Consider the following 72,089-nt stretch of genomic DNA (forward strand, 5'->3'; position numbering starts at 1 on the left):
ACTACAACAAAAAGAATTAAGGAAACAATGCAGAGCCGAATGTACGGCGCACTAAATGCAGTACCAACGCCGCAGGTTTCAATTCACAGCTTGTCCATTCAAAGAATTCACCGCCTCATACTTCTCACTCAGTCAGACAGTACAACCGTTGATGACTGAGGAGATATGTAAATTCTCTTGCACATTGAGTGTTATTCTGTCCTGGACATTGTTCCAGTGTTGTCGTCAGCATATTTGTGCCAGGAACAAGTCCACAGTCGCTCTAAAAGGCAGAAGCCATTACTAATTTTGCAGTCCATTCTCCTTGGTATTTCACAGTGTGGTTGAGCTCATTTCCGAATTGATGCTGTGTTATAGTCTAAAAGAAAGTATTGGCAAATATGCTGAGGAGCTGTATCATGGCAGATGCGCGTTCTGTTGTCATGTGGTGATCTGAGCCAGAGGGACAAAACTCAATGTTATTATATATATATAAAAAAATAAAAAAGCCCAGTAGCCAATGAAACCATGCAAGTATCAGATATAATAAAGAGTAAAATGATGGATCTCCTTCCCTTTACCATTTCTCGGTCTTAGCGATTCTCAGCAATGGTGCAGTCCTGGAGCCAGTGTCATTCTCTAGTAGTCACGACATTGCGACTGTCAGAATATTGAGGAGCAAAACAAGAACAGACGGGAGAAATGAAACATGATAAATGCGGTCCATGACGCGTAAGCAACAAAGCTGAGTTTCAAACCGCATTTCCATGGACCAATACCAATCATAAATCGATCTTCCTGTGTAAAGCCTCGATGATGAGGTTCCATACAGCCTAGTACGCTCACTACTATAAGAACCAAAGTCGGTGTTTTGCTGTTCAGTGTAGTGCATTGTTTTAAGCTTTTCACAGCAAATGGCCAGAAAAATAAATCAGAGGGGAAAACCACAGTGAGCCAGTGAAACATCGCTGGCTGAAAATTGCAAAGTGGCCATGAGAGAACCAACACGTGTGATGAGCCGGCACGAATTTCGGAAACAATTTGCAGCTATGCACCACAACATAACTCCAGTGAGAACGACCATGCGATTGTGAAGACTGCTTTTGAAGAAAGAACAGTTGCTGCGGGGTAGAGGATGACAAATGAAATGCATTTAACGAAAGGAGACTAAAGAATAATCTCTGAGCTTTCTTATCAGATACAAAGACAACGACGCAATTTACATGTCTGGAAAGATTTTTTTTACCGTTTCCTGTACATTTTCAATAAGGAAAGCAAATTTTGCTCTGTACTTCTGTTCAATTTCCTTTGCTAGAAATGGGAAATCACTTCTCCTTGATTTACTCAATACCGTAATTGAGAAAGAAAAGCACGAGATCCATTTGAATGGCTGAAGTCAGGTGCAGTGAAGTCAGGAAGGGATGAAATGTTTTACAAATAAAGCTATCCGACAGCATCAGAGCACACTTTCAGCGGGACAGGATCAAGTTTAAACTGAGGTCAATTGAATGAGTCAAAATATACTTGGACCGTAAGCAGAGTCCAAGTCGCAATTAATATTTCTAGGATGAAGTTTTAATCGTTTTCCGCCATTTCTATGATCGAGGATGATATTTTCTCTCTCTATTTCTGTACAATTAACTTTGATTTAAAAAAATGCTTATCATTTATTTACTCAATACAGTAATTTGATAAAAGAATGCATGGGATCCACTTGCATGGCTGAAGTAAAGTGCAGTGAAATATGCAACTGGCAAAGTGTTTTGTCAATTAGAGTATCCGATGGTACAAGTTCGGATCTGGCACCAGTTTGAAAGCTGGTGAAGTGTGACGGCAAAAGATTCCTTTCGACATGTTAAGCAGAATGAGAGACTGTGCTCTGCTCAGGCAGAATGCATGAGAAATGTGGGAATTGAAATAATATTTTCGAAGACGTTTGAAACTCCACAACTAGCTGATGAAGAAGCAGCGCTCCGAAAGCTAGTGTTTCCAAATAGGCATGTTAGGTTAGCTTAGATTAGATTAGATTACTGACAATGTGGAAACAGGCCCTTCGGCCCAACAAGTCCAACAAAGACCCTCCGAAGAGCAACCCACCCGTACCCATTACCCTACATTTACCCCTTCACGGAACACTACGGGCAATTTTGCATGGCCAATTCACCCAACATGCACATTGTTTTTGATCGTGGGAGGAAACCGGAGCACTCAAAGAACACTTCCTTCTACATAAGATCAAAAAGGCCCATTCGAAGCTTTGCCCAAAAGTTACTAAATGCTGAGATTTCAAAAATTGTTCCTTGACACTCGAGCTATTGTACAATATATAACTGTCAACAGAATGATGACTTCCACCTTAATCCTTACTTTTATATTTAAAATATTTATCTCAAACAGTTATTCTTTCCCTGTATTAAAAAGATTACACTTAATTTTAAACCATGATTATGTAATTTTAAGTGATTGGGGCTACCATTTCTAAAGTCTCTTCGTAGCCTAAACAATGTTAGAACAGATTTCTGTGAGTAGATAAGGATCATTCAACATGATGCCAGAGCACAAAAGGGTTAATCTGAAAAAATGTCAAAGCATAATAGATAGAAAATGAAAAATGGCAAAAAATGTCCTTGGTGCCGACTAAACACCACTTACCCCAGACTTCTCCATTTCTTCTTCCCGTAATTGTGAGCCATGAATATTGAAGCGTGGATTTAGGAAGAAAGACAGAAAAAGATCACAAGCTCAGACAGAAAAGACAAGGTCTCAGACATGCAGTAACAGATGCCAAGGGACACAACAGTCATCATAACATAAACTGACAGAGTCATAAACAGAGTCTTAAATACAAATATTCTTCAATCCAGTACAGTCACTTTCATCACTAGAAAGTACTTCATAAAACTTTTCGTATGTTAATACTGAAAAATTGAAGGCGAGAATGAAATTATATTTTGTCAATGTTCTCTATAAAGAAAAATGCAGAAGTTATTCTAATCATGATATGGATAATTATACATTAATAGGAAAAGGTCATCTAATAATTAGAATGGAGCTGTTGAACTAAAGCTTGGCGTTGTGTGATTTCTAACTTCGAAAATAACGTTGGGTTTCTCAAGAGAGCAACGGTGATGAAACTCAAGTGACGACAGCTTGACAGAATAAGGTAGTTTGGAATAATTGAAGCAAGAATGGAAGTGTTCTATTAATAGTTCATGCATTTAATAGTATACTATGTCAGTATTTTATCACACACCACAACCGCTCCAGGGCAGTTAACAATGAGGCACATTGCAGGAGTCACACTTGGTCCATCCCAGACATCAACCTCCCCTGTCTTGACATCTCCATTTCTATCTCGGGTGCAATCTCCAGGCGGATGAGTGCTAGGAAACCCACAGACTCTCATCGCTCGACGAACGACACCCTTTCCCTGCCAACAACAGGCAAGTAGTCCACTGCATTCACGCAATGCTTCAGCCGATACTGCATCTTCTTGTATGAGGAGACATTCCACTATCAAGCATCATAGATGTCCACCCATTTTGATCAACGTGTTTCCCTGCCTTGTCATTCAGAGAGCCCTTGAGCGCACCTCCTCCATTCTCCACTGCACTGCTCTCAAAACCCCTTTACACAAATTTAGATAAGTTCACTCTTGCGCTCATACAACGGCTGACTAGTCTCTACATTCAACCAATAATCCTTAAACACTTCTGACAACTCTAATTGAACCACAACACCAAGAATACCTTGCTCTCCCCACACCCCACCCCTCATGAGTACATCAAGTCTCGATCCAGTCCCCAAATGTTTGGTGACATTGCCCCATAAACGCTCCCGAACCCAAAGGCACATTCCCATACGACTTAAGGCATGTAAAAACTATTGGCACACTACCACTCATTCACCTCCATCCCGGGTCCCAAACTGTCTTTCCAGGTCGAACTGATGTTCACCTTCTCCTCTCCAAACTAGTTTACTATATCCAGTGGTTCGGATGAGGTCTACTCGTCATCAGCGAGAGCAAGAGTAAACTGAGTCCACGTTTCACTAAGCATCTCAGCCTGGCCTGCAGGAGCCGGCCTGACTTCCTAGTCGTTGACTGTTGTAATTCGTTTTCCAGCACGTCCATCCTTCGCCTCCTTCTTTGCCACAGCGTATCTGACTGCAGGTTGTGGGAAACGGCACCTCATACTCTGCGTGCAGAGAATATGGACTGAATTCGCAGAATTGAGTTCTCTTATCTCAAATACCTTCATTTCCTGTCCCCCAGCACCATTTCAGCTCCTCCCCTGTCCCCCTCTTCCATTCCACTAACCAAGCATTTTTTCCAGAAACAAAAAAAATGCATTGTTCCCATCAACCAACAAGGCCGTACCCTCTATTTGATTTCACGTGTCCCGAACACACCACACTGTGATCCTCAACCACTTCCCTGCTTAATCTATGGATCCACTTACACCCATCTCCAGGACTGAAGGAAGGTCACACCCGAAACTTTGATATCTTCACCTCCGATGTTGCCGGACTTCCCTTATTTTCCAAGTCTCCTGCTTGTCTGCCTTGGATTTCACCATCTGCAGTTTTTTTGTCTCTTCTGATGTCACACGTAGGCCGACTGATTTCCTCCACTAAATGAAACAGGAGAAAACTTGTCATGATGCGAGTTTATTTAATCATTAAATTCAAATTTATCGACTATGAATGGATTAGAATCTGTATACATATAGTGATGCTGAGATTACGATATCTGTGCTTCTACCAGAATTCCGTACATTTGCTTATAGTTCAATGCAATTTTAGCTCAGTGGCCTTGTGGCTTAGTTGTTCGCACTGCTTCCTCACAGCGCGCGACAACCAAGTTCAGTTGCAGACTCAGACGACAGCTTGTGTGGAGTTTGCACGTTCTTCCCATGTGTGAGTAAGTTTTCCCAATATTCAGAACACGTGCACATCAGGTGAATTGACCAAGCGAAATTGTCCATAGTGTTCAGGGATGGGTAATTTAGGTACAATCGTCAGGCGAAATGCAGAGTAATCGGGTCGGGGTATGGTTCTGAAAGGGATACTCTTCGAAAGTTCAGTGTGGACTTGTGGGGCCAAGTGGCCTGTTTCCACACTTTCGGGATTCCATTTTTAAAAAAAAGAGAAAGAAGACTTCTACCCATGTGTGTGTGAGTTTCCTCTGGGAGCTCCGGTTTTTGTCTTTAATCCAAAGATATGCAGGAAGGTGAATTGGAGATGATAAATTGCACATCGTGTTCAAGGTTACTTAGGTTAGGTTCAAAAGTCAGGAGTAAATCTGTAGCAATAGAACAGGGAAATGGTTACTCTTCGGAGGGTCGTTGTGGTCATTTTGGCTAAATGGCCTGTTTCCACACTGTCAGCAATCTGTGAAGGATTCCACTGCAGCCGTGCTTCTTTAACAAACCTAACAATAAATGGTTCAAGAGCCATATCAATTATTAATCCCTCTGGCCTTTGAAGTTAGTGACAGGTAAGCGAAGGGTGCAAACCAAGTTTAATTATTCCACACGGCCGATTCTTTTGCAACTAAATTAAATTCCAGCCCATCAGACTTGTGCTTTTGCAATTTCTGTCAGAAAGGCCTTTTTATGTTCAGTTTCAAAATACTGGGTTATGAAGAATTGATCAAACATTGGACTCAAAAGCGGTTTAGAATTTTGGAATGGTAACAGGTTATGGAAGAAACTGTTATACTGAAACTAACATAGTTGCATCAAGTGTGGCCAATTTGCAATATCGCTCAATAAGACAGAATTCTGTCAAGAAACAAAAATCAGCTTCTCCCGTGAATTATTGTGCACGGTTTGTTAGTTTCACAGCTTCTCCCATCCATCTCAATACCTTTTCATCCCTATCTATCGCTCTAATTTATTCTCCATCCCTTGCTGTCACTCTCTCTCAGACACTCCCAATTGCAATTTTGCGTCTCCATCTCAACTCTGCAAAACACAGTCGCCTTTCAAACCCACAGTTGCTTCCTCCTGTGTCTTTCTTCACTCGGTCTGTGTGATCTCGTCATCCTTTGATCTAACCTAATCTGTTCCCGATCATGCTCGCTCTACCCACATCCATACCTGTATTGACTTCTTCCTTATCAATTTCTGTGCCTGCATGTGCTCGATGTTATTCGCTTTCTAAATTACAATAATCTCTGATCTTTGTCTCCCCTTATTTAAAATCTTACTACCATCTGTTTTAGGCTCGGTTATGCACAATATTATACAACATCAGAGTGATAGTCAATATTGTAAAATCCGAATAAACATAAACCTCAGAGTCGGGTGAGACGATTTCCAGCTTCCTCTGCGTATTATAGGGACTGGAAAACAGAGTTTTCCTCATGAAAAGATTTATATCAAACGATTTTTCTTGGCACAGTGACTCAATGGTTAACACAGCTGCTTAACTGTGTAAGACACGTCGGTTCAATTTCATCCTCAGGCGACCACACGAAGTTTGTACCTTCCCCCTGTGTCTGCATGGATTTCCTCTGAGAGCTCCGATTTTGTCCCACAGTTCAAAGATGTGCACAGAATGTGGGTTATACGTGGTAAATAGCCCATAATATCCAGAGATGTGCATTGTTGATGTGTGAGCCATGTGAAATGCGGGCTACAGGTTTTGGGTAGCTGGATTGGACATTCTTTGGAAGATTGATGTGGATTCAGTGGACCGAACGGCCTGCCTCCACAAGAAAGATATTTGTTTATACTTATTCTGATCGCCAGGCTCACAAGTAAAACCTGGTAAGAATTGATGACTGTCCACTCCCATCTCTTGGCCAGAAGCCTTTTTCTCAACAAATACACTCAAGGAAAAACACAATTCGTTAAACCTTTGACGATACAATCAAAAATACATCAGTTACTCATTTATCCCTTAGAGCCTACATTGCTAATAGATAATTTCACACACCTTTATCCTCATATCGACATGCATGAATATTTCTGAATATCCCTGCTTTTCTTTCACTTCATTGGTCATCAAGGAACTAGCTCTACCGTCATGACTTCATTTCATTAAATAAATCATTTATTAACCTTTGATGCCCAGAATTCTGAAGATGCACAACAACCCCTGAGAGAACAAAAAACACAATTTTTAAAAAATATACATGCCCCGTTTTGTTAAAGTTGGACTGAATGCTAGAAATTAATAAAGCAAACTCGTTGCAGATACAACGCAATCTAAAGCAGTGTAACACTGTGCACAGAGTAACTCACTTTGCTCAATTTTTAAGCACAACAAGGGGTTGTGAAATAAATCAATTTGAACTGCTATCAAGAACATACAGAGCTCACATTGATGTTCAACATCAGCAATTTACAAAGGAGATAACCAGGGATCTGAACAGCTGCTGGAATCGGCTAGTGACTTCGCTCTAACTCATCAATTACTGCATCTTCCATTTCTTAGATAAGAAGCTGTTTTAATTAGTCTGGAATTGATAGTTCAACAAGATCCTCTGAACTGACCCATTCAAGTGGGCCCTGGAATACAATTGAAATACATCCTCACTAACATGGCTGTGCATCTCATCATTGATATTCGTTGAACTCACTTGAGCAAAAATCTTACATCAGCTGCTATGATACCGTTTTCAAAAACATATTATAACTGCTCAAGAAATAAAATCACAAATTGATGTCAACACTTCCGACCAAGACGCTCATCGCGGAATTCAATAAGGAGTGATCCCTCAACAATGAAGGGTAGCTTCATGGTCTTCACTTAGCTCAATGACGTTACTGATGAAGCGTTACTGGACTCGATATGTTATGTCTGTTTTTTCTACGCAGATGCAGCCAGAATTGACGTAAAGATTTTGTTTATTTTTTATATTGTACAGACAGTGCACACCTTTTGTATTTCATTTAAAATGTTACTGTTGTATTTGCCAAATGTAGAGAAGTCACTCACAGAGTGAGACCGATTTGGAGGTGCCAGTGTTGGACTGGGGTGTACAAAGTTAAAAGTCACATAGCACCAGGTTATAAGTTTAATTGGAAGCCAACTAGCTTTCGGAGCGACGCTCCTTCATCAGGTGATTGTGAAGGGCTCGATCGTAACACAGAATTTATAGCAAAAATTTGCAGTGTGATGTAACTGAAATTATACGTTGAAAAATTGATTGTCTGTTAAGCCTTTCATCTGTTAGAATACAGTGATAGATAGTTTCAGAGTGAGACCGATTCCATTGTCTTCCTGTAGTTTCTCATTCTGATTTTCAACCTTTTGTCTGATGCACGTTTGATGACATTGACACTTCAGAATCTAGTCCAGTGACAGCTGTGGGAGTTGTTACGAACTGGACTAGCTCCGTTCACAACATTTCAAGAAGATACCCCCGACCCTAATATTTATTGGTTTAAAGGCATGCAAAAAGTGCAGTGTTCCAGATGTGATTGATTTCTTCAAGCTACTAGGCTTTAAGTAAAACACACATTCTTCTTTAAAAAAAAAAGTTAACACACCGCAAAGAATGTAAAATTGGCATCACTTACATTCCATTAAATGGTTGACTAAACGTATACTTTGTTCAACTATTAATCCTCAACTGTTAAAATGTAACAGCACCACCAATAACAATGACTGTAGATGCATCGTTAACTCGGGTTACTCTCTCGAGATGCTCCCAACCATGCTGGGACTTTTTTTACAGTATTTGTTGGGGTTTTTTCTCCCATTAACACAGATTCTTCATTTTAACCTGATATCTTCAGTCATGGAGAAAGGAAAAAGAAAAAAAAAAGAAAATCTCTGGAGCAGCAGACAGAGTACGCCAGTTTTTCTTTTCAGTAAAAGGGGCAGACCTGTGTCTATGAGCTTCAATCTCTTTCCAAATCACACCCCAACTTAAAGTGACGCGAAAACTAAAAACCTGAATGCAGGTGAGAATGAATCCACCCATATATGCTGCTTTTGTTTACTTCAACAAAAGGCAACAATTCAAGGATCTCAATGCTGTTTAGCCACTGTTTCTGAAGCAGACATTGCAACAACATTCTGGCAAAATAATTTTCGCAAGAGAACCAGTACACAGTTATGAGATTAGATTCCCGACTGCATGGAAACAGAACTTTCGGTCCAACACGTCCACACCGACCGTCCAAAGTGGAACCCACCCGGACTCATTCCCGTACCCGATAATTACACCTGACTAACGCATCTAAAACGATGGACAATTTAGCATGGCCAAATCACTTGACCACGACATCTATAGATTGTGGAAGGAACTGGAGCACTCAGAGGAAACTCCAGCAGACACGGAGGGAATGTGCAATCTGCACATAGACAGTCACCTGAGGAGGGAATCCAACTATCTACAAAGCACAATAAGAAAAGCTTACGAGGTGGAAAGCTTCCGCAATAATACTCAAGATGTCTCATAGCATCCCTGGCTAAATACATGTCTTCTTTGGCAACACTTAAACTTCCTCTTCCTCGAATGCCTGTGCACAAGTCGCAGCCGGAAATAGTTGAGAGAATAATCAATATTGTTCAGACAGCGCCTTCCAAACTCATACTCTCTATTGTCTACAAGAGCAAGGACAGTAGATATTTCAGAACATTATCGTCAGGATCCGCATTAAGCCTGCGTCAATCTCATTTGCCAAAAACAAAATTCTGTTCCTTAACCATCACTGAATGGGGGGATGCTATGGCTTTGACAGGTGCATTTTATGCTCTATTTTCTTTTTGAAATTAGTGGAAGTTGAGACAGAATTGGCGAGTGTTCTACCTGAAGCCATCAAAAACAAAACGTTTATGAGCCCTTGTATTTAATTTGATGCAAGAGAAGAAGCCAGATTGTGAGGTATCCCACAAAATCACAGTTTTAGTTTCAGCTTTCTGTAGCTGTTGTGGTTGTGAAAGCTACAAGTCTCACTCTCTCTCTCTCTCCAATTCTCTCTCTTTGTCTGCAACTCTGTCCCTCATCTCTCTCCCTCTCTCTTCGTCTTTCTGTTTGTTCCTGTTAAAAGTTGAGTTGCTCTTTCTGGTGGTACAACTGCAAGTGAGACAATCAATGCAACTGAATTAGAATTTTTGTACACGTGTGGTGCTTATGAGGCATTTATACATTTGAATTGCTAAGGGTAATTGTTTTGTAGGGTTTAAAACTAGATCAGACAGGTGAACTTCATAGAATATTATTTAATATGATTCAACCAGGGATTATTGGCTGACAGATACAATTAAAGTGTGGGAGGTTCTTTCCTCTCTCAGAGCTGTTTCTGAGGAAGCCGAACTTATGTCAAGTGTTACTACTTGTCCTAAACAGTGCCTGGGTAATGGGATGCCGGCCTCTATGGAGTAACTTCAATGCACAGAAAAGTAAAACAAAAGTGTGACTGAAACATTGGCTCGCAATAATAGTCATTGATTTGGAGTAAGCATTTCTGGCATCCAACCAATATTTGGACAACTGAACACATTAAATCCAAAAGTTTAAAAATTGGCCAAGCATGACTTAAAATAGATTCTTGTTTCTGACACAGTTTTGCCAGTTCCAAAGTCATCCTGAGTTTGGACGACGCTCTGTCATTTTAAATCTTACCTTTACAAAATCTGCTCTCAATGACTTTCGGAGATACATTGTCAAGACACTAGCACTTTTCAGGACGAATACAAGTTTGTCCATTCCACATGGGAAACAAAATGGCAATTTTTCCACAGAATGAGGGGCTGTGGGAGATTTGAACGAATTTGATGTTATCGTTGTCAATGTGAATTCACGAAGTAGTATCTCCCATGAATATTTTCACCTTGTCTTCTGGATCTCATTGCTGGTTAGAAACGTAATTCACACGCTGAATAAAATTTTGCAAACAGACGACAATGTAAATGGATAGGGATCATCGAAACATCTGTTAGCAATTCTGTTCGACAATTTGCTCAATTTGCTGTTCCTCATGCGAATGACTTAACGCTGAGTGAGAGTGGTTTAATCCCGCAGTGCCTTAGAAGGGCATGCACGTTGAACGCTGTTGCATTGATTATGTCCATAGGCAGATCCGAACCACCGCAGCCAACGCCAGCTGCACTGCTCCAGCAAGCAGCCTCACTCAGATACAGACTTGCAGGCAACGATTCCCGTTGTTTCAGCTCCAGCTAGACTGAAACCAAAGGTAATGGCCTCAATGTCTCCAGATCGTTGGACTGACACTGAATAAACAGCAATGAACTGCTAAACTCACATTATAATTTGGCATTGTTAATCACAGTCCGCATTATTGGGGTTTATAGGGGTTTATAAGTTGGAACTCTTCAGAGCTGCTTCCAGCATTTTATAGAGCAAAATGTCCAATTTCCTCTGAAATCCTGTCTGTTTGCTTTTTCACGGCCATTCTTACCAGGTTTGCTAACACTGTGCACACTGCCATTCCAGCTAAACAGTTCATGTATATGTCTGGCTGAATGACCAACACACCGCCCCTCCACCCCAATGATGATGTATGCGAAATGAAGATGGGTGCACGGTGTTTCCTTCAATGTGCCAACTCTCCAAACCCAAGTCATTGCCAGTCACTGATAGTACGAACAGCCAGTTCTTGGCATCAGTCACCTCCCTGTCTTCAGATCCGCAAGCGACTTCTTGGATGGGATCGTTGTTTGGTCTTTTTTTGGCAGACAGTACGCCCCTTGAGGGAAATGCACACCATATCCAAACGGGAACAAGCTTCTCTCTCTCTCTTTTCGAGAATTTATGATCTTACTTTCTAGGCAATGAGGAAATGTGGCGCAATGTTCAACCCGGACAAATGTAGATGAATCTGTCGGTGTCAGGGACGGTTGTCTTGGACAAAAAGCAGCGGTCCTATTGGGCGCCTCACCTGTTTTGCTATGCTCGCTATTCTGTCATTGGACAATGAATCCTTTGTTCAGGGCTATTGCCTGTTGTATAAAAACAGGAGTTCATGTGGTTTCGAAAGTCAGAAAACAGCGATGGCTCTCTTTGAGCTCCTCCTCCTTTTCTGCTTATCCCCAGGTAAGATGCGGACTTCTTTGTAAATTTTTTCCTCTTTTGTGCGTTGACAGAGAAAAGGAACGCTGAGTAGGTCTCTAGGAAACGCCGTAACAAACAGCGGTTGTCGCTTCCAACTGCTCTGATGCTGATGGGAATTCACCGCTCTTTTTCTGCTCAAAGTGTAATCTGAAATGTTCCCTGCTCAGTGACAGCGATGGGAAAGTTGCATTAATTTATCGGTTCTATAAGATGCTTAGATGTTTGTATTCATATAATGCGAAATTCTGAGAGAGCTCAGAAAGCTTCCTTGGTTGCGTGGTTAGAGAGAAATCGATTTGGATTTAATTGAAACTCATCTATTTAAACGGGGCTATCGACAAAATTGCCCTTATGCTGAGGAAGTGAGTGATCGGAGGCCGTGTCAGAATGGGACAGGGCGTGGGATCCACTCCACAACCGGGCCCTGCATTACCTATGAGGGGATATACTGTGGATTCTGAAAGTCGTCAACGCAGGGCGGCACAGTAGTTCGTACTGTTACAGGACAGCTTCAAGGAACGGTTTCAATTTCACCATCGGCGACTGATTGCATGGACTCTCCCCTGTGTCAGCTTCGGTTCCATTAGGTGCTCTGGTTTCCTCTGACAGTACAAGGATGTGCAGATTATGTGTGTTGTCCGAAAATGCAGGGTGACAGGGAAACTGTGGGATGCACAGCGGCAGGTGTGACTCACCAAATGGACTCCATTTACACTGTTGGGAATTAATAACAACCAAAACTGTTTTATAAAATCAGCTGGTCTCGTATTATCCGCAGAAACAGAAAGCTGAGTTAATAGTTCATAACTGACACAAATGTCATTGATCTGAATCCTTGTCAAAACTGTCGACAATGCAGTCAATAGTGACAAGCACACTTGTATTTCTTTCGACATAAGGGGTAATGAGAACTGTTGAAACTCTATTGCTGGAACAGCACAGCAGGTCAGGCAGCATCCAGGGAACAGGAGATTCGACGTTTCGGGCACAGGCCCTTCTTCAGGAATGAGCAGAGAGTGTTCAGCAGGAGAAGATAAAAGGTAGGGAGGAGGGACTTGGAGGAGGGGCGTTGGAAATATGATAGGTGGAAAGAGGTCAAGGTGAGGGTGATAGGTCGGAGTAGGATGGAGGCGGAGAGGTCAAGAAGAAGACTGCAGGTCAGGAAGGCGGTGCCGGGCTGGAGGGATCCGGCTGAGACAAGGTGGGGGGAGGGGGGATGAAGAAACTGGTGAAGTCCAAGTTCATCCCCTGCGGTTGGAGGGTTCCCAGTCGGAAGATAAGACGCTCCTCCTCCGGGTTGTTGTGGTTTGGCGATGAGAACTGTGCCTAACAGCTATCCTGATTCCACATCTGGGAGAGATAATATATCCCTTTATGGCGCGGTTTTACCAACAGCATTTCAGTAAAGCAAATTCTCATTATGACCTGACCAGTCTCTCTGGAAGCATTTTCCAGTCCAGAATCTGTTGAGTCCCGGGCAGCCACAGTTTCTGTGACCAGTTGTGTCCTTATGCAGGAGAGACAAGAAACACATCAGTTCAAATGGCACAAAGAATCCTGACCATTCTGGTCTGAGTGTCCCATACTGAAAAATCACCACAAGACATTGTCATTATTCAGATGGTAACTAAGGGGAATGATATTACAACTCTATGCAATCCAGGATTGTCCTATCCTTCTGGATCCTCCAACTCACTTCTCTACAGTCAACAAGAAAATCTGTAATTCTTCCACATCTTAGCATACCTTTAAAGTTAGCTCGGAAGAGAGGGAGAGAGAGATAAAGGCGAAAACTACTTCTGAAATCTTTATGAAGGACCTTGCTGCCCAGTGTTGCCCTTCTCAATCCAGTTCTCTTTCCATCAGCCTCAATTCGGTTAATCTGATTAACCAGTCAGGGCCAACGCTCATTGATGCATGTCTTGATGGAAATGCTTGGAAAATGACTCGATTGCTCTGTGCAAGAGGAAATGTGTTCTGAAGAGGGTTACAGTGGACTCGAAACATTGACCGTACATTCTCTGACTCCACAGCTGCTTCCAGAGTTGCTGAGTTTCTAGAGCAATTTCACTGTATCTTCTCCACGGGTCTAGAAATTGCACGCACTCCCGAAGATACACAGCGAGAGAACTACTTTTGTGCTCTTTCGTCTGAATCTCTTTTTAAAAGAATTGTCCGTCGCGCCAACTCCACACTCAACTAAAATATGAAAACTGGTTCATTCATTGTCTGCAGGGAAACATTCCCGATTTAATCAGAATCTCTCCCATGTCTCTGAATTTTAGTTTGGGCCACAATGTCATGTCACCTGTGTGAGAACATCTCCCTTAAGCTCCAGTCGCAATGGAAGGAAGGTGTAGACATGGAAACACTGCAGCAGGAAGTCTGCAACTCGCTGCCTCATGAGTCCAATTTGGTGGTGAGTTTCAGTAAGAATGAGATGGAAGGTACTGGGAAAAAACATAACTGGAGGAAAATGTGCTTATTTAAGGAAATATATCGTTTCCTTGAAGGCATTTCAGGGAAGGTACACCAGGACGATCCTTTTGTATGGAGGGATTGATAATGAGCAAACGCTAAACAGGTTGGGACGTGAGGTGTTGGCAAGACAATCCAGGGTGGACTGGGGAATGTTGTCGAACAGAGAGACCAAGGGGTGCAGGTATATATTTACTTGAAGTGACGTCACAGGTCGACAAGGTGATGAAAATGTCTTTTTCGTGCCACGTCCCTACATCGGTCAGAGCATTGAACGCAGGAGATAAGATGTCATGTTAGAGCTGAATGAGAGTTCGGTGAGACCACTTTTCGTAAACTGTGCATTATTCTGCTCACTCTGCTGCAGGAAGGATAATATTAATTTTGAAAAGGAGCAAGGAAAGATTTACAAGGCTGTTACCGAGACTGGAAGGTATGAGTTAGAACGCGAGGCAGGGAAGGCTGGGAAGTTTTTTTCCTGGAGTTTAAGAGGATGTGTGGGTACCATAAAGAAATGTAGTAAATCATACGGCGCAGAGATGAGGCAAATTGCCGTTGTCATCGCTATCAGTTGGATGGTCTAAAAACCAGCCAGCGTAATGTTAAGGTGAGTGGCAAAAGACTTAAATGAGAAGAGAGGGGTAACCTTTTCATACAAAGGGCGGTGCGTGTGTGCAGCGAACTAGTCATGGAAGTGGTGAAGACTGGTACAATTCGAATATTCAAATGCATCTGCATGTAATCAGCTGAACACTTTTCTCTCTTGTCCACATCTTGTTCTGACAGTGCATGGATTTTGTCAAAGAGCGCATGAGGTTGATCACTAAAGCCGTGAAGATTCCGGGCACTTACGATCTGTGTGGGGTGAGTATCACAGAGTGGTCATTCATCACGCTATTTGACTCTGATGGCTAGCAATTGCAGTCCTCCTATTTCATCGCTCTGTGCACTTCAGAGAAAGAGAGAGCGAGCGAGAGAGAGAGAGAGAGAGAGAAGGTGATCTCGCAATTCAATTAAGGGAATGCAGAGTCAGTGGGCCAAATTGCGCCGACTGCTCTCTGCTCCTTCACTTATCAGAACTTTCTCTTCTCAACCTCTGTATCAGTCACAGAGTGTGCACGGAAATTTCAGTCATTCCATTGCAGTTTCCTGCTGAGGCAGACCCTGAGAGTTTGGCGCTGTCCCTTATGGTAAAGAATACCCCCAGCCACAACTCCCCTACGCGCACACACAAACACACACGCGCACACACATGCCCTCTGTCACATACGCGCGCTCTCACGTCCTCTCCTGAAACCCACGCTCTCTCACGCGCACTCAGATACACACACTCGCAGACACACACAACTCACTCTTACACACTCATACACAACTCATTCGTGCACGCACTCTGAATCCAACCGACATGCAGTTTCATACTTACACTCTCAATCACACACACACTCACACGAACATGGAAACTCACGCATGCCATATACATACAGAGAAGCACCAGCACATACACACTCACTCGCACTAACACAGACACACACACACACACAAACACGCACACAAACAGGAAAGATGGGTGTGTCGATGTTATAGAATTGACTTGCACAAACCACAGTAGACGCTCCATAAATTTTCAGATTGAAATATCAGAGAATTTTTCTCGTAAAAGGATCCTAAGTGCAGACATGTGCTGCTCGGCAGCAAATGATATTGTTGAAAGGTGAGAGAGGTTCCAGGATTTGAATGGTCTTCTCCTGTTCCTGTGTTTTACTCGTGGATATGAAGAGTTAGTGTTACACCAAATGGAAGAGGAATCATTAAAGACCAATCGCTAGTCTTCCTTATTAAATTGGAGATGAAATCGAGCGAGGCTTCTAATTAAACTAGACAAGTCGATCGAAGGATAAATATGTTATTACCTAAGAACATTACATCAGGGAGGAAGCTGTACACAGAGGGAGCCATGTGTTTTAAAGGAGTTGAAGATGTTGTCCAGTGGAATGAGAAATTTTATTTTAGAATGAGACGTGAAGGCTCAGTTCCAGCGCTTGAGAGTTAAATGTTCGCAAGGAAATTCCGAATCAGAAAAGTAAGAAGAGCCAAGAGGGGACATGAGATGTCGTTGGCTGATTAGAGAAAGGAAAAGTGTACGGTTGTCTATAGGTATATCGGTTTAAAGAATGGCGAGAATAAGATTAGGGTCAATCAAGGATAGTATTAGGTAGTTGTGGGTGGAGTCAAAGGAGATTAGCGAAGAGCTAAATGAATATGTCTCCTCAGGAAACAGGTTGTCATGGAGGAATCTGCGATACAGGCTAATAGACAAAAAGGGATTGAGGTTCTCAAGGAGGAGCTGTCAGCAATTTTAGATACTGTGAAAACCAGGATGTCCGTCGGACCCAATCAGATTGATCCCAGGATTCCCTGGGAAGCCAGGAAGGAGAGTGCAGAGCCTTTGACTTTGATCTTTCTATCGTCATTGTCTGTAGAATTAGTGCCAGAAGATTGGAGGATTGCAAATGTTGTTCCCTTGTTCAAGAAGGGTAATAGAGACAACCATAGCAATTATAGAGCAGTGCGCCTTATTTCGGCTGTGGGTAAAGTCTTGGAAAGGATTGTAAGAGATATTATTTACAATCATCGAGAAATGAATAAATTGATAAGAGATAGGCAATACGATTTTGTCAAGTGTAGGTCGTGCCTCACCAAACTTATTGGGTTCTTTGAGCAAGTGACCGAAAAGGTGGATGATGGTAAGGCGACTGATGTGGTGGATATGGATTTCAGAAAGGCGTTTGGCAAATTCGCTACCGTGGCTATTGCATAAAATGCGGAGGAGAGGCTTTGAGGGTGATCGGGCGGTTTGAATCAGAATTGGCTAGCTGCAAGAAACACAGAATGTTGTTGATGGGAAATGTTCATCCTGGAGTTCAGCTACTAGTGTGCACGGCAATGATCTGATTTGCAGCAACAATAGATTTTCATTTTTTTCATGAATGACCCCAATGAGGGCACAGTATCATGAGTTAGTAAAGTTGTGGAAGACCCTGTGGTCGTTAGAATTGAGGATAGTGCTGAAGGATGAAGTAACACAAATGCAGGTAACTGTGCTTATGGTACGATGCTTGCTAGTGTAGATGAGTAGAGGGATCACAGTTTCCATGAACGTTTACCCATGGGCGTAGCCACCCAGGTTAAGAGGGTAGCTCAGAAGGCATATGGTGTGGTAGCTTTTATTATGAGGGGGACTGCGTTTCACAGACATGAGGTGATGCTGCAGGTGTACAGAACTCTGGTGAGGATGCAAATTGGCTGCTCTGTAGACGTATAGGTGGATGTATCGCTGAAAATGGTGACGTTCCTCCTGTGTTTCGTCCATAGAAAACCCATCCAGTGTGAAGGAAGTTTGCACAAATTCACTGCCAGTCGTTTTGTCGAATATGGAATATTTATGGGACGCAGCCTGACAGGAAACTTTAACCGTTTCCAATCAACAAAACATCTGTCTTTAAAATAAAATGATATGGGTAAACTGCAGGCAAAGTGAATTGCTTCCATTTCGTAAACAATGTTCACATGGACACGAGGGGCCGAAGTGTCTGTTTCGATGCTATATACCTCTGGGACCCTTTGAACAATTCTCTATTCATTGAGCTTGACCTTTCAGCAATAGGAGACAAGAATAGAGACCTCCTTCACCCTCTCCCACTTATTGTGCCTTCCTGCCAAGTTGCCCATCACCCGAGACCCCGGAAAAGCACAATTCCCTTCCATGCTTCTCGAACTCAAACCTGTGATGACTGATATTCACTGAGGTCATAACCAGACTGACTAATTGTCTGCACTTAATTCGGAAAACCTCCTCATTTTTTGTCACTGCATTCACCCCCATTATAGCTCAGGGATGAAACTGTGCATCATCTCAACCTTGTCACCGTGATTCCAGCGTGTTCACCTAAAGGGTAAGACGCTGATTAAATGTTCATGCAAATTGGAAACCAATGGTGAAATAGTGCCCGATGACGTCGATACCACATGTGCAGATGAGTGGGTGAATTGCTTCAAACTCCCAGCTGACTTGACCTTTCGATCTCTTTGCGTCATTTAGAGTGCTTATTTCTACGTCGTTATGGCACCTCCATAACGACGTAGAAATCACCTCCATAACGACGTAACCAATCAACTGCACCGCCCCCTGGTCAAATATTTCAACTCTCCTTCCCACTTACAGACACTGGGACACCTCTATTGCCACTCCCTCACGGCCCCACGCCTGTAGGAACAACGCCTCATCTTCAGCCTCGGGAACCTTCAACGCCAGGATATTGATGTGGACTGCACCATTTTCCTCATTTCCCATCCCCCATTTTACCCCAGTTCCGATCTTACAGCTCAGAACCGTCCATAAGTCATATCTCTCCTGTCAATCTTCATTCCCACCTATCTGCTACACCGTCCTCTCTGACCTATCACCATCAACCCCACTTCCCCACTTCCATCCATCTATTGCACTCTCAGCTGCATTACCCCTTCCCCCCACCCCGATTTTATCTCTCTACACCCGAGGCTCCCAGCCTCATTCCTGATGAAGGGCTCCTGCCCAAAACTTGTCCTGCTCCTCGAGTGCTGCATGACCTGCTGCGCTTTTCCAGCACCACGCACTCTTGACACGCTTCTACTCTCCATCCACTTTACCCAAAACTCCCTCAGGCTCACGAACGTCCTGCGCCCCCATCCCGAATGCCCACACGTCCAGGAAAGTGCACTGGAGACATTTACTGCTTACATGCTGAGTCCCAAGCGCCATAAATACTCCCAGATTTCTCCTCCGAAACTATTAGACTGGGAGGAGCAACCCATAGCTTTGAGGTCACCTGTGAGTTACCCACTGTGTTAGCCTTTTTATAAATCAAGTAAAGTCAAACCATGTCGAAAACCTTAGAGCCCCAACTTTTGTTGACCGAACAAACGATGACTCCTAAGATAAAGACCTCCCAAACTCTAATTGCTAATTGTTGTATAAATACTCAACAGCCTTGTTCCTACAACCTGAAACTTCCATTTTCCTCATGATACCGTGGAACCAAGATTTCCCTCAGGATGTCTGAACCTTACAGTTCCTTAATATTCCTTTAATGGAGTGAATACCCTAAGTCTGCTCCTATAAAACAGACTTAAACATGCTTTAAATGTTTCAGTGTTTTCAGTGTTCTCGACTATTACTCAAGCAGAGGGCCCATGTCACCTCCTGGGTTTAATTTATTTTCCGTCCTATCTGACAATTTTAATTGAACAGGGAACACACGGGCGCTTTTGCCAGTGCAGTTACAATGCAGACAACAATGAGTATTATTGCATGTAGTTCACAGTTTGCAAGAACGGTTACAAATGCAGTTGGCTGAATGGGGCATTAAAATAACTTCCTCAGTGAGCAGAAAACGTCACGACGGCAATGTTGTGAAAGAACATGCATTGTTCAACCGTTGATATAGCCTTAAATTCAGGTAAATCATTGTCACAGGCTGCACAGTTATAAACACATAACTGAAATTAAATGCTGAAGAAAATCTTCCAGGGAAATATATAATCTAGAATTCAATTCATACATTGTAAGTTGACCAAATCGCTGTGTATTATGTGCCTGTGCAAATATCTAAATGAAGATAGACCAATCTGTAAATAAAGAGCAATTGTCCTCACTTCCACACCGTTTACAATGGAACGTAGAGCGTTATTAGAGAACGTGGTAGCTCTTGTCATCGGATCAGAAATCATTAATGAGCTCAGATGGCCTGGCAAGATGTCAAAAGGATAAATTGACCCGTATTTTCTTCACGATGCAAGATCGAGACATGGTGAAGAACACAGCGTTGAAATTGAATGTGAACAAGCAATAGCAAGAAATAGTTGAATCATCATTGTGGGTCATGTTCTGGGAGGATAAAAAGTTTCAGGTTTGGCAATTGGTTCATATAATTGAAATCCCCCTCTGTCTAGAATCCAAGCCTCACTAAATGTATTGAAAATCAGGGCCATGGATAATGTTAAATGAACATAATCGGAATACTGCAATAAAATTATGAATATACCTTGTTCGCATAATCTGGTACGATCCAACATATTGACCAGGGGGTGGTGCAGTTGATTGGTGCGGGTATCGCGGCGAAGATCTCTGAAGCGCTCTGCCAGAAGGCGTCCAGTCTCCCCATTGCAGAGGAGACCGCATTGTGAGCACCGGATACAGTAAATGACATGTGTGGAAGCTCTGGTGAAACGTTGATGGGTATAGAAGGCTTCTTGGGGTCTTGGGCGGAGGTGAGGGGGTAGGAGAGAGCGCAGGTTTTACAATTCCTACGGTGGTCGTGGAAGGTGCCAGGAGGGGAGGGCGGCTTTTTTACAAAGCGTGAATCAAACATGGTGGTCGTGGAGGAAACGGTCTTTGCGGAGAACAGATAGTGGAGTGGAGGGAAATACATCACTGGTGATGGGCTCCATTTGTAGATGGCAGAAATGTCGGCGGATGTTGCAATTTATGCAGAAGTTGGAGAGGGGTCGCAGTAAAACAATGGTGTAGGATTGCACGGGCAGGAAGGGGAGTGCAATAGTGAGATGATGAGGCAGGAATACTGCCAGGTTCTGGCCAATCACTATCGAAAGAGATACTGCTTTAGATCCTGTTCCATTGCCAATAGGTTGTCGAGGGAAGGAGGAGCAGCAATGGTCAATCAAGATCGATGATCATGTTAGTGTCTGCTGGACGGGGGAAAGGGAAGAAGTGTCGAAAGACATGATCCAAATATACGGAAGCCCTGAGGTTATAAAGCCCCTACTGTTTGTTTCAGGGAGAAGGAGAACAGCCAATACTCAAGGGGTACATTCCCACCAACAAAGTGTGTCTAACATAAGGGTCATGGCTCTCAAAGCAGACGTTTTGGTCTCAGGCTGCAAGCACATCAGTTGCAACCCAAAAGCAGTGATGTCAGGATGACTCAGGATTATTACTTCTCATTTCCCATCCAAAGTATTCTACTAAATGTATTCAAGTGAACGTGCCTTCCCAACATTTCCAGACACAACATTCCAACACGTAAATACTGGCTGGATGAGAAAGTTATTCTCTCAACAACATCCGTTGACAATAATTGTAAAACTGAGCCATCTCACGCATTGGCCTTTTAAAGAAAGGTAGACAATGTTTTAATGGCTATTTTGTGCTAAGAATTCATAGTCTTCAAATCCTCTATCTAAACCCCTCTTGCCTTCCGCTCTCCCCTCCAAATTTAGTACTCCCATTTTAAAAACTCGCTTTCGAAGCGATCTGTGAACCACCCACTGCACTCTCTCCAACACATTTCCAACAACGTGCTGCCCAGAACTGTACACAGGACACCCAGAAGGACGGATTAGTGTGGACGGTAAGGGCGAGGCAATCATCTACTTTGATAACCAACCTGCACACAACGGTAGTGAGTGTGATGTGCGAGTGATTACTGACAAACTGTAAAGGCAGGCAAAAGAACATAAATAAAATTTTACAACAGGCAGAAAGACTGAACTATTGGTGCTGTTCCTCAATGAGAGTTCGAAGCAAATATATAATCACTTTTTTTTCTGCTTCAATGTCGTTGTGATATCTTGCCGTGGAAGTGCATTTTTAATTTTGCAGAATGTTGTTCGATCCAGCCATGCCACACATAAAAGCAAGCTTTCTGAAAGACGGAGGAATGGACAAAATGCAGACATGTCAGGAAAATGCAGAACTGATTTGAGAGACATAAGCCATCCATAAAACGTCATGGTGTTGACGACACTGTAAAGGTAAGACGGGGCTGGGAGGTGCCATGACGTCGTCGAAATAAGCACTCTAAATGACGCAAAGTGATCGAAAGGTCAAGTCAGCTGGGAGTTTGAAGCAATTCACCCACTCATCTGCACATGTGGTATCGACGTCATCGGGCACTATTTTCACCATTGGTTATCAATTTGCGTGAACATTTAATCAGCGTCTTACCCTTTAGGTGAACACGCTGGAATCACGGTGACAAGGTTGAGATGATGCAGTTTTATCCCTGAGCTATTATGGGGGTGAATGCAGCGACAAAAAATGAGGAGGGATCCGAATTAAGTGCAGACAATTAGTCAGTCTGGTTATGACCTCAGTGAATATCAGTCATCACAGGTTTGAGTTCGAGGAGCATGGAAGGGAATGGTGCTTTTCTGCGGTCTCGGGTGATGGGCAACTTGGCAGGAAGGCACAATAAGTGGGAGAGGGTGAAGGAGGTCTCTTTTCTTGGCACCTATTGCTGGAAGGACAAGCTCAATGCATAGAGATTGTTCAAAGGATTCCAGAGGTACACAACATCGAAGCAGACGCTTCGGCCCCTCGTGTCCATGCAAACATTTTTTTACGAAATTGAAGCAATTCACTTTGCCTGCAGCTTTCCCATATCATTTTATTTTAAAGACAGATGTTTTGTTGATTGGAAACGGTTAAAGTTTCCTGTCAGGCTGCGGCCCATAAATATTCCATATTCGACAAAACGACTGGCAGTGGATTTGTGCAAACTTCCTTCACACTGGATGGGTTTTCTATGGACGAAACTCAGGAGGAACGTCACCATTTTCACCGATACATCCACCTATACGTCTACAGACCAGCCAAGGACAGAATTGCAGTTCCTGTAAGCAAATCCACAAAGGTGACATTAATGGAAGCACAACTCTCTCGTCAACCACACAGAGCAAGCAACACGCTGTTTTCCTGGATGTGAGCAACAATCTATTCACACCTGCCAGCACCCGGCCCATATGGCCCCAAGCCCTTCCTATTCATGTACCATGGAAATGCCTCTAAAATGATGCAATTGCACCAGCCTCCACACTTCCTCTGGCAGCTCATTCCATACACATACCAATGCTCTTACCGTCCACCCGATCTTCCCCTCTGATTACCTTAAACGTCTCAACAAGTCGCCTCTCAACCTTTTTCTCTCTGACGAAAACAGCCTCAAAACCCTCAGCCTTTTCTTGTAAGACCTTCCCTCCATACCAGGCAGCATCCTGTAAATGTCCTCTGAACCCTCTCTGTAGCTTCCACATCCATCTTCTAACCAGAACTGTAAGCAAATCTGCAATTTGCAACCTCACCAGAGTTCTGTCCATCTGCAGCATCACCTCATGGCTGTGAAACGCAGTCCCTCTCATAATAAAAGCTACCACACCGTATGCCTTCTGAGCTACCCTCTTAACCTGGGTGGCTACGCCCATGGGCAAACGTTCATGGAAAATGTGATCCCTCCACTCATCTACACTACCAAGCATCGCACCATTAGCACAGTTACCTGCATTTGTGTTACTTCATCCTTCAGCACTATCCACAACTCTAACGACCACAGGGTCTTCCACAACTTTACTAACTCATGATACTATGCCCTCATTGAGGTCATTCATGAAAAAATGAAAATCAACTGTTGTTGCAAAGCAGATCATTGCCGTGCACACTAGTACCTGAACTCCAGGATGAACATTTCCCATCAACCACATTCTGTGTCTCTTGCAGCTAGCCAATTTCTGATTCAAACCGCCCGATCACCCTCAAAGCCTCGCCTCTGCATTTTATGCAATAGCCACGGTAGCGAACTTGCCAAACGCCTTTCTGAAATCCATATCCACCACATCAGTCACCTTACCATAATCCACCTTTTCGGTCACTTGCTCAAAGAACCCAAGACGTTTGGTGAGGCACGACCTACACTTCACAAAAAATGGTATTGCCTATCTCTTATCAATTTATTCATTTCTCGATGATTGTAAGTAATATCTCTTATAATCCTTTCCAAGACTTTACCCACAGCCGAATTAAGGCGCACTGCTCTATAATTGCTATGGTTGACTCTATTACCCTTCTTGAACAAGGGAACAACATATGCAATCCTCCAATATTCTAGCACTAATTCTGCAGACAATGACGACATAAAGATCAAAGTAAAAGGCTCTGCACTCTCCTTCCTGGCTTCCCAGGGAATCCTGGGATCAATCTCATTCGGTCCAGTGGAGATACTGGTTTTCACAGTATCTAAAATTGCGAACACCTCCTCCTTGAGAACCTCAATCCCTTTTTGTCTATTAGCCTGTATCGCAGTTTCCTCCATGACAACATGTTTCCCGAGGAGACATATTCATTTAGCTCTTCGCCAATCTCCTTTGACTCCACCCTTCCTACTACTTACTACTACTATCTTTGATTGACCCTAATCTTATTCTCACCATTCTTTAAACCGATATACCTATAGACAACCGTACACTTTTCCTTTTTCGAATCAGCCAAAGACATCTCATGTCCCCTCTTGGCTCTTACTTTTCTGATTCGGTATTTTCTTGCTAACATTTAACTCTCAAGCGCTGGATCTGAGCCTTCACGTCTCATTCTAAAATAAAATTTCTCATTCCTCTGGACAACATCTTCAACTCCTTTAAAAAGCATGGCTCCCTCTCTTTAAAGCTTCCTCCTTGATGTAATGTTCTTAGGTAATAACATGTTTATCCTTCGGTCTACTTGTCTAATTTAATTAGAAGCCTCGCTCAATTTCATCTCCAATTTAATAAGGAAGACTAGCGATTGGTCTTTAATGATTCCTCTTCCACTTGGTGTAACACTAACTCTTCATATTCACGAGTAAAACACAGGAACAGGAGAAGACGTATCAAATCCTGGAACCTCTCTCACCTTTCAACAGTATCATTTGCTGCCGAGCAGCACATGTCTGCACTTAGGCCTCCTTTAATGAGAAAAATTATCTGATATTTCATTCTGAAAATTTATGGAGCGTCTACTGTGGTTTGTGCAAATCAATTCTATAACATCTACACACCCTTCTTTCCTGTTTGTGTGCGTGTTTATGTGTGTGTGTGTCTGTGTTTGTGCGAGTGAGTGTGTATGTGCTGGTGCTTCTCTGTGTGTATATGGCATGCGTGAGTGTCCATGTTCGTGTAAGTGTGTGTGTGATTGAGAGTGTAAGTATGAAACTGCATGTCGGTTGGATTCAGAGTGCGTGCACGAATGAGTTGTGTATGAGTGTGTAAGAGTGAGTTGTGTGTGTCTGCGAGTGTGCATCTGAGTGCGCGTGAGAGAGCGTGGGTTTAAGGAGAGGACGTGAGAGCGCGCGTAAGTGACAGAGGGCATGTGTATGTGCGTGTGTGTTTGTGTGTGTGTGTAGGGGAGTTGTGGCTGGGGGTATTCTTTACCATAAGGGACAGAGCCAAACTCTCAGGCTCTGCCTCAGCAGGAAACTGCAATGGAATGATTGAACTTCTCGTGCACACTCTGTGACTGATACAGAGGTTGAGAAGAGATAGTTCCTAAAAGTGAAGGAGCAGAGAGCAGTCGGCGCAATTTGGCCCACTGACTCTCTGCATTCCTTTAATTGAATTGCGAGATCACCTTCTCTCTCTCTCGCTCGCGCTTTCTCTGACGTACACAGAGCGATGAAATAGGAGGACTGCAATTGCTCGCCATCAACGTCAAATAGCGTGATGAATGACCACTCTGTGACACTCACCCCACACAGATCGTAAGTGCCCGGAATCTTCACGGCTTTAGTGATCAACCTCATGTGCTCTTTGATAAAATCCATGCACTGTCAGAACAAAATGTGGACAAGAGAGAAAAGTGTTCAGCTGATTACATTCAGATGCATTTGAATTTTCGAATTGTACCAGTCTCCACCACTTCCACGACTAGTTCGCTGCACACACGCACCGCCCTTTGTATGAAAAGGTTACCCCTCTCTTCTCATTTAAGTCTTTTGCCACTCACCTTAACATTACGCTGGTTGGTTTTTAGACCATCCAACTGATAGAGATGACAACGCAATTTGCCTCATCTCTGCGCCGTATGACTTACTACATTTCTTTATGTTACCCACTCATCCTCTTAAACTCCAGGAAAAAAAACTTCCCAACCTTCCCAGCCTCGAGTTATAACTCATACCTTTCAGTCTCGGTAACAGCCTTGTAAATCTTTCCTTGCTCCTTTTCAAAATTAATATTATCCTTCCTGCAGCAGAGTGAGCAGAATAATGCACAGTTTACGAAAAGTGGTCTCACCAAACTCTCATTCAGCTCTAGCATGACATCTTATCTCCTGCGTTCAATGCTCTGACCAATGTAGGGACGTAGCACGAAAAATACATTTTCATCATCTTGACGACCTGTGACGTCACTTCAAGTAAATATATACCTGTACCCCTTGGTCTCTCTGTTCGACAACATTCCCCAGACACTAGCACAAACTGTGTAAGTCCACCCTGGATTGACTTGCCAACACCTCACGTCCCAACCTGTTTAGCGTTTGCTCATTATCAATCCCTCCATACAAAAGGATCATCCTGGTGTATCTTCCCTGAAATGCCTTCAAGGAAACGATATATTTCCTTAAATAAGCACATTATCCTCCACTTATGTTTTTTTCCCAGCACCTTTCATCTCATTCTTACTGAAACTCACCACCAAATTGGACTCATGAGGCAGCGAGTTGCAGACTTCCTGCTGCAGTGTTTCCATGTCTACACCTTCCTTCCATTGCGACTGGAGCTTTAGGGAGATGTTCTCACACAGGTGACATGACATTGTGGCCCAAACTAAAATTCAGAGACATGGGAGAGATTCTGATTAAATAGGGAATGTTTCCCTGCAGACAATGAATGAACCAGTTTTCATATTTTAGTTGAGTGTGGCGTTGGGGCGACGGACAATTTTTTTTAAAAAGAGATTCAGACGAAAGAGCACAAAAGTAGTTCTCTCGCTGTGTATCTTCGGGAGTGCGTGCAATTTCAAGACCCGTGGCGAAGACACAGTGAAATTGCTCTAGAAACTCAGCAACTCTGAAAGCAGCTGTGGAGTCAGAGAATATACGGTCAATGTTTCGGGTCCACTGTAACCCTCTTCAGAACACATTTCCTCCTGCACAGAGCAATCGAGTCATTTTACAAGCATTCTCAATAACTCTTCCATAAAGACATGCATCAATGAGCGTTGGCCCTGACTGGTTAATCAGATTAACCGAATTGAGGCTGATGGAAAGAGAACTGGATTGAGAAGGGCAACATTGGGCAGCAAGGTCTTTCATAAAGATTTCAGAAGTAGTTTTCGCCTTTATCTCTCTCTCTCCCTCTCTTCCGAGCTAACTTTAAAGGTATGCTCAGATGTGGAAGATTTACAGATTATCTTGTTAACTTTAGAGAAGTGAGTTAGAGGATCCAGAAGGATAGGACTATCCAGGATTGCATAGAGGTGTAATATCATTCCCCTTAGTTACCATCTGAATAATGACAATGTCTTGTGGTGATTTTTCAGTATGGGACACTCAGACCAGAATGGTCAGGATTCTTTGTGCCATTTGAACTGATGTGTTTCTTGTATCTCCTGCATAAGGACACAACTGGCCACAGGAACTGTGGCTGCCCGGGACCCAACAGATTCTGGACTGGAAAATCTTCCAGAGAGACTGGTCAGGCCTGAATGAGAATTTGCTCACTGAAATGCAGTTGGTAAAACCGCGCCATAAAGGGATATATTATCTCTCCCAGATGTGGAAACAGGATAGCTGTTAGGCACAGTTCCCATTATCCCTGATGTCGAAAGAAATACAAGAGTGCTTGTCACTATTGTCTGCATTGTCGACAGTTTTGACAAGGATTCAGATCAATGACATTTGTGTCAGTTATGAACTATTAACTCAGCTTTCTGTCTCTGCGGATGATACGAGACCAGCTGACTTTATAAAACTGTTTTGGTTGTTATTAATTCCCAAAAGTGTAAAGGGAGACAATTTGGTCAGTCACACCTGCCGCAGTGCATCCCGCAGTTTCCCTTTCACCCTGCATTTTCGGAAACACACATAATCTGCACATCCGTGGACTGTCAGAGGAAACCAGAGCACCTAATGGAACCGAAGCTGACACAGGGGAGAGTCCATGCAATCAGTCGCCGATGGTGAAATTCAAACCGGTCCGTGAAGCTGTCCTGTAACAGTACGAACTACTGTGCCGCCCTGCGTTGACGACTTTCAGAATCCACAGTATATCGCCTCATGGGTACTGCATGGTCCGGTTGCGGAGTGGATCCCACGCCCTGTCCCATTCTGACACGGCCTCCGATCACTCACTTCCTCAGCATAAGGGCAATTTTGTCGATAGCCCCGTTTAATAGATGAGTTCCAATTAATTCTAAATCGATTTCTCTCTAACCACGCAACCAAGGAAGTTTTCTGGGCTCTCTCAGAATTTCGCATTATATGAATACAAACATCTAAGCATCTTATAGAACCGATAAATTAATGCAACTTTCCCATCGCTGTCACTGAGCAGGGAACATTTCAGATTACACTTTGAGCAGCAAAAGAACGGTGAATTCCCATCAGCATCAGAGCAGTGGGAAGCGACAACCGCTGATTGTCACGGCGTTTCCTAGACACCTACTCAGCGTTCCTTTTCTCTGTCAACGTACAAAAGAGGAAAATTTTACAAAGAAGTCCGCATCTTACCTGGAGATAAGCAGAAAAGGAGGAGCAGCTCAAAGAGAACCATCGCTGTTTTCTGACTATCGAAGCCACATGAACTCCTGTTTTTATACAACAGGCAATAAACCTCAACAAAGGATTCACTGTCCAATGACAGAATAGCGAGCATAGCAAAACAGGTGAGGCGCCCAATAGGAGCGCTGCTTTTTGTACAAGACAACCGTCCCTGACACCGACAGATTCATCTACGTTTGTCTGGGTTGAACATTGCGCCACATTTCCTCATTGCCTAGAAAGTAAGATCATAAATTCTCGAAGAAAGAGAGAGAGAAGCAGAGTTCCCGTTTGGATATGGTGTGCATTTCCCTCAAGGGGCGTACCGTGTGCCAAAAAAGACCAAACAACGATCCCATCCAGGAAGTCGCTTGCGGATCTGAAGACAGGTAGGTGACAGATCCCAAGAACTGGCTGTTCGTACTATCAGTGACTGGCAATGACTTGAGTTTGGAGAGTTGGCACATCGAAGGAAACACCGTGCACCCATCTTCATTTCGCATACATAATCATTGGGGTGGAGGGCGGTGTGTTGGTCATTCAACCAGACATATACATGAACTGTTTAGCTGGAATGGCAGTGTGCGCAGTGTTAGCAAACCTGGTAAGAATGGCCGCGAAAAAGCAAACAGACAGGATTTCAGAGGAAATTGGACATTTTGCTCTATAAAATGCTGGAAGCAGCTCTGAAGTTCCAATTTATAATCCCCTGGTTTTAATGCGGACTGTGATTAACAATGCCAAATTATAATGTGAGTTTAGCTGTTCACTGCTGTTTATTCAGTGTCAGTCCAACGATCTGGAGACATCGAGGCCATTACCTTTGGTTTCAGTCTAGCTGGAGCTGAAACAACGGGAATCGTTGCCTGCAAGTCTGTTTCTGAGTGAGGCTGCTTGCTGGAGCAGTGCAGCTGGCGTTGGCTGCGGTGGTTCGGATCTGCCTATGGACATAAGCAATGCAACAGCGTTCAACGTGCATGGCCGAGTATGGCACTGCGGGATTAAACCTCTCTCACGCAGCGTTAAGTCATTCGCATGAGGAACAGCAAATTGAGCAAATTGTCGAAAAGAATTGCTAACAGATGTTTCGATGATCCCTATCCATTTACATTGTCGTCTGTTTGCAAAATTTTATTCAGCGAGTGAATTACGTTTCTAACCAGCAATGAGATCCAGAGGACATAGTGAAAATATTCATGGGAGATACTACTGCGTGAATCCACATTGACAACGATAACATCAAATTCGTTCAAATCTCCCCCACCCCCACAGCCCCTCATTCTGTTGGAAAAGTTGCCATTGTGTTTCCCATGTGGAATGGACAAACTTCTATTCGTCCTGAGAAGTGCTAGTGTCTTGACACTGTATCTCCGAAAGTCATTGATAGCAGATTTTGTAAACGTATGATTTAAAATGACAGAGCGTCGTCCAAACTCAGGATGACTTTGGAACTAGCAAAACTGTGTCAGAAACAAGAATGTATTTTAAGTCAGGCTTGGCCAATTTTTAAACTTTTGGATCTAATGTGTTCAGTTTTCCAAATATTGGCTGGATGCCTGAAATGCTTACTCCAAATCAATGACTATTATTGCGAGCCAATGTTTCAGTCACACTTCTGTTTTACTTTTCTGTGCATTGAAATTACTCCATAGAGGCCGGCATCCCATTACCCAGGCACTGTTTAGGACAAGTGCGTAACACTTGATATAAGTTCGGCTTCCTCAGAGACACCTCTTCGAGAGGAAAGAACCTCCCACACTTTAATTGTATCTGTCAGCCAATAACCCCTGGCTGAATCATATTAAATAATATTCTATGAAGTTCACCTGTCTGATCTAGTTTTAATCCCTACAAAACAATTACCATTAGCAATTCAAATGTATAAATGCCTCATAAGCACCACACGTGGACAAAAATTCTAATTCAGTTGCATTGATTGTCTCACTTGCAGTTGTACGACCAGAAAGAGCAACTCAACTTTTAACAGGAACAAACAGAAAGACGAAGAGAGAGGGAGAGAGATGAGGGACAGAGTTGCAGACAATCAGAGAGAGAATTGGAGAGAGCGAGAGAGAGAGTGAGGCCTATAGCTTTCACAACCATAACAGCTACAGAAAGCTGAAACTAAAACTGTGATTTTGTGGGATACCTCACATACTGGCTTCTTCTCTTGCATCAAATTAAATACAAGGGCTCATAAACGTTTTGTTTTTGATGGCTTCAGGTAGAACACTCGCCAATTCTGTCTCAACTTCCACTAATTTCAACAACAAAATAGAGCATAAAATGCACCTGTCAAAGCCATAGCACCTCCCCATCCAGTGATGGTTAAAAAACAGAATTTTGTTTTTGGCAAATGAGATTGACGCAGGCTTAATTCGGATCCTGACGATAATGTTCTGAAATATCTACTGTCCTTGCTCTTGTAGACAATAGAGAGTATGAGTTTGGAAGGCGCTGTCTGAACAATATTGATTATTCTCTCAACTATTTCCGGCTGCGACTTGTGCACAGGCATTCGAGGAAGAGGAAGTTTACGTGTTGCCAAAGAAGACATGTATTTAGCCAGGGATGCTATGAGACATCTTGAGTATTATTGCGGAAGCTTTCCACGTCGTAAGCTTTTCTTATTGTGCTTTGTAGATAGTTGGATTCCCTCCTCGGGTGACTGTCTATGTGGAGATTGCACATTCCCTCCGTGTCTGCTGGAGTTTCCTCTGAGTGCTCCAGTTCCTTCCACAATCCATAGATGTGGTGGTCAAGTGATTTAGCCATGCTAAATTGTCCATCGTGTTCGATGCGTTAGTCAGGTGTAATTATTGGGTACGGGAATGTGTCCGGTGGGTTCCACTTTGGACGGTCGGTGTGGACGTGTTGGACCGAAAGTCCTGTTTCCATGCTGTCGGGAATCTAATCTAATAACTGTGTACTGGTTCTCTTGAGAAAATTATTTTGCCAGAATGTTGTTGCAATGTCTGCTTCAGAAACAGTGGCTAAACAGCATTGAGATCCTTGAATTGTTGCCTTTTGTTGAAGTAAACAAAAGCAGCAAAAATGGGTGGAATCATTCTCACCGGGAAACAGGTTTTTAGTTTTCCCGTCACTTTAAGTTGGGGTGGGATTTGGAAAGAGATTGAAGCTCATAGACACAGATCTGCCCCTTTTACTGAAAAAAAAAACCTGGCTTACTCTGTCTGCTGCTACAGAGTTTTTCTTTTTTTTTCTTTTTCCTTTCTCCATGACTGAAGATAGCAGGTTAAAATGAAAAATCTGTGTTAATGGGAGGAAAAACCCCAACAAATACTGGAAAAAAAATCCCAGCAGGGTTGGCAGCATCTCGAGAGAGTAACCCGAGTTAACGATGCATCTGCAGTCATACTTCTTCGGAAATCATGGTTTTTGGTGGTGCTGCTACATTTTAACAGTTAAGGATTAATAGTTGAACAAAGTATACGTTTGGTCAACCATTTAATGGAATGTAAGTGATGCCAATTTTACATTCTTTGCGGTGTGTTAACTTTTTTTTTAAAGAAGAAAGTGTGTTTTACTTAAAGCCTCGTAGCTTGAAGAAATCAATCACATCTGGAACACTGCACTTTTTGCGTGCCTTTAAATCAATAAAGTTTAGGTTCGGGGGTATCTTCTTGAAAAGTTGTGAACGGAGCTTGTCCAGTTCGTAACAATTCCCACAGCTGTCACTGGACTAGATTCTGAAGTTTCAATGTCATCAAACGTGCATCAGACAAAAGATTGAAAATCAGAATGAGAAACTACAGGAAGACAATGGAATCGGTCTCACTCTGAAACTATCTATCAATGTATTCTAACAGATGAAAGGCTTAACAGACAATCAATTTTTCAACGTATAATTTCAGTTACATCACACTGCAAATTTTTGCTATAAATTCTGTGTTACGATCGAGCCCTTCACAATCACCTGATGAAGGAGCATCGTTCCGAAAGCTAGTTGGCTTCCAATTAAACTTGTTGGACTATAACCTGGTGCTATGTGACTTTTAACTTTGTACACCCCTTTACCCCCTCCTGAATCTCTGACCATGGCATACGAGGCTCGTACGCCGCCTGCTTCCCGACGGCTGCTGCCATCGGTGCACAGGTCCTAGTCTGCCTCGGCCAGGGGTTCTGTGTGCAACCCCTTACGTATCCTCCTCTCCTCAGCCACTCTGGCCACACAGTCGTGGGGCTTCAAGGATCTCCCATTCACTCCCACCATCATATTCCTCGTACTCCCCCTATCGGATGCAAACGTAATGTGCGGTGATAGAAGAGCATTCTCAATTCTAACCTGCCGCCCAGATGAAATGCTGAATGAGTTGGAGGCCAGAAAGTCTCCTATGCTGTGATCTGTGTGAATAGTTAAGGGATGACAGAGTACTAGATGGTCAGTGTTGTTTACCGCTTTCGTTACTGCTGCCACAAATCTGGCACAGCCTGGCTGTCCTGTCACAATGGGCTCTAAACGGCAGCTGTAATACCCCAGCACTCTCCTGCAGCCTCGGTCCTTTTGGTAGAGGACGGCGTTTACTATACCCCCAGTCTCTGCCACGTCCAGGTGGAAACCTTTCTTATAGTCTGGGTGCGCTAGCGTGGCCGCTGCTGCCAAATCTTGTTTCACCTCCTTGAATGATTTCTCTCTCTCCGCGTTCCATCGCAACTGACTCTTGAGCCTCTTTGCCCCAACCTCCGTGATCATTTCCCTGAGTGGGGATGTTATATTCACAAAGTCAGGGACGTAGGTGCGAGAATACCCACATAACCCCAGGAAGGCTATCATGTCTTGTACTGTTATAGGGGTGCCATAGGAGAGGATTGCTTCCCTGTGCGCTCTTGAAAGTGTGGTGCCCCCTTTTCCCACTATCCGTCCCATAAAGGAAACTGATTTTCGGGCTATCTGGCACTTTTCCCGTTTCACCTTAAAACCGGCTGCCACAAGGCTGTCCAGCAAGGTGCGGACCGCCTCCAAAATTTGGGTGTCAGTTTCACTGGCAATCAACAAATCATCGACATACTGTATGATTGTGGTACTGGTGGGAAGCGATATCTGCTTAGGTATAGGGGTCAAAGCCTCACTAAACAGGCCTGGGGAGTCTTTGTACCCCTGCGGGAGGTGATTGTATGTGTACCGCTCTCCCTCAAAGGTGAAGGCAAACCACTCCTGACACTCTGGGTGCAGTGGAAGGCAGAAGAATGCGTTAGCCAGGTCTATGACAGAGAAAAAACGGCTGGCAGGCGTGAGCGCCTGCAGTGCAACGTAGGGGTCAGGGACCTTCAGGTTTAAAGTCTCCGTGGCTTCATGTATCCTTCGGTGGTCATGGACCATGTGCCACCCCTTGCCCAGCCCCTTGGAGATGGAAAGGATTGGCGTATTCCAGTGTCCCCCCTTCACTTTCCTGAGGACCCCCACTTCTAGCAGTCCCCTGATTGTTGGGCGAATCCCTTCCCTCTGTTCTCAGGTGAGAGGATATTGTGTCACCCAGATGCAGCGTTTAACAGAAGGTTTCAGCTGCAGGTGGACTGCCCCGTCCAGTTGGCCAGTGTCCTGCGGGTGTACCGTCCAGAGGACGGGGTCTATATCACGCAGCATTTGTGCCGCTTTCCAGTGGTCAACATTGTCCAAAAGGAGGGACCTGTCCACCGCCATTTTTTCGTAAACCCCTTCTTCTAGCACATCGATGGGGCGTCTCTGGAAGCAGCCATCCAGTGACACCTCATCGAGGCCTTCTCCTATTCTTTGGTACTCGCATCTTAGTGCGGCAAGGACCATGGGTCCCAGGTTCCGGGCCTTTGATCCGGGTGCTATTGCGAGTGTGACATGCGGGGCAGCCTGTTCCCCTAACTGATACCACTCTGCCTGGTCCGGATGCAGGCTGACTGCAGCGGCAATCCCTTCCTTCCCGGCGATGAGATACGTGAGTTTAATCATATCCCTTGTATCCCCCAGGTGGGCGTTGAAGCGGTCGTCGTACTCAGGGTCATAATGGGCGACATAATTTAGCGTTACGTGGTAGGGGTCTTTTGGGGGGAGGTACGTCTGGGAGCCTGGAATAGATGGGAGCCAGTTTTCAAATTCCCCCATCAATCCCCTTCCCTCCACCACGTACAACAGCCGAATCCAGTAAATGTCTACAGATGTAACTCCGAGTCCCCTGAAGTGGGGGCAAGCAAGAATTGTCCCATCCCCCTTAAGTCCGGGGAGGGATCCCCAGGCCATAGGAGTCGCAACCCCTCAGTTGATCAGTGGATACAGACCCCTAACTTGGTAAGAGCATCCCTCGCCAGCAGGTTAACTGGACACTTCGGGGCCAGGAGTAGGGACAGAGAGATCTTTTGTTCCCCGATGGTTATTGTTGCTGGCACGGTGTAAGGCTGTTCCTCGACCCTCCCCGAGAATCCCACAGTCTCCAGTATCCTGCCCGAGAGGGTCAGGCCCCTTGGTAATTTAGTAATTGTGGAGGCAGATGCCCCTGTATCAATCAGAAATAGGAAATTCTCCCCACACACCTTTCCTCGAATCATAGGGGGTCTATTGGGGGGTGCCGCTTTGAGGGCCAGGGGACTGCAAGATTCTCGTGGGCACCGTCAGCACTCTTCCTCAGACCACCGGGAGTAGCTGTGCTCCTCATCGGGCCCCATCAGTGCACCCTGTACTACCCCTTGTGTTCCTCTGCCCCGGGCCTGAACCCAACCTCTCCGTTTATTCATATCCCGGGGTCTCTCATTACTGTCCCGTCCATCCCGTTCCCCGGGACGCAGTCCCGAGTGTTTAGTCATAAATCGATCTTCCCTTCCTGTGTTACACTCGAGGGCGAAATGTCCAATCCCATTGCAGGACCAACATCTCACCCTCTGGTCACAGTTCTGGAAGCAATGGTCAGTTCCCTTGCATGTCCAGCAGTGATCGCGCTGCCTTCCCCCACCCCCCGGAACCGCCTCTGCGCGTCTGAAGACAGCTGTTGTTGGCTGTCGTGGGCCGACACATGGCTGTCATATTCTGCCCTGTCAGGGCTGGGACGTGGCAGGGCCTTGCGTGCATTGGGCTGTGGGGAACTGTACATCTGGGTGGCTGGAGGCACGAGCTCCCGCGCGGCGCTCTTTGCCCCCACCTGCTCTAAAATCTTCCCAAACTGCTCTAAGATATGTGTAGTCGTCTTGGAGGCCTGCCCTTCGACTTTCATCTTTTCCGAGGTACGGTGCCTGTTCAGATAGTGATGTACCTGTTTCCTCCATATGTCCTCCTTCATTGAATCCACCCCCACCAGGTCTTTCAATTTGCTCTGCACTGGTGCAGGTAGTCCCTCGGTCACCCCCTCCGGAAATGTGCTATTGCCAAGGGAGAGCTATCTGGCCTTTCACCTGTCCCAGCCTGCCATAGGTCCCAGGCCCTCCCCAGGTATTCATGTACGTCGTCCCCGTCCTTTAGTCTGAGGGTCCCCAACGCGTCCAGTGAGAAAGTAGTGGGGAAGCTGTCCCACAGGGACCGCCAGATTAAATTTCGGTAGAGGTCAAACGAGACAGTTTCATCTGACCTGGAACACCTAGCCAGTCTTTCTGTCCTGATTAGCGCCTCCTCTGCTCGGATGCGTACCATTATGGTTCTAAAATCCGCCAGCGCTCGTTTCTCATGACAGGTCTCTCTCTAGAAAGTCGCTATCCAGGCAGACGCCCCGTTGGCAATCTGAGGAAGCCTCCTGACCAGGGCGTCTAGGTCTGTCCGTGACCAGGGGACATACTTCTCTACCTCCATACTAGTGGCGAGGAGAGGCGCTTGCACGGGTGGCATAGTGGCGAAAGTCCCCTGCATTGGGCCGCCGTGGGGCCGTGGGAGTGATGTGTAGGACCCCTTATCAAAATCCCCAATAATCTCCCCCTCGTCCTCCGAGGAGGTGGTATCTAGCTGGGAGTCATACTTGCTCCCTCTTAGGGAACCAGTTTTGACCCGCCACAGCTTGAGTCTATTGTCTAGGTTACGGACCTTTCTTTTAGCTTCCATAGCAGTATTATTCTCCCTTAACTTGGCCCTGATCTCCCCCAATATCTCCCCTGTTGGTGGCCGCGAGTCGGGGGTCTTCGGGACTGGGGTGGACTCGTCAGTGTATGCATCAACGGGTAAAGTAACAGTCGCGGCTAAAAAGTCTCGCTCCCGGGTGAGACCGTCCGAAACAGTTGGGCCATTAGGGGAACAAACCGGTCTGTATCGCCAGTGCGGAGTAAAGGTCACAACCATTTTTGTTTTCCATTCCCGGGAGCTATCAGTGCTCGGGGGTGCCCACCCAGCGGGGGGCTTGCCTCGCACAATTGTTTGGAGAGCCGAATAATGTGGTGACCTGTCGAGACCGTCCAGAATCTTGATCATTAATGTGGGATTTTTAAATGTTTCCCTCAATCTTGTCAGGATAATCCCCATTTGTTCTGGTGCTTGGGCAATCACCAGGTCCAACGTTTCCTTATGCAGGGCTACGCTATCCAGCAGTAACTGACTATGAATAGGCATGTCCCCACCGTCCCTGCAGTGCCACCAGGGCACTCCGGGACGTGCTGTCCTGAGGTGAGTCAACTTAGGTGGTCCGAAATTCAGGTCCCCCATGTCGGATCTCCCCTGAAGGGAACCGCTTCAAGAACAGTACGTCTTTCAAAACCTGACCTTCGCGTGGCAGATCTCTGCTCTTAACAACCGGTCTAAGGCAGACGTCTGTACGGTTAAACCCTCTTCAGGAGAAGAGCTCCGACCTTTGTCACCCCGGGTATGTTCGGTGGTCACAACAAATATACAAACCAAAAATCCGTCAGGTTTAAGTGCTCAGTAACATGGATCCAGGAAGTCGAATATGGTCAGCGCTCAGGTAGGTAACGTCAGGTAATCGTCAGGCAGAACTATCTGCAAAATCGGGCAAAACAGATATGCGCTCCGGCTCCGAAAGCTGCGCTAGGGATTCATGTAAAAAACAGATAGGCGCTCCGGCTCCGAAAGCTGCGCTAGGGACTCAGGCAAAAACAGATATGCGCTCCGGCTCCGAAAGCTGCGCTAGGGACTCAGGCAAAAATAGATATGCGTTCCGGCTCCGAAAGCTGCGCTAGGGACTCAGGCAAAAACAGATGTGCACTCCGGCTCCGAAAGCTGCGCTAGGCATTCAGTTAAAAACAGATATGCGCTCTGAAATAAACACTCTAGGTAAGTTAAAAGGTTAGTAAAAGCTTACCAGTCAGGACTCTGCGATGCTGCTGTCAAATTGATCAGGTTTGTTTTGGGTTGGTGAGGGTCGGAGAGCAGACAAGAAACTAACTGAGAGTAAATCTAACTACTGGAAGCCTTAGGTTTAACAGGCGCTTCCTCACCTTTAGAAAACTTCGGCCGAAGGTTGTCTGCTCCCTGATCCGCCAACGTTGCCACCTTGCCGTTGTCTCTTTTCCTTCCCGCGTCGGGGTCACCAAATGTTAAGACGGACCCGCAGGGTCCCGTCTTTGCGTGTTCTTTCGGAAGGAGAGACTCACACTGGCAACTATGGTTAGACGCAGACAGCAGTTTATTCACAGAATCTTAACTGGTACAACGAATCTATAAGCATGCATTCGTTGGAGAAGGCGTTCTCCCTTCCCGTTCAAACTTGACACAATTAGACTTCGCGCTGCCTGGAGTCCCCGGTTAGTTCGCCTTCCCCATTGGTCCATTCATCTGTGCGCGCTGGGGATCCGTCCTCCTATTGGACGCATCGAAGTGCCTGTCCAGCTCCTGCTGTGCTTGACAATGGCTCAGCCATCCCCGGGAGCGGTTCCGATCCCGTATTCAATAGTTCATTGTTTCAAGGAAATACTATGCGTCTGACAGGCTAGCCATTTTCAATAGTTTCAGTTTAACTAAATTGTCAATTACACTTATCAACTTTAGACTTAAATAGAGCCATTCACACTCACTAGTTACAGGTTCCGATAGAGCAATTCACACTTGTCTGACAGTTACAGATTCCGATCAGTTTGTTTATTAATCCCGAGTTTCGATGGGGCAACTGATGCTGGCTGGTATTTACAGGCTCCAAGATTTAATTAACATTATGCATATCCCTTACAAGCTCCAGCAGTCATGCAGTCGCCTGCAGCAGCTCGCCTTGCTGTTGTTAACCATTTCAGGGCTGGAAGTGTCACCCTCCCTAGCCCTACATTAAACACCCCAGTGAAATCTCCCCAACAATATTTAAGTCATTGTTTAAGTGTGCATATTATTCAGTACAACAAAAAGAATTAAGGAAACAATGCACAGCCGAATGTACGGCAAACTAAATGCAGTACCAACGCCGCAGGTTTCAAATCACAGCTTGTCCATTCAAAGAATTCACCGCCTCATACTTGTCACTCAGTCAGATAGTACAACCGTTGATGACTGAGGAGATATGTATATTCACTTGCACATTGAGGCTTATTCTGTCCTGGACATTGTTCCAGTGTTGTCATCAGCATATTTGTGCCAGGAACAAGTCTACAGTCGCTCTAAATAGGCAGAAGCTATTACTAATTTTGCAGTGCATTCGCCTGGATATTTCACAGTGTGATTGAGCTCATTTCCGAATTGATGCTGTGTTACAGTGTAAAAGAAAGTATTGGCAAATATTGAGGAGCAAATATTGAAGTTCACCTGTCTGATCTAGTTTTAATCCCTACAAAACAATTACCATTAGCAATTCAAACGTATAAATGCCTCATCAGCACCACACGTGGACAAAAATCCTAATTCAGTTGCATTGATTGTCTCACTTGCAGTTGTACCACCAGAAAGAGCAACTCAACTTTTAACTAGAACAAACAGAAAGACGGAGGGAGAGGGAGAGAGATGAGGGAGAGAGTTGCAGACAAAGAGAGAGAATTGGAGAGAGAGAGAGAGAGAGTGAGACTTGTCGCTTTCACAACCACAAAAGCTACAGAAAGCTGAAACTAAAACTGTGATTTTGTGGGATACCTCACAATCTGGCTTCTTCTCTTGCATCAAATTAAATACAAGGGCTCATAAACGTTTTGCTTTGAAGGCTTCAGGTAGAACACTCGCCAATTCTGTCTCAACGTCCACTAATTTCAAAAACAAAATAGAGCATAAAATGCACCTGTCAAAGCCATAGCATCTCCCCATTCAGCGATGGTTAAGGAACAGAATTTTGTTTTGGCAAATGAGATTGACGAAGGCTTAGTGCGGATCTGACGATGATGTTCTGAAATATCTACTGTCCTTGCTCTTGTAGACAATAGAGAGTGAGTTTCGAAGGCGCTGTCTGAACAATATTGATTATTCTCTCAACTATTTCCGGCTGCGATTTGTGCACAGGCTTTCGAGGAAGAGGAAGTTTAAGTGTTGCCAAAGAAGACATGTACTTAGCCAGGGATGTTATGAGACTTCTTGAGACTTATTGAGGAAGCTTTCTACCGAGTAAGCTTTGCTTATTGTGCTTTGCAGATAGTTGCATTCCCTCCTCGGGCGACTGTCTATGTGGAGATTGCACATTCCCTCCGTGTCTGCTGGAGTTTCCTCTGAGTGCTCCAGTTCCTTCCACAATCCAAAGATGTGGTGGTCAAGTGATTTGGCCATGCTAAATTGTCCATCGTGTTAGATGCGTTAGTCAGGTGTAATTATTGGTACGGGAATGAGTCCTGGCGGGTTTCACTTTGGACGATCGGTGTGGACTTGTTGGACGTAAAGTCCTGTTTCCATGCTGTCGGGAATCTAATCTAATAACTGTGTACTGGTTCTCTTGCGAAAATTATTTTGCCCGAATGTTGTTGCAATGTCTGCTTCAGAATCAGTGGCTAAACAGCATTGAGATCCTTGAATTGTTTCCTTTTGTTGAAGTAAACAAAAGCAGCATATATGGGTGGACTCATTGTCACCGGGAAACAGGTTTTTAGTTTACGCATCATTTTAAGTTGGGGTGGGATTTGGAAAGAGATTGAAGCTCATAGACACAGATCTGCCCCTTTTGCTGAAAAAAAACTGGCGTACTCTGTCTGCCGCTCCAGCGTTTTTCTTTTTATTATTTTTCCTTTCTTCATGACTGAAGATAGCAGGTTAAAACGAAGAATCTGTGTTTATGGGAGAAAAAATCCCAGCAAATACTGGAAAAAAAGCCAGCAGGGTTGGCAGCATCTCGAGACAGTAACCCGAGTTAACGTTGCGTCTCCAGTCACACTTCTACGGGAATCATGGTTTTTGGTGGTGCTGCTACATTTTAACAGTTGAGGATTAATAGTTGAACAAAGTATACGTTTGGTCAACCATTTAATAGAGTGGAAGTGATGCCAATTTTGCATTCTTTGCGGTGTGTTAACTTTTTTTTAAAGAAGAAAGTGTGTTTTGCTTAAAGCCTAGGAGCTTGAAGAAATTAATCACATCTGGAACACTGCACTTTTTGCATGCCTTTAAATCAATAAAGTTTAGGTTCGGGGGTTTCTTCTTGAAAAGTTGTGAACGGCGCTTGTCCAGTTCGGAACAATTCCCACAGCTGTCACTGGACTAGATTCTGAAGTTTCAATGTCATCAAACGTGCATCAGACAAAATCAGTATGAGAAACTACAGGAAGACAATGGAATCGGTCTCACTCTGAAACTATCTATCACTGTATTCTAACAGATGAAAGGCGTAACAGACAATCAATGTTTCAACGTATAATTTCAGTTACATCACACTGCAAATGTTTGGCATAAATTCTTTGTTACGATCGAGCCCTCCACAATCACCTGATGAAGGAGCGTCGCTCTGAAAGCTAGTTGGTTTCCAATTAAACCTGTTGGACTATAACCTGGTGCTGTGTGACTTTTAACTTTGTACACCCCAGTCCAACACCGGCACCTCCAAATCGGTCTCACTCTGTGAATGACTTCTCTACATTTGGCAAATACAACAGTAACATGTTAAATGAAATACACAAGGTGTGCATTGTCTGTAAAATATACAAAATAAACAAAATGTTTTCGAGAAACTCGGCAATTCTGGCTGCATCTGTGAAGAAAAATCAGAGGTAACCTATCGAGTCCAGTGACTCTTCATCAGTAACGTCATTGAGGTAAGTGAAGGCCATGAAGCTACCCTTCATTGTTGAGGGATCACTCCTTAATGACTTCCGCAATGTGCGCTTTAGTCAGAAGTGTTGACATCAATTTGTGATTTTATTTCTTGAGCAGTTATAACATGTTTTTGAAAACGGTATCATTGCAGCTGATGTAAGGCTTTTGCTCAAGTGAGTTCAACGAATATCAATGATGAGATGCACAACCATGTTAGTCAGGATGTATTTCAATTGTATTCCAGGGCCCACTTGAATGGGTCAGTTCAGAGGATCTTGCTGAACTATCAATTCCAGACTAATTAAAACAGTTTCTTATCTAAGAAATGGAAGAAGCAGTAATTGATGAGTTAGAGCGAAGTCACTAGCCGATTCTAGCAGCTGTTCAGATCCCTGGTTATCTCCTTTGTAAATTGTTGATGTTGAACATCAATGTGAGCTCTGCATGTTCTTGATACAGTTCAAACTGATTTATTTCAGAACATCTTGTTGCGTTTAAAAATTGAGCAAAGTGAGTTAGTCTGTGCACAGTGTTACACTGCTTTAGATTGCGTCGTATCTGCAACGAGTTTGCGTTGTTAATTTCTAGCATTCAGTCCTACTTTAACAAAACGGGGCATGTATATTTAAAAAGTGTGGTGTTTTCGATCTCTCAGGGGCAGTTGTGAGTCAGCAGAATTCTGGGCATCAAAGGTTAATAAATGATTTTTTTAATGAAAAGAAGTCATGACGGCAGAGCTCGTTCCTTGATGACCAATGAAGTGATAGAAAAGCAGGGATATTCAGAAATATTCATGCATGTCGATATGAGGATGAATGTGTGTGAAATTATCTATTAGCAATGCAGGCTCTAAGGGATAAATGAGCAACTGATGGATTTCTGATTGTATCTTCAAAGGGTTAACAAATTGTCATTTTCCTTGAGTATTGTTGTTGAGAAAAAGACTTCTGGCCAAGAGATGGGAGTAGACAGTCATCAATTTTTACCAGGTTTTACTTGTGAGCCTGGCGATCAGAATAAGTATAACCAAATACCTTTCTTGTGGAGGCCGGCCGTTCAGTCCATGGAATCCACACCAATCTTCCAAAGAATGTCCAATCCAGCTCCCCAAAACCTGCAGCCTGCATTCCACATGGCTCACACATCGACACTGCACATCCCTGGATATTATGGGCTATTTACCACGTATAACCCACGTTCTGTGCACATCTTTGTACTGTGAGAGAAAATCGGAGCTCTCAGAGGAAATCCATGCAGACAGAAGGGGAATGTACAAACTTCCTATGGTCGCCTGAGGATGAAATTGAACCGACGTGTCTTACACAGTGAAGCAGCTGTGTTACCCATTGAGTCACTGTGCCAAGAAAAACCGTTTGATATAAATCCTTTCATGAGTACAACTCTGTTTTCCAGTCCTTATAATACGTAGAGGAAGCTGGAAATCGTCTCGCCCTATTCTGAGGTTTATGTTTATTCGGATTTTACAATATTGACTATCAGTCTGATGTTGTAAAATATTGTGCATAATCGAGCCTAAAACAGATGGTAGTAAGATTTTAAATTAGGGGAGAAAAAGATCAGAGATTATTGTCATTTAGAAAGCGAATAACATCGAGCACATGCAGGCACAGAAATTGATCAGGAAGAAGTCAGTACAGCTATGGATGTGGGTAGAGCGAGCATGATCGGTAACAGATTAGGTTAGATCAAAGGATGAAGATATCACACAGACCGAGTGAAGAAAGACACAGGAGGAAGCAACTGTGGGTTTGAAAGGAGACTGTGTTTTGCAGAGTTGAGATGGAGACGCAAAATGGCAATTGGGAGTGTCTGAGAGAGAGTGACAGCAAGGGATGGAGAATAAATTAGAGCGATAGATAGGGATGAAAAGGTATTGAGATGGATGGGAGAAGCTGTGAAACTAACAAACCGTGCACAATAATTCACGGGAGAAGCTGATTTTTGTTTCTTGACAGAATTCTGTCTTATTGAGCGATATTGCAAATTGGCCACACTTGTTGCAACTATGTTAGTTTCAGTATAACAGTTTCTTCCATAAACCTGTTACCATTCCGAAATTCACAACCGCATTTGAGTCCAATGTTGGATCAATATCTTCATAACCCAGTATTTTGTAACTGAACATAAAAAAAACCTTTCTCACAGAAATTGCAAAAGCACAAGTCTGATGGTCTGGAATTCAATTGAGTTGCATAAAAATCGGCCGTGTGGAATTATTAAACTTGGTTTTCACCCTTCGCTTACCTGTCACTAACTTCAAAGGCCAGAGGGATTAATAATTGATATGGATCTTGAACCATTTACTGTTAGGTTTGTTAAAGAAGCACGGCTGCAGTGGAATCCTTCACAGATTGCTGACAGTGTGGAAACAGGCCATATAGCCAAAATGACCACAACGACCCTCCGAAGAGTAACCAGTTCCCTGTTCTATTGCTACATATTTACTCCTGACGTTTGAACCTAACCTCCATAACCTTGAACACGATGTGCAATTTTTCATCTCCAATTCACCTTACCTGCATATATTTGGATTAAAGACAAAAACCGGAGCTCCCGGAGGAAACTCACACACACACGGGGAAGATTCTTCTTTCTCTTTTTTTTAAAAATGGAATCCCGAAAGTGTGGAAACAGGTCACTTGGCCCCACAAGTCCACACTGATCCTTCGAAGAGTATCCCATTCAGATCCATACCCCGACTCGATTACTCTGCATTTTGCCTGACGATTGTACCTACATTACACATCCCTGTACACTATGGGCAATTTCGCTTGGTCAATTCACCTGATGTGCACGTGTTCTGAATATTGGCGAAAGCTTACTCACACATGGGAAGAACGTGCAAATTCCACACAAGCTGTCTTCCGAGGCTGCAACTGAACTTGGTTGTCTCACGCTGTGAGGAAGCAGTGCGAACAACTTAGACACAAGCAAATGTAAGGAATTCTGGTAGAAGCTCAGATATCGTAATCTCAGCATCACTATATGTATATAGATTCTAATCCAATCATAGTCGATAAATTTGAATTTAATGATTAAATAAACTCGCATCATGACAAGTTTTCTCCCTGTTTCGTTTAGTGGAGGAAATCAGTCGGCCTACGTGTGAAATCAGAAGAGACAAAAAAAAACTGCAGATGGTGAAATCCAAGGCAGGCAAGCAGGAGGCTTGGAAAACAAGGGAAGTCCGGCAGCATCAGGAGGTGAAGATATCAAAGTTTCGGGTGTGACCTTCCTTCAGTCCTGGAGATGGGTGTAAGTGGATCCATAGATTAAGCAGCGTAGTGGTTGAGGATCGCAGTGTGGTGTGTTTGGGACACGTGAAATCAAATAGAGGGTACGGCCTGGTTGGTTGATGGGAACAATGCATTCGTTTTGTTTCTGGAAAAAAAATGCTTGGTTAGTGGAATGGAAGAGGGGGACAGGGGAGGGGCTGGAATGGTGCTGGGGATAGGAAATGAAGGTATTTGAGATTAGAGAACTCATTTCAGTCCATATTCTCTGCACGCAGAGAATGAGGTGCCGTTTCCCACAACCTGCAGTCAGATACGCTGTGGCAAAGAAGGAGGCGAAGGATGGACATGCTGGAAAACGAATTACAACAGTCAACGACTAGGAGGTCAGGCCGGCTCCTGCAGGCCAGGCTGAGATACTTAGTGAAACGTGGCCTCAGTTTATTCTTGCTCTCGCTGAAGACGAGTAGACCTCATATGAACCGCTGGATACAGTAAACTAGTTTGGAGAGGAGAAGGTGAACATCAGTTCTACTGGAAAGACAGTTTGGGACCCGGGATGGAGGTGAGTGAGTGGTAGTGTGCCAATAGTTTTTCCATGCCTTAAGTCGTATGGGAATGTGCCTTTGGGTTCGGGTGCGTTTAAGGGGCAATGTCACCAAAAATCTGGGGACTGGAACGAGACTTGATGTACTCATGAGGGGTAGGGGGTTGGTGAGAGCAACGTATTCTTGGTGTTGTGGTTCAATTAGAGTTGTCAGAAGTGTTTAAGGATTATTGGTTGAATGTAGAGACTGGTCAGCCGTTGTCTGAACGCAAGGGTGAACTTTTTTTAATTTGTGTAAAGTGGTTTTGAGAGCAGCGCAGTGGGGAATGGAGGAGGTGCGCTCGAGGGATCTCTGAATGACAAGGCAGAGAAACACTTTGATCAAAATGGGTGGACATCTATGATGCTTGATAGTGGAATGTCTCTTCATCCAAGCAGATGCATTATCGGCTGAAGTATGACGTGAATGCAGTGGACTGCTTGCCTGCTGTTGGCAGGGAAAGGGTGTCGTTCGTCTAGCGAGGAGAGTCTGTGGGTTTTCTAGCACTCATCCGCCTGGACATTGCACCCGAGATAGAAATGGAGATGTCAAGACAGGGGAGGTTGATGTCTGGAATGGACCAAGTGTGACTCCTGCAATGTGCCTCATTGTTAACTTCCCTGGAGCGGTTGTAGTGTGTGATAAAATACTGACATAGTATACTATTAAATGCATGAACGATTAATAGAACACTTCCATTCTTGCTTCAATTATTCCAAACTACCTTATTCTGTCAAGCTGTCGTCACTTGAGTTTCATAACCGTTGCTCTCTTGAGAAACCCAACGTTATTTTCAAAGTTGGAAATCACACAACGCCAAGCTTTAGTTCAACAGGTCCATTCTAATTATTAGATGACCTTTTCCTATTCATGTATAATTATCCATATCATGATTAGAATAACTTCTGCATTTTTCTTTATAGAGAACATTGACAAAATATAATTTCATTCTCGCCTTCAATTTTTCAATATTAACATACTAAAAGTTTTATGAAGTACTTTCTACAGTGATGAAAGTCACTGTACTGGATTGAAAAATATTTTTATTTAAGACTCTGTTTATGACTCTGTCAGTTTATGTTGTGATGACTGTTATGTCCCTTGGCATCTGTTACTGCATGTCTGAGATCTTGTCTTTTCTGTCTGAGCTTGTGATCCTTCTCTGTCTTTCTTCCTAAATCCATGCTTCAATATTCATGGCTCACAATTACGGGAAGAAGAAATGGAGAACTCTGGGGTAAGTGGTGTTTAGTCGGCACCAAGGATAATTTTTGTCATTTTTCATTTTCTATCTATCATGCTTTGTCATTTTTTTCAGATTAACCCTTTTGTGCTCTGGCATCATGTTGGATGATCCTTATCTACTCACATAAATCTGTTCTAACATTGTTTAGGCTACTAAGAGACTTTAGAAATGGTAGCCCCAATCCCTTAAAATTACATAATCATGGTTTAAAATTAAGTGTAATCTTTTTAATACAGGGAAAGAATAACTGTTTGAGATAAATATTTTAAATATAAAAACAAGGATTAAGGTGGAAGTCATCATTCTGTTGACAGTTATATATTGTACAATAGCTCGAGTGTCAAGGAACAATTTTAGAAATCTCAGCATTTGGGAACTTTTGGGCAAAGCTTCGAATGGGCCTTTTTGATCTTATGAAGAAGGAAGTGTTCTTTGAGTGCTCCCGTTTCCTCCCACAGTCAAAAATAATGTGCAGGTTGGGTGAATTGGCCATGCTAAATTGCCCGTAGTGTTCGGTGAAGGGGTAAATGTAGGGTAATGGGTCCGGATGGGTTGCTCTTCGGAGGGTCGGTGTTGGACTTGTTGGGCCGAAGGGCCTGCTTCCACATTGTAAGTAATCTAATCTAACCTAACAGGTCTGTTTGCAAACACTACCTTTAGGAGCGCTGCTTCTTCATCAGCTAGTTATGGAGTTCCAAACGTCTTAGAAAATATTAATTTAATTCCCACATTTCTCATTCATTCTGCCTGAGCAGAGCACAGTCTCTCATTCTGCTTAACATGTCTAAAGGAATCTTTTGCCGTCACACTTCACCAGCTTTCAAACTGGTGCCAGATCCGAACTTGTACCATTGGATACTCTAATTGACAAAACACTTTGCCAGTTGCATACTTCACTGCACTTTACTTCAGCCATTCAAGTGGATCCCATGCATTCTTTTATTAAATTAGTGTATTGAGTAAATAAATGATAAGCTTTTTTAAAAATCAATGTTAATTGTACAGAAATAGAGAGAGAAAATATCATTCTCCACCATAGAAATGGCGGAAAACGATTAAAACTTCATCCTAGAAATGTTAATTGCGACTTGGACTCTGCTTACGATCCAAGTATATTTTGTGTCATTCGATTAACCTCAGTTTAAACTTGATCCTGTCCCACTGAAAGTGTGCTGTGATGCTGTCGGATAGCTTTATTTACAAAACATTTCATCCCTTCCTGACTTCACTGCACTTGACTTCGGCCATTCACATGGATCTCGTGCTTTTCTTTCTCAATTATGGTATTGAGTAAATCAATGAGAAGTGATTTCCCATTTCTAGCAAAGGAAATTGAACAGAAGTATAGAGCAAAATTTGCTTTCCTTATTGAAAATGTACAGGAAATGGTGAAAAATTCGTCTAGACATGTTAATTGCGTCGTTGTCTTTGTATCTGATAAGAAAGCTCTGAGATTATTCTTTCGATTCCTTTCGTTAAATGCATTTCATTTGTCATCCTCTCCCCCGCAGCAACTGTTCTTTCTTCAAAAGCATTCTTTACAATCGCATGGTCGTTCTCACCGGAGTTATATGGTGGTGGATAGCTGCAAATTTTTTCCAAAATTCGTGTCGGCTGATCACACGTGTTGGTTCTCTCATGGTCACTTTGAAATTTGCAGCAGCGATGTTTCACTGGCTCACTGTAGGTTTCCCCTCTGATTTATTTTTCTGGCCATTTGCTGTGAAAAGCATAAAACAATGCACTACACTGAAAAGCAAAACACCGACTTTGGTTCTAACAGCAGTGACCGTACTGGGCTGTTTGTAACTCATCATCGAGGCTTTACACAGGAAGCTCGATTTATGATTGGTAATTGTCCATGGAAATGCGGTTTGAAACTCAGCTTTGTTGCTTACGCGTCATGGACCGCATTTATCATGTTTCATTTCTCCCGTCTGTTCTTGTTTTGCTGCTCAATATTCTGACAGTTGCAATGTCGTGACTACTAGAGAGTGACATGGGCTCCAATACTGCACCATTGGAGAGAATTACAAAGACCGAGAAATGGTAAAGGGAAGGAGATCCATTATTTTACTCTTTAGTATATCTGATACTTTCATGGTTTCATTGGCTAGTGGGCTTTTTTATTATATATATGTGCGAACTAAAAACATTGAGTTTTGTCCCTCTGGCTCAGATCACCACATGACAACAGAACGCGCCTCTGCCATGATACAGCTCCTCAGCATATTTGCCAATACTTTCTTTTAGACTGTAACACAGCATCAATTCGGAAATGAGCTCAATCACACTGTGAAATACCAAGGAGAATGGACTGCAAAATTAGTAATGGCTTCTGCCTATTTAGAGCGACTGTGGACTTGTTCCTGGCACAAATATGCTGACGACAACACTGGAACAATGTCCAGAACAGAAAAACCCTCAATGTGCAAGTGAATTTACATATCTACTCAGTCATCAACGGTTGTACTGTCTGACTGAGTGACAAGTATGAGCCAGTGAATTCTTTGAATGGACAAGCTGTGAATTGAAACCTGCGGCGTTGGTACTGCATTTAGTGCGCCGTACATTCGGCTCTGCATTGTTTCCTTAATTCTTTTTGTTGTAGTGAATAATATGCACACTTAAACAATGACTTAAATATTTATCTCGATAAACAATAAGCCCGTTCTGTCCAGTCACTTCCGGATTTATTATTTACTTATTCATATCCTCTAGTGCAGACTCAATTCCATGAGGCTGCATATGGAGGCTGGATAATAGCTGGATTTTGTTTAGAGAGGAGGGAAAGGGACTGATACTATCGAAAAGTTGATGTTAAGAAGATGGATGCGCTGGAAAGTTTGTCAATATATAAATGCCGTGGGGAGACGGGTTGTACCCAAGGCTTCCGCGAGAAGGGATGGAAGACATGCCTGTTTTGGCCATGATCTTTTAGTCCTCTTGTGCAGTGCCAGATGATTGACGCTGACATGTGCTCTTCCGTTATTCAAGAAGAGGAATAGGGATAAGTCTGGGAATTACGGACAAGTCACTCTTATATCGTTAGTGGGCATAATATGGGAGAGGATTCTGAGAGTTAGGATTTATGAATGTTCGTAAAAAGCATTGTTTGTGTAGAAATAGTCAGCATGGTTTTGGGTGTCGAAAACTGTGGTGTTTGGAAGCTACAGCAAATCAGGCAGCATCCAAGGAGCAGGAGAATCGACGTTTCAGGTGTAAGTCCTTCATCAGGATTGTAGCAGGGAAGGGTACTGAGAGATAAATGGGAGGCAGTGGTGCTGAGTGGAGGTTAGCTGGGAAACCGATAGGAAGATGCAGTTGGGGCGTGGTGGTGATTGGTCGGAACAGAAGGTGGGCAGGAACATGGAGACATAGAACAATTCAAGCGGGCAGTACCACGTTGGCGGTTTGAATTGCGATGAAATGGAGGGAGGGGAGATGGGAAAACTGGCGAAGTCGACTGTGATGCGTGTCATTCGAGAGTACTAGGGCGCATGGTGAGGTGTTTTTCCTCCTGGAGTTGTATGGCAAGTATTTGGCAGTCCTTAACAGAGTTGGAGGGGGAGTTGAAGTATAAGGCCACATGGCAGTGGGGTTGCTTGTTGCGTGTGTTCCAGAGATGTTAGCTGAAACATTCCACACGTTGGCGCCTTGTCTCCGCAAAGTAGAGGAAACCATATCACGACCAATGGACACAGTAGGTGACGTGTTTGCAAACACAGAATAATCTCTGCTGGATGTGTAAGGATCATTTAGGCCCATGGATAAAGGTGACGGGGTAGTTGTTGTAGCAGGTGTAACACGTCCTGCGGCGACCATGAATAGAGGGTCGGTTGGAAGGGCGCGTGGACATAACGAGAGAGTCACAGAGGGAATTTTCTCCACGGAATGCTGAGAGTCGTGGAGAGGGAAACATATATCTGGTGCTTGGGTCTGCCTTTGGTGGCGGGAGTGGCGGAGGATTATGCGCTCTGTCCGTATATTTGATGTTGGAAGCCGAGGTCCAGTGGGATTTCTATTCTTATTCTGGTTGGAGGGATGGGGTTCAAAGGCGAGGGTCGGGAAATGGAAGAGCTGCGCTGGAGGGCATGCTGACCCCGTGGAGTGGGATGTTGCTTTCCTTGAAAACGAGGCCATCTGCAATGGTCTGGAGTTGAATTGTTACTACTGAATACAAATACGACCGGGACAGATGATTTAGGATTATGGGACAGCATTTTCACAGGAGTAGGTGAGGGTGCAGTTGTTTTTCAGGTCGTTGTGGGAATGGTTAGGATTGAAGCTGATGTGCGTGCTGAGTTGGTTGCCAGAAATGGAAATGGAGAGGTCCATGACGAGGAGTGAGGTGTCTGAGAATGGTGAGGTGAACGTGAGGTCAGCGTGGAAAGTGCTTGTGAATTTGATGGACTGTAAATCCTCCTCACAGTCGCACAAGGTCACGCCCACAGAACCATCAATGTCGTGAATGGAAACAAAAATGAGACATTGCGCAATGGTAACTCCTGAAGGTGGATTGTTCCATATTTACGATGAAGAGTCAGACTTGACTTGGGCCCACATGTTTGGCCATGGCTGCCGTTGAGGACTGAAAAATGTTGGCGGATTCAAAGGAGAAGTTGCTGAGGTTGAACACCAGTTCCGCCACTTGAATGGGTGTATCGGTGGAGGGATAATAGCTGGATCAACTGGAGTGGAGCAAACGGAGGGTTTAGAGGGTTGCACCGTGCTGAATAGATGAGTGCAGGGAACGCTTCTACATGGTGAAGATGAGATATTGCGGTTAAAAGAGAAACGAAAGTCATGGAGGAGGTGGAGGCCGTGAACTGTGTTGCCAATGTATGTGGGAAGGTCCTGGACCGAGGGGAATAGGACACTGGCAAGATATGAAAACATAGGTTCTGTGGGGCATGATTTGGAAGAGACAGTGGTTCGATGGTGCCAATAAGGTTTGTGAATATTGGTTGAGAGGTAGAATTAAAAAGTGTGGGTTTTATGGACGATGAGGCTGAAGGCTGGACATGAGAGATCTCTGAGATGATGAGGTTGTGGATAATATGGGAGATCATGATTTGTTGATAAAAGATGAGGTCGTGGTTGGGGGGCAGCAGGAGGAGGCATCCGTGAGATGGCGCCTGTCTTCAACTGTTTAGAAGTAATTGTACCAAACGAACACAGCGCACTCCCAAATTCCAGTCCCGTGTGTTGATGATGGGTTTGGGCTTTAAGTGAAGGGAACTGAGGACTGAGCATTGTGAGAGTGAGGTTGGAGTGCCTGAAAGGGGTGGACCGGTTGAGATGGGCAATGAACTGGCAGTTGCTGCAGAAGCGGTCTGGGGCGGGCAACAGAGCAGTACAGGGTATCCAGTGGATGGAGTATTTTGGAAGTAGGAGAAGGGATCCTCGGATGTTGCATGGGACTCCTGAAGGATAGAATAAGCACGGAGTCAGTGGCAGCAGAAGAAAAATGTGATGCTCAGCAGCTGTTGAAATCATTGATCCATGAACGTAGATGGCGCCTGCCTTCAACTGAGGACTGAACGTTCATCCTCAGTAATGGCAAATGTGAGGGATGGATAAAACCACTCAGCAAGGCTGGCATTAAGGACCTGGCACAGAGTTGGAGTTGAAAGTTGGGGCAGAGACTGTCACGAAACGAAGTGCCATTAACCATGTTGTTTGGAGGGCAGAAGTGCTGCATTCAGTGGCATCCTCGGGTTTGGAAGTGTCCTTCCGCATGACATTCGTGGTGTCTTCAGCGCCGGCTGTGCTGATTGACTTCAATGGGGTGGAACTGTCTTCGGGCAGCAACAATAGGGAAGGAAATGACGTTGCAATTAGCTTTGGAAGTGATGTCAGGAGTTAGGGCAATCCAGACTGAGAATTGTATAATGGTTTCTGCAGTGTGATTAAGTTTGCCTCCCAGAACGCCCTCCCTTTTGAAGATGAGAGTGCTCCTATAGCACAACGTTGCGACATCGTTATTAAAACTCTGCTCCTCTGTCACACATTATATGCCTTTTCATTCTTGCAAGACTGCCCTCTTACATCATTATACGCCCTTTTCCAGTATTCGCCTTATCCCTTCCCAGCCAATTCTGCAACTGCAAAATACTTGCATGTCACTCTTCTCTTCTCTTCATGTATGTTGCTGTTTGACTCTGAATCTCTCTGCCTGTCCGCTCTCTCTCTCTTTCTATGTTTCATCCCTCTGTCACTGCATCTCGCTGTCCTTTAATGTGTCTGGACCCTCTCTCCGTCAGTCTCCCTGTATTTGTAAATAATTTGGTGCATCACTTATGACAAGTATCCGTTCGGGTGCAATATTCCTCACAACACGACCCGTCAGTCCTCCAGAACATACAGAATTTAGTGCAAAGACAGGATGCTTGAGGCATCGGGTCTGTGGCGTCAATGGTGCAGTTCGAAATTGTTCGGTAAGATTGTGATTGTTGCGGGTGTCATGTTGCTTGATGTTCTATTTGTCTTTTGCTGTGATCTACCTCTATTTATGTAGTTTTAATGTGTCTTGCTGCGCGACAAATCTTTGTTGTTCCAGTGGACTCTGGCCCAGCCCCCTCTTCTGGATCCGCTGCTTGACTACTATGATCTGATGTCCGATGCAGTGCTGAAGCCTTGTTCCGATGGAGACGCCTGATTTCATGTGTTGCATACGAATTTAGATTGTGCGGGGATTTTAGATTTTGTTTTTTCTCTTCCAGTGCGAGTGGTGCGAGTTTTTGGCCTGTGCTTCGAGGTGCAGAAGGATAAGCTTTTGAGTTCTAATCCCTGGAAATTATTGTTGCCCGCTTTTGGGACTATGCAATCGACTTGGCATTTGTGCATACAACATCCATGTGTTCTTTCTCTGTATGAGTGTTGTTGATCTCAATGGGGTAAATGCATGGATGTTAATTTGGCAGTTATGTCGATAACTTACTGTTGTAATGCATGGACAGGATCATTTTACAGAGCACCAGTAATCAATAATGGTAGTTCACATTGTCATAGGCTAATTCAATCACCACTAGATGATCTAGTACTGAAGACGATTGTACTGTAAGTTGACAGGTTACGTGCAATGTAGCGAACCAGTGTGGCAGAGGATTATTAGGTGAGGAAAGCAAAGCAAGCCAGTATGGTTGGGTATGGTAAAGCTATCAGATAAGCACAGGAAAGAAAACTGCATAAAGTACAGAGGAACAGAAGTCTCTTGGGTAGACAGGGGAGCGATTTTCTAGCTGCCACAGGTTTGATTTCACAAGATTAAACTTTAATTTCGTGAATGATTTTCTGTGTCTCCTGGTAGTTTTTAATTGAACGTTGAGTGATCTTTCCACAACAGTGCACCGTGGAACACATACGACTTCATCTTCAACATCAGCCTACCATGAGGAACCTAATCATTTTGTTGAAAACAATGTAAATGACATATACAGCCCTTCCCTCATTTATCAACTTTGACACTTCTTTAAAAACTTCTATGAAGTTCGGAAGACATGACGTTTCCTGCACTAAAGCATATTACCTATCAATGTTAAGACCATTTTGTTTCAAATGGGAATAGATTCTATCCATCTCTATCTTCTCCCGCAGATTCCCTATCACTGACGTCAGGTTCACCGGGCTATAATTACCTGGATTATCCCTGAGAGCTTTCTTAAACAAGGTGACAACATTCGCAATTTTCCAGTCTTCCATGTCCCCACCCGTGTTCAAGGATGCTGCAAAGATATCTGTTAAGACCCCAGCTATTTCCTCTGTTGCATGCCTCAGAAAAGTGGGATAGATCACATTCGGACCGGGATATTTGACCACTTTAATGCCTTTTAGAATACTCAGCACTTCCTCCCAACTTATGCTGACTTTACTGAGAGTAATCAAACATTTATCTCTCCCCTCAACATCCTTCATGCCCCTCTCCTCGATAAATACCGATGTAAAGTACTCATGAAGAATCTCACTCGTTTTCCCTGACTCCACGCACAACTTTCAAACTTTGGCCTTGAGTGTGCCAACCCTTTCTCTTGTTACCCTCTTGTTTCTTTAAGATAAATAAAAGGCTTTGGAATTTTACTTAAACCTGCTCGCTAAAGTTATTTCATGACCGCTTTTAACCCCTAAATTACTCTTTTCGGATTGGTGCTACGTTCCTGATATTTTTCCAAAGCTTGGTCTGTCTACAGTCGTCTCAAACTTATGTACGCTTCTATTTCCTCTTAGCTAGTCTCACAATTTTACCTGTCATGCATGGCTCCCTAAACTTGTCATTTCTATCCATCATTTTGTTTGAAAGAGCCAGATACTCTAACGATACTCTAAAATTCTAGATTTACAGCAAACGGCAGGAGACCAAACCATATCATCAAGAATTGGAAGCACATTATTCTAACATATGCCTACTGTTTTTCATAGTGGAAAAGAAAGTTTGTAAAAAACGTTCTCAGAGCATCATGGATCTTACAGCTGTTCACGCTATTGCAAGCATAGTTAAATATTAATTATTATTTTATTGCAGTTAACATATTCATGGTAGTCTATTAACACACAGTTTTTTTCTCTATTTGTTTTATTAACATGAAACAAACAAACAAAAGACAAAAGTAAGTCACGATTTACAGGGTGGAATATAATAAGATTAGAAAATTCTGTATATCTTTTGAAGCGTTTCTTTTTTCATTGCAAAAGTTTTCATTTTGTTTTGGAAAACCAAACAGTTTAGCTTTAAATAAGATGTTATGCCTTCATTCTGGAGAGTCCAACGCATGTTCATCTCTGGAAAAGACATTTTTTCGTCGAAGAATTTATTGAAGAGGGGTCGATTTATTGAGTTATTTAGCTAAATGATTGATTTTATTTAATCTTACATGTTTGATATATGTATGTGTGTGTGTGTATGCATACCTATACATTTAAACATCATTGTCTGTAGGTAGTGAAAGGTATCATATAAAATCCTGCTTTTAGGCATAATGTTATTAAGACCATATAAAAAGTAGTGAAAGAGATGGCTAGAACACTTAGGAATGTTATTATCCAGCAAAATCGTTCAGAAAGTTGGTGACTCAGGAAAGATAAAAAGATAGTTGATAAGTCTCGGCTGGCTATTCCTTCATCAAACAGATATTCAGTTACTGGAAATTTTGCAGGGTTAGCCTCTCCGAAGAAAATGGAAGAGCCATCAGTTATTGAACACTTGGAACGATTCTAATGTTTGGAAGCGTTTGAAAATATTTGGTAGAATTGTTGCCACAGGGGATTGCTCTGACAGGGGCAAAACACGGGCTGCTGTGGCAGTAAGCGTAAATTAAGAATAGCTTGTTGCGTTATTCAGATAAAGAACGTCTCTAAGCATTTGAAACATATTGTTAAACATGAGATCGAGAAGCCAAAATTATGGCACATATTGGTAAGAATGTCATTTTTCGGGAAAATAATAAATAGTACAGAGTAAATTTAAGAGTTGTGGTGGAAGAATTTAAAAAAGAAGTTAAAAGTGGTAATTTCTTGTTTGGTCCCAACTCTAAACTAAACCAAGGGAAAGAACAAAACGGTAGGAAGAAAAAATCAATTGCAAACAATTGATTGTTCAGGCATATAAGTTTTTTGGAAAATGTTTTGTTTTGGAACAGAAAAGACCAAAAAGGATTGGTCTAATCTAAACTGAAAAGCAACCAATATCTGAGAAAGAAGATCTGCTAACTTTTTCAAGGGAAACTTTACATCTTTAGAGAAAGAAACAGGAGTTATTCTAAGTAGCATTGTAAATGGTAGGATGGATGGAGGTTATGAATTTGATGAAGCACATCAATTAGAAAAAAAAACAGACAAGGGAGTCAGAAAATATAGTAAGTCTGAAGAACTAAATTACATTCATTTCATTTCAAGGGTCCTACAGGGAAGGCTGATGAATTCAGGGCAGGTTTAAGAACGTGGGAGTGGGACATAATAGCTATTCCTAAAGAGATGTTCAAGAGTGGCAGTTCAATGTTCCAGGCATTGGGGCCATAAAAAGGACAGAAAATGAGACATGTGGTGGCTGGCTGGGTTGCGAGGGCTGGCTGGAGGGCTGCCATCATGATTAGATTAGATTAGATTAGATTCCCTAAAGTGTGGAAAGAGGTGCTTCGACACAACAAGTCCTGACCGACGCTCCAAAGAGTAACCCAACCAGATCATTTCCCTCAGACTAATGAACCTAACACTACGGGCAATTTAGTATGGCCTATTGACCTGACCTGCACATCTTTGGGATGTGGGAGGAATCCGAAGCACCCAGAGGATGATTAGTGAATAAAGTATTGCAGTAACGAGGGAAGATATGAAAGTAAGATCACGCTGAAGAGATTGAACAATATGCTCATCTGTGACAAATCGTCCTGTGAAAATATATTGGTAGAAATTAGATTAAATTTCATTACTTTGTGGAAACAGGCCCTTCGGCCCAACAAGTCCACAGCAACCCGCAAATACACCTACGGGCAATTTAGCATGGCCAATTCACCTAAACTGCATAGTTTTGGATTGTGGGAGGAAACCGAAGCACCCGGAGAAAACCCACGTAGACACAGGGAGAACGTGCAAACACCACACAGTCAATCGTCTGAGGTGGGAATTGAACCCAGGTCTTTGGTACTGTAAGGCAACAGTGCTAACCGCTATGCCACCGTGCCGCCCAAATTAGCAGCCCGAAAGTAAAGGACACGTTGATGGGATTGCACTATATATTTCCCAGCATTAAAAAGAAATTGAGGAACAAATAGGTAGGGAAGTCTCAGATATACATAAACACAGTCAGGTTTTCATAATGATAAATTTTAATTTTCCAAAATTGACTAGTACTACCGTCATGTTAACGTTTTGTGGTGAAGATTTTGTCAAATGTTTTCAAGAAAAATGTATTTATCAATACGTGGATGCCTCTAGAGCGAAGAAGCAATACTATATCTTTTTTTCCTGGAATAGACAGGGCAGGTGACTGAAGTAAAAGTGAGGGAACACATTGGGTATTGAAGTCATAATTCTATTACTTTCAAAATGGTAATGGAACAGAATAAGCCTTCCATTAACATTATATTTTTAATTTGAGTACCACAAATTTTAATGGCATCTGACAAAGATTTTCCAAGTTTGATTAATGTACACTGTTAAAAGATTAAAAGAAGGTCTGACAAGTTGGAAGCGTTCAACAGTGTGACGACGAGAATTGCGAGGCATTATCTTCTTGTTAGCGTGAACGGTAAGGCTGGTAACATTAAGGGACAACGGATGAAGAAAGTTATTGCGGTTCTACTCAAGAGTAAAAGCGAATCTTACTTCATAAAGAAACAACTTTGTTCAATTTGACCTCTTAATAATTATTGAGAGAAATATCAAAAAGGCAAAAAAGGATATAAGATAGTATGAGGTGAAAAGTTTAAGGGTAATCTAAACATATTGTTCAAATACGTTAATAGAAAGAGTGTAACGAGGAAGAGGGTAAGGCCTCCAATAGGCTGTCTTTGATGCCTTTTCGAAATCAGGCTGCTACTTATGCAGTGGAATGGCGCGGCTGGCAGAGGGTGGTATTACATCACACTAGCACAAGATGGAAGGACAGATGGAGAGAGAGAGAGTGAGGGAGCGAGGAGGGATATTTCGATTCTCAGTTCAATGAATTCGCTCTCATAGCATCAGAAACCAGATGCTAAGAGGAGCAGATGCAAAGGTGCACAGATTAATACAGTTAAACATATGTAAAGGCACACACACACACCCATAAACAAACAATTATATGCAGACATTCGTTCTCTTGTTCTAACCTTGCAATTTATTAAGAACATGGCTGAGCTGATGTCAGCCTCAACTTTATTTCCTCTTGGGAACTAAGGTAGGGAAAGTGACTGAGCTGTTAGACTGGGAGCACTTTGGAATCAGTGAATGTAATTATCTCATTTTGAAAGTAGTTCTGGCAGTTCTGAAAGTATATAAGACTAGTCCACAAGTTAAAGTTGTAAATTTGCGCAATTTTGCTGTCATTAGGCAAGAACTTTAAAGGTACAGGTAGACAGAAATTGTTTATGGATAGAGGGATGTCTGGCAAGTAGGCGTCTTACAAAAGCGTGGTAATAAGTGTTCAGGAACAGCATGTTCCTGTTAATATGAATGGCAACGCTAGCAGGAGTAGGGAACAGAACACGACAGGAGGTATTGTGGCTCTGATCAATGAAAAAAGAAGGAGGGATATTTCAGGCGCATTAATCGGGATCCAGAGAATCCCTTGAGCGTACGTGCTGTAAGAGTACACTTAGCAGCGACATAACAAGGACAAAAAGGAGATCTGAGGCAGCTTTGTCTGATAAGGTTATGGCAAATGGACAGAGATCCTGCCAGTACATTAATGATAAAAAAAAGAAACAAACAAGGGGAGATAATAAGGCCCCTAAAAATAAAATTGCATTCCGCGTTTAGTTCCAGACGAGATGAATTAGGTTTAGCAGGTTTATTGTCACATGTACTCACATGAGAACAGTGAAAAGTTTACAAGTTGCCACATGTGAAGCAAACTTATGGACAAGTGTAATCCCCACCAGTTACAGAATCTCAGTGCAAAACGGAAAAAAAGAAAGCAAAGTGAAAATGCAAAACATTACATTCCTTCCTCTACATGTGGAAGAACACAGAAACTCAGTTAAAAGTTGAACAACACCGTCCATAAGTGCCTGTTCGTGCTAGGTTCGCACTAGTCACAAGGATTCGACCTCCACCATTCCGTGACCTTACAGCCTGTTCCTGCACGATGGGTGAGACCCAACACAAATATGTCGAATCAGTACTTACTGTGGACAAAGACATGGAGATGAGGGAACTCGGGGAAATAAATCCATGTTATGACTTTTTGAAAAGCGGCCACATTACAGAAGAGGAAGTGCTGGAGGTCTTAAAATGCATCACCGTAGATAAATACCCAGTGCCTGTTCAAGGATATCACAGGTCATTGTGGGAAGCTGCGAAGAAATTGTGGGGCCCTCACTGAGATATTTGTATCAGTCCTCAGGGTGCTGAGGAAGGGTCACTGGACCCGAAACTTTACCTCCGATTTCTCTGCACAGATGCTACCAGACCAGCTGAACTTTCCCAGAAAATGTTTGTTTTTCTTTCTGATTTAGCATCTACAATCTTTTCAGTTTTTTTTCTTTTATCCGGAGAAAATGTTGGAGGACTGGAACACGGGGTTTCGGTTGTAAGTACTGCTGCCTCACAGTACTCCGGGCAAGGGTTGAATTTCTGCCTCGGCGACTGTCAGTGTGGAATTTTCATATTCTCCCCGTGTCTGCGTGAGATAACTACGAATGCTCTACTTTCCTACCACAATCCAAAGATGTGCAGGTCAGGTGAATTGGACATGCTAAATTGCCAATAGTGTTTGGTGCATTAGTCAGGAGTAAATATAGATTCGGAGAATGGCCTCGGCGGAATGCTCTTAGGGGCAGTGCGGACTTGTTTGGCCAAAGGGCCTGTTTTCATATGGTATGGAATTTAATCCAATGTGGAGACAATAATTTTTAAAAGGCTGCAACGAAAAGCCAGGGAACTATAAAACGGCGAGTCTGATGTCAGGGGGTCGTTAAGTGTTTGGAGTAGATACTGAGAGACAGGATATACATGCATTCAGAAAGTCAAGAACTGGTTTTGGATAGTTAGCACGACTTTGTGTATGGCAAAATACGTCTCGTAAACGGGTTTGCAAGTTTTCAAGAGGTGACCCAGAAGATAGATGAAGGTAAAGCGGCATACGCTATCTACATGGACCTTAGTGCGGCCCCGCACTTTTCTGCATCATACCCTCGTTCATAAGGTGAGATCACAGGGGATCAGGGAGACCTGGCCAATTATATATAAAATTGTCTTGACAGTATTAGACAGAGGATGCTTGGAGAGTTTTGTTGTTCTGACTGATGACCTGTGACGAGCAGTGCACCACAAGGACCAATCTGCTATCGTTCGTTATTTTTATAAATATTATGGATGAGAATATAGGAATCATGGAGAGTACCTTTGTAGACAAAACCAAAATTGGTGGTATAGAGGATGGTGGGAGTGTCATTTAATAGGACAATGAGATCTTGATCAACCGGACCAGTGGGGCAAGGAATGTCAGATGGATCTTTATACAGATAAATGCGAGGTGTTGCATTTTGTTGCACAAACGACGACAGGGTTTAATAGGTAATGATAGGGCCGTACGGTGTGTTGTCGAACAGAGACCCAGGGGTGCAGGTACATAGTTCCGTGAAAGTGGATTCACAGGTAGACAGGAAATTGAAGAAGTCATTACGAACGCTTACCTTTATCGCTTAGAGCATTGGGTATAGGAATATTGGCATTATATTGTGGCTGTACAAGAGAATCGTAAGAACACTTTGGGAGGGTTGAGTATAATCTTTGTCGCCCTGCTACAGGAATGATGTTGTGAACTGGAAAGGGGACTAAAATGTTTAAAATGATGTGACGGACCCCGGAGGATTTGAGATGTAAGAATGGGCTGGGATTTTGTTCCCTTTGCGTAGGAGGGTGAGGGGTGACCTTAAACAGCTTTATAAAATCATGAAGGGCATATATAGGATGAATAGCTAAGGAATTTTCTCCAGGGTAGGAGTATCCAAAACCGGAGAAGGTAGGATTTAGGTGAATGGGGAGAGGTTTAAAAGTGAACTAATGGGCAGCTGTTTCTCTCAGACGGTGGTGTCAGAAGAAGTGGTTGTCGCGAGTACAATTACAATATTTCACAGACAGTTGTATGGAGACATGAATAGGAAAGGTCTGCAGCTGTATGTGCCAAATGCAGAAAAAAAGGAACTAGTTCAGTTTAATAAACCTGGTGAGCGCAGACGAGTTGGGCCAAAGGGTCTGCTTAAGTATTGCGTGACTCTATGTGTCCATGACTCTATAACTCCTCTTGTGTCTCTAATTCTTCATTGCTCTTAATTTATTTCGAAGTCAAAAATCTTGTATAAATATTGTCAATGATTTAACTCTCCGAACTTTCTTGAATACAGTATTCCAGACATTGATGTAGTGCCGTAGACCACATCAGGACAGAAGCAGAATTGCATTCAACGACAAACTTTAACTTTATTTCCCGGATAATCCCTCAGTCAACCATTACCATCAATCCCATCTATGTTCAGTGATGAGTGGGGGTAAACATGCCAGACACATGTGTGCAGAAGTCTGATGACAAATGCTTAAAGCTACCACCCTTGACTGGTTACAGTACAAACAACAGGAAGAACATTTGATGGTGAGGGGGAAATCATCCCAACAGTAACAGATCAGATCTAAGTTCTGAAGTCCTGTCACATCCAGTCACAAATGTGGATGGACAAAGAAACAATTCACTGAAGGATATGTGGCCACAAATTTCTCCATCAAAAAATAAAAGAAAACAGCGTTCACATCGGTGTAAAAGACGAGGATGCAGTGTCTGTCCCATCCTCTGCCAGAATTGTTCAGTCGATAATCCTCCTCACTCTCTCCATGATGCCCACAGAATCATAGATGTCAAACTTCAATCAATTCGATTCGCTGCACATGGCATGAAAAAACTGCTGAACACAGTACCACAAACGTTATAGTCCCTGGCACCATTCCTGCAACATGACTGAAGATTTGTGTTGCACAGCAAACCGTGTCCCTGTGGAAGCTGTTTCATTCCATATTCAACTCTGACATTTATCTGGCAATATGCAACATTACTCAACCCTGTCCAATCCCCTAAGAGGAGACGACCACCCCAGCAGTCCCATTACGATAAGCAAATTTGTGGGTGTTCATTTTGACATAGCTGTCAAGAAGCACAGAAAAACCCGTTCAGTGTGGTTTCAATTTGGTCCCCATGTGGGGATGGTACTGTTGCCAAATGTCATTGGATTACTAATCCAAACCAGGCTAATGGAAATTCAAAAACAGTTAATAAAACATTGAAATCTATAATCTGGTATCAGTAATAGTGACCCGGAAGCCAATGCCTGTAGTAAAAATCAACTTTCTTCCTCAACGTACTTTCAGGAAGCAAATCATCCGTGTATTACTGGTCTGGCCTAAAACTGACTCCAGACACACAGACTTGTGATAAACTCTTCAATGGTCTCTGAAACGGCCACGCAAGCTACCCAATTGTATCAAACTGCTCCGAAGTCCAAAGGATAAACCGGACAGAACACAAAGCACCAGCCTCGATAGCAGAAAAGGGAATGCGAAATACAGTCCTGTCAACCCTGCAGGGACATCCTTCTGAAAATATTCACAGAACTTTCGCACAGAAATATCGGGAAAGGAGGAGGTCAATCTGCACAAGTCAATGCACGTTTTCCTCACAAAGTACTTATCACTTAGTCGGATTCAGCTTGGGGAAATAAAATAAAAAATGAACTTTAATAGTCCCCTTGTTCCGTCGACTTTTCTATCCAACATAATGATGACTGACCCTCCATCTCCGTATCGTACCCCTGATTTCTCCATATAACGTTTGTGTCTCGAAATCCTGATTTAAATTCTGTGTATTGGCCTCCACAGTCTTCTGTTGCAGATAGCTCCCCAGGTTCCCCAGTCTCTGAGTGCAAACACGTATTCTCAACTCAATGCGGAGTGACCTGCCCTTCACTAATATGTAGTCTCCCGTTTTAGACAAACCAGCCAGGGGAATTATCACCCCTACTTCCTATTTCTCTCTAACTGTCAGCGTTTTATATATTTAACTCATTTTCCTAAAGCCCATTCGAACTAAATGCTGCTCCCACAATAAGCCTGTTATTCCAGAGATCCGTGCGGTCATGCTTCGCTGCACTCCCTCAGTATCAAGTTTGTCCCTTATTAGATAAGGAGATCTAAACTTCTCAAGTACTGCACAATGTTCGAGATCTAGTGTCAACAAAGCCTTGTACAGCTGCAGTAAGACACCCATATCCCTGTTCTCAAATCCCCCTGAAATGAAGGTCAACACAACATTAATTATTCCAATTGTTTTCTGATCTTGCAATATTGCTTTCAGTGACTGGTATACCAAGAGATCCAGAACGTTTTCAATGTTACAGCTACCCACTTGGTGGGTCTATGTACACGGGTGAGCGTACCAGTGCCATTCCCAGAATTGACTTCTGGCTTCAGAACATAATACCCTGCATGGTTCTCAGAGGTCTCCGCAGAAGGAAACAAAAAGAAAGGAGCACCGGTCCCTTTATAGATCAAAGTTTTACAACCAATGCCGTTTCACCTATTAAGCTGCCATCCTCTATTCCCTCCCCCGCCCAAAGTACACAACGTCACATCTCCATCAATTGATCTCCATCTGCCAGGTATTTGCCCATTCACTCTGCTTGTTTCCGTCAACTTGCAACTTTCTTCCGTCCTCCTCACTCACTCGTAATCCGACATTGTTTAATTTTGTCAGCAGACTTGGAAACATTGCATATGATTCCCTCAAGCAAATCCCTGAAATGTAATTGGAATAACTGGCCTAAACAAGGTCCTTTCTAGTTCTCACATTCTATGTCTCGATGAATAAAGGCTGTGCCTACAGTCGCGTGTGACCTCTTAACTAACCAATTAACATGTCCAGTCACATGCAGGGATTAATCGAAAAACAGTATCTGAGCTACCTAGTGTGCTGTCATTCATTGTACTCCCCCGTCTATTTCCTTCCTCCAAAGTGCATCATCACATATTTATAATTTTTTGCTTCCCACCTGCCACTGATCTGCCCATTTGACTATTCCATCTGTATCATCCTGTAACATAAGTCTTTCTGCTTTACTGCTAATCACCCCGCCAAAAAAGGTGAATACAAAGGCTTATGTGAGAGCGACTGGCCCTAACATCAAGACTTTATTTAACTGAGAATGACATCATGGAGCCTGAGCAAAATTTCACTTTATGAGAATCGATTATGGCCTCTCCACTGTTTGGAGTCATTCAGGGCACAATAGCAGTTGTTTATCATCGGTGGACATTTATTATCCCTGCAGGATCCTCAGGGTAGCTTTGTCAAACTAGCATTCCCAATTTGTCAGTGGGGAATGACTGCAGAGTGGAAGCAGTACATTCACCCTATTGAGTCAACATAGATCCAAATCACTAAAGAACACGCAATGTTCAAAACAATTTGACACTTTCAGCTCCTGAACATTCTGTATCAATGTGCAAAAAGACCTGGACGTCATTCAAACCATTGTTGTTAAAGTGTCGGTAACATTCATGTAACAGCGGTGTCAGACACTGCACATTTCCGACGAACGCAATCTATGTCTTGGTGATTTCTCAGCTAACGTAATAACGTGTCAGGTCACTTTCATTCAGTACCTCAATCTGGCTTCACAAGAATGTGGGTAAGCCATTCAGTCAATCAAAATTATTGGACAAAAACGGGACAGCACAATTCGCTCCTCCTGCCGATTACACATGAAGGCAAGGAGTGTGCTCAGCCCCACAAAACACTTACGCGAGATCAGAAAGAGAGAATTTCAAACTTGGAATCATTTATAAAGGTCATTCAGCTTCTCACTAAAACAGGACCAGGAAAGTTCAGAGATGCTTTAATGTCAAAAACAAATGGAGCAAGTACTGCACAGATGGACTGCTCCATGTTGTTCCTCGTGGCTTCATTCGTCATAATGCATACGTGTTATTTTATCATGGTTTTCTGGCATTGGGAATAAAGCCATTGTTTTCGCCATTCTCAAAGAAATCTTCATCTCCGAGAGAGCAGACCCATGTTCCTTCTGGAGGTCAGAAGCTTGTGTGGAGTGGCTAACTGTTTCAGAATGCAGGTATAGTCGCTGCTGAGAGGATTGTGAACAATGTAACGTTGAGTGCAGCGTCACACAGTAACTGTGCATTAAAAAGCCCCGAGTTCACTCAGACCTTGTATCTCTCTGTCAATCGACATGAGGTCACTTCACAGGCATGTAAATTATCGGGAATCGAGCATCTTACGGAAAGTATGGAATTTCTCACCTTATCAATGGCTGCTTGAGATATAATGAGTGTAGTCCATAACGGTCAAGTTTCAACTTCTTATCTCTGACAGCGCTGAAGATTAAACACTTTCTCCTCATGGTGACGTCATGCCAGGGTTTAGTCAGGTGAAACTCCTTGAACTGTCTCGGTCACATGAAGGTCATTACTTCTAAAGCAGACTACATCTGTGCACAATATCCCAAACAGTGTTTCAACAAAACGCCACCATTGAGTAAGATACATTTAACCTGGTATTTTAATCATTTTGCATGAAGGAACACATATCATTTACAGTAATAATTACTTACTGCCACACATGAATTCTGTTAGTAACTTATAATCAAGGGCACCCACTCCTTTTCAACAACAGTACTCCCCAACATTTCACCATTTAATTAACATAAATGAGAATTATTATATTTGTTATTCATATCATTTTTATATCTTCTGAGCAGCTATTGCCCGAGCACTGATTCCTCTCATGACACACAAGCCTTCAGTCAAATGAAAAATACGACTTTCCACATTCACTCGATGATCCAAGTTTTCATACATACAGTATGTATTCTAGTCCCATGAACTCTAACATTCTCCACTCACCTGTATTCAACCAACTCAAATATCTTCTGAAAATTCGAAGACTCCAATCCCAGTGGTTCCCAATAGTCGATGTCACAATGAAAAATCTCCACAAACTCTAGAAGGTATATAAAGTATGATTTCCCTTTTCTGAATCTAGCCTAACTCTACCAAATCATATTATTATTCTCCAGTTGTCATATTCCTAATCAAATGTTCCATTTTTTCACACAGCTGACACCAAGCCATTTTGTTTTCTGTTTTCTCACTTGTTTTAGATATTTAATGTCACAATAGCTGCTTTCCAGTCTGCAGGATCCTTTCCAGAATCTAAATGGCTTTAATGAATAATGAGTCATTCTTTCACTAGTTCTATTGCCACCTCCTCAGTACTTATTTTAGATTAGATTAGATTACTTACAGTGTGGAAACAGGCCCTTCTGGCCAACAAATCCACACCGCCCCGCCGAAGCACAACCCACCCATACCCTTACGTTTACCCCTTACCGAACACAACGAACAATTTAGCATGACCAATTAACCTGACCTGCACATCTTGGGACTGTGGGAGGAAACCGGAGCGCCCGGAGGAAACCCACGCAGACACGGGGAGAACATGCAATCTCCACACAGTTCGTCGCCTGAGGCGGGAAATGAACCTGGGTCTCTGGCACTGTGAGGCAGCAGTGCTAACCACTGTGCCACCGTGCCGCCCACCAAAGTACTCTTCGATGTAGCTCATCAGATGCATCAACTCGCCAAGCTTCAAGTCAATTCCATATAAAAACATACTCTTCGTTAATTCTATCTTCCTGCAGTTCCTCATCTTCACCAGTCCCTATATTCCCTAGTATTTCGGGAAGTTACTTGCTGCACCTTCCTTGTGGGAGATAGAAACAATGTATTCCTCTCAGTGGTCAGGTGGCTTCTGTCAAGTCGTGAATACATCCAAAGGCTGCACTTTGGAAACGATGGATGTGTCACCCACTCCTGCCTGGAAAGGTCAAACTCAATGTATTTCACTTCATGACGAGTCTCGGCACAGTCATGCCCCACGTGTGAAACTACATTATTCTGAAGGATGGGACACAGACACTGACCACCACATTTTCGAAAGAAGCTGGGTTCACATTTTACACTTGGAATTGGTTCAGCTTTTAACAATATTCGTGGAAAACTCGGGAAGTGGAGGGGTCGGTGCGTGAAGTGCTGTGCCCTGCTCCTTCCTGGGACAGGGCTTCCCTTATGTGTTGTCTCAGCGATATTTGTTTGTCATGGACCCAAATACACTGTAGGTGCAGGGTCCAGAGTGTGATCAACAGACTCTCGGTTCTCCCTGAATGAATGCAACAGTTGCCAACACAAACCCGAGAAAAAGCGTCCATAGAACCTCCGCATATTTTCCAATGAATGGAGCAAGTGACATTCCCAAATACATGCTGCATCCATTCAGTGTTGATAATGTTTTCCTTTTTGGCTTAAAAATGCCTTGGCATCACTGCATGATCGCGCAGTAGCAGTTCTTCCTCAAAAGAAACAGTTGACAATGTAAAATTATCATCCTCTGCATCTCAGCAACTATGACAGCAGCACCAATCTTGACAATGGTGTTGATTACCACGTTACCACATACAGAAAAAAGAGGGAGAGGGAATATAACTCACGTCAAACAGGGACATACATAAATGACGTGATATTCAGGAATATGGGAAAAAGAAAAATGTTGGAATAAGCTCCTATTTCATTTTCCTTTCAGTTCACCATCAGCAATGCATGAATTTTCTTTCTCTCCTCTCTCTCTGTATCGATCTATATTTCTCTCTCTCTCTCTCTCTCTCTCTCTCTCTCTGGACATTTCTCCTTCCATTTAATCCCAACCTCTCCATCTGTCATCCAGCCATCTCTCATATAAATCAGAATATTTCCCAGTTGTTTACATTTCCAATGTCGGGTCACTGGACTCGATACGTTATCTGTTTTACTCCCGACCGAGGTTCCCATATCAGATGACATTCTCCAACATTTCAATACGCTGAAGAATTTCATTTCAGATCTCCTGCATCCACAGTTCCTTGGCTTATTTCACTTTTCGTTTTTTTTTTTTTGTCACGTCATGTCAGCATCACTGGCAAGGACAGCATTTCTTGTCCATCACTAATTGCCCTTGATTGTGAGGCCATTTGTCAAGATAATATGCAGCGAGCCAGAGTGTTGTGGATCTGTCTTCACAATTCGTCCAGACTGGCCAATAATGTTTAGTTTCTTTACCGAAGGTTATCAGTGAAATAATAAAATGAATCCCGATAGTTTCTTGTTGCCATTAGTAAAATGAGTTTTTGTTCCAATTTTTCTCATTTAAATTTAAGTTATGTCAGCGGCTGTGGTAGGATTTGAGACAATGCCTTCAGAGTTATAACTTGTGCCTCTGAATTATCCGTTCAGTGACGTTATAAATCTGATACGGAGTCCCTATTGTGAAATAAGTGAAGAGCTAAGAGCAAGTTTGTGGTCAAAACATAAGTAAATGGAAACGTAGTCAGACGAGAACTGGAACTGTAATGTCTGAGGTTAACAAATGAGTAGATGATGGCTCATGCAAGAACAGCACTGAGGCGGAACTGGAGACTGTCGATATGATAGAGTTCAGTGTAGGCATGTTTGATGACAGATAGTATACGGGTCATAAAACACCAGGGAAAAGGGAGATTGAAGGGGTGGACCAGTGTTGTTCCTTCTGAAATGTGTGAGCGAGGTGTCTGAAATTCATGGAAATGAGGGGAAGTTTGTTAGTAAAACTGAAGATAACAGTTTATGTATTTGCTAAATATACATATGTAAAATAGCAATAACATTCACCGTCGTTTATTGAACTGGCAGAGATAGACTCACCAGGTACACCAACAATAGAGAGGATGTGATACTAACGGGCGTGAACAATCATCAGTACAGCTTCTGTCTGCAACTCTAAACATGTCCAGCCCGGAGAAAACCAGGAAAGAGCCAAGGATAAACTCCAGTCCATTGTTGGATTATTCCAGTCGAATGTTCTCAGATTCTGATCCATTGTTCGAAAATTCCAGTCAACGTTCTCAGATTCTGATCCATTCTTGGAACATTTCAGTCTGTTGTTCTAAGCCTGTCTTCATTTCCCTCATTTACTGTTTAGTAGTTCAATTACGTAGTTTTCTGTTAAGTTTTCCAATAGAATTAAGTTATTCAATGTTCCTCTTACTTTTTCTCTCATTTATCGACAGTGTTTGAATAAGTTTTGGTTTGCTTAATGTCGAATATTTTGACCAATCGAATTTTGTCTGAAATTCAGCACGTCACATCTACCTTGTTACTAAGGAAGCGTGCAGTTCAAGTCTACCATCTGCATGCATTTTGAGGGACTCTACTTGGTCCATAACGAGTGGGACCGAAATTCACGATTTAATTGGATAATTACTTAATGGACAACATGTTGCAGAAGAATGGAGCTTAACAGCAGAATGGGTCAGGATGGAGGAGTGATATCGATATCAGGGTTATATCCGATACTCAATCCAGTTCACAGATTCTGTTCAGAAACATGGATGGCCAGATGAGATATCTGCTTACCATGGAACAATGTGCAGATCAGGCTCAGTGCAACCCAGCAACCTGTTCAGGAACACTGTACAGTGCTCACCAGTCGACGAGCTATCTGTCCAACATGTGGAGCAGTGGAGCACACACGGCTACATTCAATTCTGAACCAGGACGAAACGGTCCCTCTGGCATGGGGAGATATGCAGACCACAGCAGTGCCTTTCTCCATAAATGCGAAGAAGACAAGTATTCAGTATGTGGAACATATCTTCATTTTGCAGTTGAAGCGGTAGTGGGGAGAGCGGGGAACAGGAGCTGTTGAGAAGGTAAATGAACTGCTATATTTTGGCATCAGCTGAAGCCAACACACGACACGTGCACTTTCTCCTACCCACCCTCCTCCTCTAACAATTAAGACAGTGGTGGGTTGAAAGGGTAAGGGTTTTCTATTTCTGTTCGATCGTGAGATTGGTTTAAAAATTACTTTTTGATTACTTTTTTATTTATCTATTCATGAAAATTTGAAACAGAGTGTGACCAGGAAGTGTTAGAAAACAATTCACCAACACAGTTATATAAAGTAATAACGTAATTAACGAAGTAGAGGTGTCTGTGCAGGTGATGTGCTGCAGCTGTCGGATGTGGGAGCGGGCTAATCTCAATATGAATGGCAGTGACACCATCTGCAGCAAATGGTGGTTGGTGGAGTAACGCCAGCTCAGAGTTGCTGATCTTGAATCTGAGCGTCAAACACTGCAGCAGGTCCAAGAGTGGGAGTGTTGTTTGGAAACTTTATTTCAGGAGGCAGCCACACCTAGTCGATTGCGTAATTGAAATTGAATTAGTGATCAGTAACAACAGGGTGTGGTTGCAAATGAAACACGTAAGGATATTCTGAGTTCAGAAATAGAGGAAATTCAGCTTTGGAACTTATCCACCAGGTGTGAAATGCTTGCTCCCTTTTTGGATGAGGAAAATGGCTACAGGGTGCATGAGCCAGATCAGGAGCCCCTAATACGTGGTGCCTGAACGGTGCCACGATGCAGAACACCTCTGACAGGCTTGAAAGTGTAATGGGTCGGGGGGTGGGGATGAGGATCCAAATGTTGTGATCCACGTTTGGACTAACAACTCAGGCATGGCGAGGAAGGAAGATCTGTTTGGGCATTATCAAACACGATGAACAAAATTAGGGAACGGTGCCTCAAAGATTATAATCTCTGGATTACTGCCTGTGACACGTGCAAATTGGTTTAGGGATAAGAATACTGTGGGGTTAAACACGTGGTTAAGGAAATGATGTGGGAAAAGGGGTCCAATTCATTGGATATTGACATCTGTTTTGGATCTGTACGGATGGGATGGTCTCCGATGTGGAATTAGTTCTCATCTGAAAAGGCTAAATAGGGTGATCAATCGATCTTTCAATTAGTAAGTGGAAGGGGAAGGGAAAGGAAAAAAATCACAGAAAGTGCAATGCCACATAAAAAGGCAGGCAGCAGGTTAGCATGTGTGCAACAGTGTTTAAGGCAGACGATTAAACGAGTGAAAAAAGAAGGATAACTCAAGAGATATTCTTCGATATTTTGGAAATCATGAAGTTACGAAAGCTATCATAACGGCACGTTACCTGAATACTCGTCGCATTCGTAAAATGATCGATGAGTTAACAACACGAATCATCGCGAATGAATATGATTTATGAGCAATTATGGAGACACGGTTACAGAATGGTTATGA

General features: G+C 43.3%; 3 long non-coding RNA genes across 5 annotated transcripts; 2 read left to right on the plus strand and 1 right to left on the minus strand.

The window, feature by feature from the left end:
- The first annotated feature begins 14,807 nt into the window (after positions 1-14,807).
- On the plus strand, positions 14,808-18,004 carry LOC148148194 (uncharacterized). Its single transcript, XR_015759331.1, has 3 exons — positions 14,808-14,924; positions 15,278-15,355; positions 17,864-18,004. It is a non-coding gene; the product is annotated as an uncharacterized LOC148148194 (long non-coding RNA).
- A 5,036-nt stretch (positions 18,005-23,040) lies between these two features.
- Positions 23,041-27,122, minus strand: LOC148148195 (uncharacterized). Of its 2 annotated transcripts, none has more exons than XR_015759332.1 (3): positions 26,987-27,122; positions 26,041-26,118; positions 23,041-23,071 (listed from the first exon to the last, which is right to left on the minus strand). It is a non-coding gene; the product is annotated as an uncharacterized LOC148148195 (long non-coding RNA). The 2 variants fall into 2 exon arrangements; XR_015759333.1 differs by having other exon boundaries at positions 23,043-23,161.
- Positions 27,123-29,401: 2,279 nt separating this feature from the next.
- LOC148148196 (uncharacterized) lies at positions 29,402-46,622 on the plus strand. 2 transcript variants are annotated; one of them, XR_015759335.1, is made up of 4 exons: positions 29,402-29,443; positions 45,217-45,390; positions 45,647-45,933; positions 46,354-46,622. It is a non-coding gene; the product is annotated as an uncharacterized LOC148148196 (long non-coding RNA). The 2 variants fall into 2 exon arrangements; XR_015759334.1 differs by lacking the exon at positions 29,402-29,443 and adding an exon at positions 42,792-42,931.
- The last annotated feature ends 25,467 nt before the right edge of the window (positions 46,623-72,089 follow it).

The sequence above is a fragment of the Chiloscyllium plagiosum genome, unplaced genomic scaffold (genome assembly GCF_037043375.1).
Source record: "Chiloscyllium plagiosum isolate Xiang-an unplaced genomic scaffold, Cpla_swu_hap1 HiC_scaffold_14, whole genome shotgun sequence".
Taxonomy (NCBI): domain Eukaryota; kingdom Metazoa; phylum Chordata; class Chondrichthyes; order Orectolobiformes; family Hemiscylliidae; genus Chiloscyllium; species Chiloscyllium plagiosum.